The sequence below is a fragment of the Vicia villosa genome, unplaced genomic scaffold, assembly GCF_029867415.1.
Source record: "Vicia villosa cultivar HV-30 ecotype Madison, WI unplaced genomic scaffold, Vvil1.0 ctg.004410F_1_1, whole genome shotgun sequence".
NCBI lineage: Eukaryota > Viridiplantae > Streptophyta > Magnoliopsida > Fabales > Fabaceae > Vicia > Vicia villosa.
Window position 1 is genome coordinate 78,815 of NW_026706434.1, and position 72,089 is coordinate 150,903.

General features: G+C 37.5%; 1 non-coding gene across 1 annotated transcript; it reads left to right on the plus strand.

The window, feature by feature from the left end:
- Positions 1-25,558: 25,558 nt before the first annotated feature.
- LOC131642053 (small nucleolar RNA R71) lies at positions 25,559-25,664 on the plus strand. The gene has a single exon (XR_009295726.1). It is a non-coding gene; the product is annotated as a small nucleolar RNA R71 (small nucleolar RNA).
- Positions 25,665-72,089: the final 46,425 nt, after the last annotated feature.

Sequence of the window (72,089 nt, forward strand, 5' to 3'; positions counted from 1 at the left end):
GATGAGATATGTACCACTTGTATAGCAAAGGAGTACAACAAGTAACCATTCCCTTTCCATAGGAATTTCTGAGATGAATAGAATAGTAAATGTCCCAAGTAAGGTAGGAACAAGATTCTTCTTCATAAAGATCTTGATGGCATTCATATCAACATAGTTGTTAATGTTTGGGAACAAGAATAATCCATACACCAACAAGGCAAAAACAGCTTCAAAATATTCTTCCTTTCTTTCTTGTGACCATGTTCTTTTCAATTTCTCCCTTTCTCAAATGAGTAGATTTTGCAATCTCACAAGGCCTGGGATCTTGTTCCAGACCAGTGAAAGGAAATCTTCTAGTAATAGGTAACCCAATAATGCTTGAATACTCTTCCAAGGTAGGCAGTAGTTGTAAATCAGGGAAGGTGAAGCAATGATACAATGAATCATAGAATTGTATCAAAGTGGAGAGGATTCCTTCTTCCATCTTAGTTCTGAGGAGATACAACAGTCTTCCATACTTGCTACAAAACTTGTCTTGATCAACAATCAAAGATCCTAGCTTTCTTAATTCTTCCACCCCCAAACTCTTGAAAGTATATTTATTGGTTTTTCTTTTTTCAAGTTCCATTCCTATAATGTTCACAAAACAAAAGGTTTCTTTTAATTCCTTAAAAGATATCATGTTTTTAGATGCATGGATGAATGAATGCAAACATAGAAAAAACATGGGCTTGAGGGTTCAAAGTTATGAGCATGGAGCCAATGGTCTACCCATCCCAAAGGTGTGTACTATGGTTATTTTATACCTGTAGATCAAGGTTCTAGTGTTTCCCAAACTCAAGCAGCCCAACTTGGAGAGTGTAAACTCTATATCAACATACTCATTTGAACAAAATCCAAGAGAACCTCATCTGAGCGTAGCCTCATGTAACAACTATTCTGAAAATGAATCAGACATAGTTTCCACACTACATCTTAATGGCCAAGATTGGTTAAGGGATTATAGGTACGCAGCTTTTACAGCCTAGTTGAATGCAACGATGTATTCCCAACTACATGGTCAACAAAGTTACATGGTCAACAAAAACAAAGATTGGGTCAACCCTACCAAACATACACAAATAGTTTGATCAGTATCCCCAGCAGAGTCGCCAATTTTCTGTAGCGGTGAATTTGGTGAGACTAGAGTCATGGGAAGACTTAGCTCATTTTAAAAAGAGTCGCCACCGCGCTTTATTGTTCCCAAAAAGAAATGAGTGAAAGAGCGAATAAAACCCACAGAAGTTTTTAAAATCAAAACTAATAAACTTATCAGAGTTTTGGCTACGGAGGGTTTGTTATACAAGGAGAAGGTTTTAAGCACCCCTCATATCCATGGTACTCCATGGGAACCTCTTTGTTTTTGTGTTATTATATTTTGTTTATAAATGCCTTTTTTGTGAAAATCCTATGTGAAAAACTTGTTTCAAATAGAGGGTGGGGATGGGAAGAGAATTTTTTGAAATTGAGCTCGATAAGATATCGCATCTTAGGCCTACATACCCCTTAAGTGCAATAGGGAAGTCATAGCTTATGTAGTTCCTCTTTTAAAAAAGGAAAAAAGGGGGGCCAAAGTGGCCAAAATCTTTTTTGGTGTGAGCTTTAAAATACTCACAAGTTTTTTTTAAAGAGGGTTAAGCTTTAAAATACTTAACAGGTTTAAAAGAAGATTAGGCTTTAAAAATACCTAATAAGTTAAATAGGGTTAAGCTTTAAAATACTTAACAAGTTGACAAGGGATTAGGGTTTAAATTACCTAATAAGTTAAAAAGGGTTAAGCTTTAAAATACTTAACAAACTTTAAAACAAATCAAAGAAGGACCAAGCTTTAAAATACAAGGTCAATGGGTTAAGAGAAGTTTCACCGGGAATAATTCATCTCTTAACACCAAGGTTTAAAAACAAGATCAATGGATTAAGAATAGTTTCACCGGGAATAATTCTATTCTCAATACCAAGGTTTCAAAACAAAAGGGTTTTTGGCTAAGCTTTAACAATACTAAACCATAAACAAGTGAAAAGCTTTAAAATACCTAACACAAAAGTAAAAGAGATTGGAAAAGAATTTAGGTACCTTGACAATTTAGTCAATATCATTCCCATCCTTTGGATAAAACATAAAGCTTAAACAATTAACAATAAATACCTCATGTATGTACAAGAACAAACAATTGAGTGTTAATAAGCAAGAGATGGATGCATCTAATCTCTTGGATTCAAATAATGTATGAATGATGAATGATTAATGTGATGATTAAACATTTAGTTAGATAAACAAAATAAAAACAAGTACAAATCACATGGATATAAAATCAACAAGTATATGTACAAGACAAAGATTAATAATTAAGTACAAGACATGGATTAAAATCAACAAGTGTGTACAAATATAAACTTGGATAAACAAAGATCAACATGTTGCAAATTTTTTGGTTAGGGTTTTAAACCTCAGGATTTTTTAAATAAGGGTTTTAGAAATTAGGGTTTTGAAACATATTCCTACACCTAATTAATTTAATTGTTAAGTACCAATTTCTTTAGGAGAAAAAGTCTAAGGGTACATGAGAGTCAATGACAATCTAACCTAACCCTAAACAAGTATTTACAAAAATATACTAAGTCACTTTAGAGAAATCTTCAAAAGGAAAGATATTTTTGTTGATTTTTTAATATTAAAAGACTTGTTTTTGGATTAATTTTTAAATGATGATAAAATAAATATTTTTGTGAATTTTTAACATGGTATTAAAAGACATGAAATAAATAAATCACACAAAAAAGAAGGGATTAAAAAGACTAATTTTTCTATTTTTAATGCATTTTTGAAGTTGAATAGAAAACTAAAAAAAGAAAGTGATTAAAAAGAAGGGGAGTGTGGCCACAAGGGATTGAACCCACACCCTTGAACTCAGCACAAAACAACAACCAACTCTACTGCGCATGTGTGGTGACATAGTAATGCAAACAGTTCAACAAATATCAAACTTAGTTAACATGGAAAAATACCAAAATAAAACAAAAGTCTGGGGCGAGGGGGATTCGAACCCCAGACTTAAAGCATACTTTTCACACAACGCGCTTAACCAACTGGGCTGGATACAATGTAGTCATAAGTAAATGGCTACCATTCATTATATTTTAAAACCTACCCAAAATGGAATTCCAAATTCCCACTAAAACTTCATCTTCTTCCTCGTGAATATACCAAAACAACAACAATGGTGATAATGCAACTTTCTCAAATATGCATCAATTTTGACAAAATAAAACTCTAAACTGATCAAAAAAACATCACGAATTCAATAATGCCATTTTCATAAATTTATTCACACTGTAACTCATGAATTCAACTAAAACTCGTATGAACCCTAAAATATGAATTTCAAATTAAACTCTGACTTCAAATAATTAAGCCCCAAAAGTTTAGGGCTTTCAATCCTCACATTTTTTTCAAACAGAATGGTATCAAGAAGCAACCAAAACAATGATCAAATGAGCAAGCTCGAGTTTAAGTTTAGTACCTCTGAAAATGGCTTCGAGCAGAGCAATGTGAAGGACCTGGGAATGCCTTAAGTGTTCAGTAAGCTTCTATGAACCTCAAAGAAGCTTTTGAAATGCTCAAAAGTTCTTGATTGAATCTGCAACCACAAACTCGAATTCCACTTGAAACCAAAAAAGTTATGATGAGTTAGCCATGGTAATGATGTTCCAGATGCAAAACAGAAGTTTTGTTAGCTTCTATATAATGTTTAGAAGCTATCAAACACAAAAGGCTTGAAAACGCACGAGTGGATTTTGTTTTGGCAAGTTTGGTTCAAAGGTTCTTTAAAGTGAAAATTTGAAAGGTGATTTCTGGTTATAGGTGTTTGGCAAGTGTTTAGGGGTTCTGAATAGCTTCAATATGGTAAATAGAAGCTATTAGAACAATTGGTTTGGTTTGAAAGTGTTTGGTTTGAAAAATGACAAGTTATGAGCTTAAAAAGGTCTTTAATGGAGGTTGAAAAGTGAAATTTCACTTGGGGATCTTTGAGAGGCTAAGGAAGGTATAAACACCTTATAAACGATGTCTAGAAGTTGTCTAAACCGTTGGTTGACACCCAAAACTTTCAGAACAAGAATTCACTATAAAAGTGAAAAGAACAAGAAATGGAGAATTTCAATTGACTATGGACTTGGAGAATTCTGGTGTAAGGGATGCAATGAGCAATGCCCTCTATTTATAGGCAAGATTTAGGGTTTGTGGAGGGAAAAAGCTCAGAGATTTGAAGTGCTAGTGCTTTTATTGGCTGATTGGCATCTATGCTTGGCTAAAACATAATAGCAGTAAAACATAATACAAGTGTAATCTTGCAAATATAAAAAGAACAAAACAGGTACAAGCAAGATGTTATATGGAATGTCATGACATTAACTCATGACATCGCGCCTGCAGAGCTGGAAGGAAGATTCAGTTTGTTACTCAAGAGATACAGGATATTTGTAGAATATTTTGTAATCCTATGTGGCGCAAATTTAAAGGTCAAAAGAATATTGAAGAATCAGATCAGAAGATTGAAGATTCAGGAAGAATCAGATCAGAAGATTGAAAATTTAGCAGTTTCTAATTTAGGAGATAAATTAGGAAACTCATGATCAAAAAGACCTTGATTGTAGCAGAAGATTTCTACAGATTTGTAACAGCAAGGAGTGATGCGATTTGTAAGCCCGAGTCCAATTGAGATTAGGTTATAAATAGAAATCTTTGTAACCTATTTTTATATAGAAAACCTTGTTTAGAAAAGATGTAGTCATTAGGGTTTCTATGAAGAATAGAATAACACTTAGAAAGGGGGGGTTTGAATAAGTGTAACTTTTAAAACTTGTAAGATAAAAACAATTTGCACAATGATTTTTATCCTGGTTCGTTGTTAACTAAACTACTCCAGTCCACCCCCTTGGAGTGATTTACCTCACCTGAGGATTTAATCCACTAATCACACAAGATTACAATGGTTTTCCACTTAGACAACTTCTAAGTCTTCTAGAGTATACTGATCACAACCTGATCACTCTAGGAACAAACTGCTTGGATGCCCTCTAAGACTTTCTAGAGTATTCTGATCAACAACCTGATCACTCTAATTCTTACAATTTAATGTAAACAAATTCTTTTAAGAGTTACAGTGCTTCTTATAAAGCTATTATCACAACTGTGATTTTCTTTTAAGTTTAAGCTTAATCTCACTAATATATTACAATAGCAATGTAGTGAGGTTGAAGATGAAGTTTGAGAGCTTTTTGAATTTGACAGCGTTTCTGTATATTTTCGCAAGTGTTGTATTCAGCTTCTCATCAGAACTTCTATTTATAGGCGTTTGAGAAGATGACCATTGGGAGCATTTAATGCTTTGCGTAATCCGTACAGCATTACATTAAATATTTCACTCTTTTGTCAACTACCTCGAGCCTTGATTTCGCTGTGTCTACTGACGTTGCCTTTAATAGCTACTAACGTTCCTTTTGTCAGTCAGCGTAGCCTGCTAGCTTGTACTTGCTTCTGATCTGATGTTTGTGTAAACAACATTTGAATATCATCAGAGTCAAACAGCTTGGTGCAGAGCATCTTCTTGTCTTCTGACCTTGAAGTGCTTCTTAGCGTGATACCATGAGAACTTCAGTGCTTCTGCTTCTGATCTCAAGTCCTTTTGATGCTTCCATAGACCATGTTCTGATTCTGCTTGACCATCTTCTGATGTCTTGCCAGACCATGTTCTGATGTTGCATGCTGAACCTTCTGAGTTAGTGCTTCTTGCGCTGATTTTGTGCATACTCTTTGTATATTTCCTGAAATGGAAATTGCATAGAATTAGAGTACCACATTATCTCATACAAAATTCATATACATTGTTATCATCAAAACTAAGAATATTGATCAGAACAAATCTTGTTCTAACAATCTCCCCCTTTTTGATGATGACAAGAACATATATAAATGATATGAATTTGCAATCAGAATATCAGACGGCTAAAGACAATTACATAGCTATAGCATAAGCATATAAACATAGTGTGTGAATATGTCTCCCCCTGAGATTACCAATCTCCCCCTGAGATAAATAATCTCCCCCTGAAATAAATACTGGAAGAAATTTATAAATAAAGGACTTCCCTGAGTATTTTCCATTTCAGTTGAGACGATCACATATGCTTAGATCTTCAGAACATTCAGAGCTTCTGATTCTTGCTTCTATAGGACAGCTTCAGAGCTTGAATTTCTTCTTGAATCATCGCATGCTAGATTGTATCAGATCATTGTTGAATGTACCCGAGCATCATCAGAGCATCTCTACATCCTGAAATGTTATAAAACAAACTATACAACAAAAGTCAGAGCATGAATGAATCAGAACATAAAGTATGTATCAGAACATATAATATGTATTAGAGCAGAAACAATAATGTTTTAGAGCATATTTAGAACAGAAACATGCATCATAACATTTAAGGGATAAGAATGAGTTAGAGCATATTCTATCATCAGAATATCATAACATTCTTCCTTCTTGCTTCTAATCTTGAAGCTTCATAGCACTCAGCTTGCTTCGAATTTCCATGAGCTTGATTCCATACAGAATTGCTTTTCCTCATGTCTTTGCTTCTCATGTTGAGCTTTTAAGATTGTCTTCAATCCTGCAAAACACTTAAAGACACAGAACTTGCAAATTCTTGTTAGAAATGTGGAGACTTTCTCCCAGCAACTGATGATATAAATCATATCGGTTATCACATTTTCTCCCCCTTTTTGTCATAACATCAAAAACACAAAAGATTCAGATGAAAAACAAAACAATATGAGAGAAAAAAAGATAATTTTCATTGATAGCAAAAGAGAATTATCAGAAGGTACAAGGAAGATGCATAGAAGACAGATGCAAGAAACAAAGAAACAACTAAGACACAAAGACTAAGACGACCCTAGCTTAGACATAATCTTGGCCAGCATGTCATGAATCCCAGCATTGCTCTCAGTCTGCCTCTCCATGAAAGAGCGGAACTCAGCATTGGTGTCTTCTTGCTTGTTCATACGAGAAGCTAGCTCAGCTTGGTTCTTCTGAATAACCTCTAGAGTCTTCACTAGAAGAGAGGGTTCACCAGAAGAAGCTTCACAACTTCCGTTCAGAGGGACAACAATCTCAGCAGCAGCTTCCATTGTCAGATCATCATCATGATTTTCCTCAACAGGAATAGTCTCAGCAGGATGATCTTCAGCATCAGCTTCTCCCATATCAGCATCTTTTTCATACTCAGGAGCAGGAAGATTAGAATCTCCATTCTCAAGAGCTTGAAGAATGGCAGCAAGATTCCTTGGAGCAGAAGGACCTTCAACTTCTGGAGGATCAACAACTTCTGGAATGACCAAATTGGGGTCCTCCTCAGAAGGATTTTCCCTCAGAAAGTCAAACAATGACTTGAAGTCTCCGGTTAGAACTGGATAACTAGGTCTCCAGACCACAATATACCTACAATGGTTGGCTTCCATTTCCGCAGAAATTCGCGCTTCTACAAGATCATCAATGAATTTCTTCTCTTCAAAGCAATATCTCCCTCCAAGACGACTGAACCAGAAGTCTTCATAGTTCCTCAGAATTCCACAAGGACGTGGAGCAAGTTCTACACAAATTTCCTGAAGTTCTTCAAAATAAGCATCTGCTTTTCTTCGGAAGATTCTCCAGAATTTTCACATAGCAACATCATTTAATCCAGCATGTTCAACTATTCTGAGAGTATCAAAGACTCTTCTGATATTCCTCTTTACCATTTCATAGATTACACCAATAGGATATGCTCGGCGGGATTTGATTTGGGTTATGGGAGAGTCTGGTTTTAGAACAAGGTAGGGTTGAGGTTCTCTATCCAAACGAAAAGATGATTTTGCTTCATTCTCAAAATCTAACACTACCAGTTCAGCTTCAGGACGAGGCCTGGGAGTGTAATTGCAGTCACAGAGCAATTGCTCATGTGATGCAGAATCTGGAAGATCTGATACAAAAGGATTATTTTGAGAGGTGGAAGGAATGGGTTCATAGTTTGCATGAGGTGGGGGTTGAGAAGTGGATATATTTGTGTGAGGTGGAAAGAGAGTTTGAATGGGTTGGATATCAAGAATAGGATTTTCAAGGGCCTGGTCAGAAACAATGTTGGTTGTGGATGGAGAGGGAGGAATGGGAACATCTGTGATGGGTGAATGAGAAGGGGTAAGAGTATTGGTGACAGGAGAAGAAGGAGGTGTGAGAACATGAATATTTATGGGTGATTCTGATGGGGCTTTTTCTGGTTGATTTAGTAGTTCAGGGGTTTGAGCAACATTTATTAGTGCAACTTTTGAACGTAAAGCAGGAACAGAATCAGGTTCAGAGAGATGTATACCTTTGGACACCTTCTGAATAGCCTCAAACACAGCCTCAAGCTTCCTCTGCTTCTTATTCTTCTGCTCTTCCACAATCTTTGCCTTTCCAAGAGAAATTTCTCTTCTTCTGGCAGATTCCAGTCTCTCCTTCTCACTATCACCAGCCTTCTGACCTTCAACTACTTGAGTTGTTGGTCCTTGAATAATTTCTTCCGGCTGATTCACAGCTTCTACTTGCTGATTCACAGCTTCTTGAGCTTCTTCTTCTTCATCCGAATCCTCAATGATCAATTTTCTTTTTCTTGTAATCTTCTTTTCAACAGCCTTTTCATTTTCCACATTGTTATTTTTCATTTTTCTCTTCTTCTTTTTCTTCTTCTCAGCAGTCTCTTTTTTACTATCTTTATTTTCAATAACAACTTCCTAAACTTCTTCAGCAACAACTTCTTCTTGAGCAGCTTTCTCAACAACAACAGTAGCAGCAGCTACACTTTGGACTACCTTCTCCTGGTTAACAGAAGGATGATCAAAATTTCTTTTTGTCCTTCTTTCCTTCTTGACAACAGCATCAGGTGCAGCTTCTGAAACATCTTCTGAAGCAGCAGGCCTGGAAGTTGAAACTTTCTTGCGACCACCTTTAGTAGGAGCAACTTTGCCTTTTTCTTCCTTGAGTGATTTCAGATATTTAGTTCTGACTCCTGGCAGCTCACTTCTGAAGAAGGACTCAAAGTCAGCAAGAACAGGATCTCTTCTGCTTCTTGCTCCAGGAAGAGGTTGAGGGGTTTGTATGATAACATCAATAATACTCATCTTTCTCAAGGTGAGAGCATTCAAGCAACTTCCAGTATCAACAACAAGATCTTTGATAGTCCCTTGAGCTTCCAAGTCTTCAACAATCTTGGAATGAACCAGAAGATTTGTAATAATTCTTCCAAAAGGAATAATAGTACACTTCTTTGTTCTGAAGGCATTTCTGGAATCCCTCACAGCATTCCACATGTGGTTGAAGATTATGTAGATAACATCAACCTTCTTCTGAGTGGCAATGCAATACAGAATGTATTTCTGCTCATTATTGACAAAATTTGCAGAATGGGTTGCTTTCTTGTGATAGAAATACCCTAGAAGAATCTTGGTCCAGATTTTGTAGAGATCCGTCATGCCCTTGACACGATCGGTTTTCTTCACGTCTTTATAGAGAGTAGCCAACACCTCATCCCAATCAGCCCTTAGATCAATTTCATGAGCACCCTCAGGGTTTCTTAGATCAAACATCATTCTCAGGATGTTTTCAGTAACGACCACAAACTTCCCATGAACAAAAGACAAAATAGATTTAGGAGCTACAACAGCGTGCACCCAAAATTCTTTTACAAGATCTGGGTAAACCGGTCCACAGAACTCAACAAATAATGAAGTCCATCCTTGAAATATGATATCTTCTTTAAGATGAAACTCATGTTCTTCAAGACTATCAAAGTCTACCATAAGTTCACAGATAACTTCCAACTCCTTTTTGGGAATAGAGCAGGAGATAACCGGAACAATTTGCTGATCTTCTTCTTGAAGATGGAGAGGAGCAGATGAACCAGCGTTGAGAGATGATGAAGCAGCCATTGAAACAGTACTGAGATTGCAAGAAATATTTCTAGGTTTGCGCTTAGGGTTAGAGAAAAGGGCAAAGAGGTTACAAAAATGCATGCACAAGGAGAGAGAGAATGGGAGCGAAAAAGATAAACGTTATTATTTGAAATATATTTATAGAGGCGGATTTGAAAAAGAATGCAATAAAATTATGAGAATGAACAGTTACAGAATCAAATGAAATCAACTGCATTAAATGATGAGTGATGTTTGGTGAGAGAACGTGGTAATTGAAATGATTTACACAGTTACCTAGGGCGGCGTCCCATCAGATTCACTCACGCTTTTACCATCCGTGCAGACACGTGTTCACCATCAAAAAACACTTGAAGACAGCTGTGTTGCATTGCATTTGCTTCTGATGATGAATAGAGCTTTTCATCTTCTGATTCTGGTCACTGATTCTGACTACCATTCTTTAGAAATGATCTAGTTCTGATAGGATCATCTTTCTTTCCAAGAATCAAATCTTCTGAGTGAGCTGAGGTGAGTCTAGAAGATCTTCTGACTGTTGGGTCTTCAGAAATCCTGAGATTCTCTAAGGATGCAGCAACTTGATCTTCTGATTCTTTGCTTCTGATATTTTCAGCTTCTGAAACTTTGCTTCTTGGTTCTACAGCTTCTGATATATCAATATCTATATCTGCAAAATTCTCAAACTGCTTTGGCTTTTCAAGACTAAGCTTATCATCAAATCTGATATTGATTGATTCTTCTACAACCAATGTTTCAGTATTGTATACTTTGTAGCCTTTAGAGTGTTCAGAATATCCAAGAAGGAAACATTTTTGTGCCTTACAATCAAACTTACCAAGATGATCTTTAGTATTCAGAATAAAACAAACATATCCAAAAGGATGAAAATATGAAATGTTGGGCTTTCTGTTCTTCCACAATTCATAAGGAGTCTTATTTAGAATAGGTCTTATTGAGATTCTATTCTGAATATAACATGCAGTGTTTATTGCTTCTGCCCAGAAGTGCTTAGCCATATTGGTTTCATTGATCATGGTTCTGGCCATTTCTTGTAGAGTCATATTCTTTCGCTCTACAACTCCATTTTGTTGTGGAGTTCTAGGGCAAGAGAAATCATGGGCAATACCATTTTCTTTGAAGAACTCCTCAAAGAATCTGTTCTAAAATTCACCACCATGATCACTTCTGACCTTTATGATTTTGCATTCCTTCTCAGATTGAATCTGAGTGCAGAATTCAAGGAACACTGAATGAGACTCATCCTTGTGTTTTAATAACTTTACCCATGTCCAGCGGCTATAATCATCTACGATGACTAATCCATATTTCTTCCCTCTGACAGATGCTGTTTTGATTGGTCCAAACAGATCAATGTGCAGAAGTTCTAACGGTCTTGAGGAGGAGACAACATTCTTAGATTTGAATGCAGGTTTGGAGAACTTGCCCTTCTGACATGCTTCACACAGAGCATCTGATTTGTATTTCAGATTTGGGAGTCGTCTGACCAGATTTAGTTTGTTAATCTGAGAAATCTTTCTCAAACTAGCATGTCCTAATCTTCTGTGCTAGACCCATTGCACTTCAGAAACAGACATAAGGCAAGTCACCTTCTGCCTTACAGCCTTGCAAGACTTTTGACTGAAGATAATGTCATAACCATTGTCACTTAATTGACTTATGGACAATAAGTTATGCGCTAGTCCTTCTACAAGAAGTACATTAGTTATGGAAGGAGAGTTACCAGTACTTATGGTTCTAGACTTGACTTCTCCACCAAATTTAAGCACCAGGTCTTGGAACATAGACCTTCTTCCCGTCATGTGTCGCAAGTACCCAGAGTCCAGGTACCATGACATTTTGTGCTTTGTCTTCTTTGCTGCTAAGGATATCTGCAACAGAAATTATCTTCTCCTTAAGTACCCACAGTTTCTTGGGTCCTTTCTTGTTAGTTTTCCTCAAGTTCTGGTTGAACTTGGGTTTAGCATGATAAGTAACAGGAGGAACAACATGATATTCTTTAGCTTTGGCAGCCTGATATTTTTTAGGTTGTGTCACATGCTTCTTGGTGTGTGTAGTATTAAAGCTTTTGGCATGTGAAGTGAGCCTAATATCATGTGAGTGGCCATATTTGAACTGATCATACAATGGCTTGTATGTGATTTTCAAATCATCTACAGGTTCAAATTTACGTGGGATATCACCCTCACAGCCAACGCCAATCCTTTTGTTTCCAAAAACACCATATATCATAGAAGCAAGGTGACTTCTGCCAATACTTCTAGATAGAAACTTTCTGAAGCTCGATTCATATTCTTTCAGAATATGATTGAGACTAGGAATGGATTTTTCTGATTTAGAAGGAGATCCAATATCTTTGGATAATTTTAAAACTTTTTCCTTCAGTTCAGAATTTTCCACTTCCAGCTTCTTAGTTTCAAATTCAAATAGCTTTTTCAGCTTTTTGTATTTGATACTAAGATGAGCCTTGAGTTCCAAAAGTTCAGTTAAACTGGAAACTAACTCTTCTCTAGATAGTTCAGAAAATACCTCTTCAGAATCTGATTCTGATGTAGATTCTGATTCGTCATCCATTGTGGCCATCAGTGCAAGGTTTGCCTGCTCGCCTTCAGAGTCTGATTTTGATTCTGATTCTGAATCATCCAATGTTTCCATAAGACCTTTCTTCTTATGAAACTTCTTCTTGGGATTCTCCTTCAGAAGTTTTGGACATTCATTCTTAAAGTGTCCAGGCTCATTGCATTCATAGCAGATGACCATCTTCTTGTCAGATCTTCTGCCTCCAGAAGATTCTCCTCTTTCAGGCTTCTTTGAACTTCTGAAGCTCTTGAACTTCCTTTGCTTGCTCTTCTAGAGATGGTTTACCCTTCTGGAGATCATGGATAATTCATCTTCTTCTTCTGATTCTGATTCTTCAGAATCTACTTCTTCAGCCTGAAAAGCGTTAGTGCATTTTTTATAATTAAATTTTAACGCAATAGACTTACCTTTCTTCTGAGGTTCATTAGCATCCAGCTCAATTTCATGACTCCTCAGAGCACTGATCAATTCTTCAAGAGAGACTTCATTCAAATTCTTGCAAATTTTGAAAGCAGTCACCATAGGACCCCATATTCTTGGCAAGCTTCTAATGATCTTCTTGACATGATCAGCCCTATTGTATCCCTTGTCAAGAACTCTCAATCCAGCAGTTAGCGTTTGAAATCTTGAGAACATCTTCTCAATATTCTCATCATCCTCCATCTTGAAGGCTTCATATTTCTAGATCAAGGCAAGAGCTTTAGTCTCCTTGACTTGGGCATTTCCTTCATGGGTCATTTTCAATGACTCATATATGTCATAGGCAGTTTCCCTGTTAGATATCCTCTCATATTTAGCATGAGAGATAGCATTCAGCAAAACAGTCCTACACTTATGATGATTTTTGAATTGCTTCTTTTGATCATCATTCATTTCTTGTCTTGTAACGTTTACACCAGTAGCTTTCACTGGATGTTTGTAACCATCCATCAGCAGATCCCATAAGTCACCATCTAGACCAAGGAAGTAACTTTCAAGTTTATCTTTCTAGTATTCAAAGTTTTCACCATCAAATACTGGTGGTCTAGTGTAACCATTGTTACCATTTCCATTGTATTGCTCAGCAGAGCCAGATGTAGATGTATTTGTTGTATCTTCACCAGCCATCTTGACTTAAGCGTTTTTCTCTTCCTGAATCTTTTCTAAACACGGTTAAGTGCTTGCACCTTAGAACCGGCGCTCGGATGCCAATTGAAGGATAGGAAAACACTTAGAAAGGGGGGGTTTGAATAAGTGTAGCTTTTAAAACTTGTAAGATAAAAACAATTTGCACAATGATTTTTATCTTGGTTCGTTATTAACTAAACTACTCCAGTCCACCCCCTTGGAGTGATTTACCTCACCTGAGGATTTAATCCACTAATCACACAAGATTACAATGGTTTTCCACTTAGACAACTTCTAAGTCTTCTAGAGTATACTGATCACAACCTGATCACTCTAGGAACAAACTGCTTAGATACCCTCTAAGACTTTCTAAAGTATTTTGATCAACAACCTGATCACTCTAGTTCTTACAATTTAATGTAAACAAATTCTTTTAAGCGTTACAATGCTTCTTATAAAGCTATTATCATAACTGTGATTTTCTCTTAAGTTTAAGCTTAATCTCACTAATATATTACAACAGCAATGTAGTGAGGTTGAAGATGAAGTTTGAGAGCTTTTTGAATTTGACAGCGTTTCTGTATATTTTCGCAAGTGTTGTATTCAGCTTCTCATCGGAACTTCTATTTATAGGCGTTTGAGAAGATGACCATTGGGAGCATTTAATGCTTTGCGTAATCCGTACAGCATTGCATTAAATATTTCACTCTTTTGTCAACTACCTCGAGCCTTGATTTCGCTGTGTCTACTGACGTTGCCTTTAATAGCTACTAACGTTCCTTTTGTCAGTCAGCGTAGCCTGCCAGCTTGTACTTGCTTCTGATCTGATGTTTGTGTAAAAACGTTTGAATATCATCAGAGTCAAACAGCTTGGTGCAAAGCATCTTCTTGTCTTCTGACCTTGAAGTGCTTCTTAGCGTGATACCATGAGAACTTCAGTGCTTCTGCTTCTGATCTCAAGTCCTTCTGATGCTTCCATAGACCATGTTTTGATTCTGCTTGACCATCTTCTGATGTCTTGCCAGACCATGTTTTGATGTTGCATGCTGAACCTTCTGAGTCAATGCTTCTTGCGCTGATTTTGTGCATACTCTTTATATAATTCCTGAAATGGTAATTGCATAGAATTAGAGTACCACATTATCTCATACAAAATTCATATACATTGTTATCATCAAAAATAAGAATATTGATCAGAACAAATCTTGTTCTAACATTCTATAGGTAGACCACCCAGGTTGTGGGATGGCTGCCATGTCCTTCTCGAAACCTGTAGGTAAGAGAAGTGATCATTCTCACTCGAAACATGTAGGTAAGAGTTGAGTATTGTATTCTTGATTGAAGCTGTGAAGCAAGATCAAGATATTGTTCACTGTTAATTGTGTAAATAGTTGTTGCAGGGTTGTAACAGTTAGGTATCACTAGGGAGTGAGCAGAGGTTCTCTTGTCTTGGATGGATGTCTGAGATAAAGGTTGCATTGGGTAGTGACTAGGTAAACTAGAGGTTATTTATCTGTAAACCTGAGGTTGTTTACAAAAGATAGTACTACTGATAGTGAAATCTTCTTCCTGGCTTGGTAGCCCTAGAGTAGGTAGTTAGACCGAACTGGGTTAACAATTAACTGTGTTATTTATCTTATGCATTGTGTTGTTTGTTCAGTCATGGATGTTATGACATCGTTTATGACATCAGGTTCAGAAGTGTTAGTTGTTCCTTTACAGAACCATATAAACTTTACAATCTGGTTATGTTGATTGAACATATGTGATCCCAGGTCTCATTGACTCCTGTTTAGGGGTAATTAAAAGGTGGGGATCTTTCTAGTTTGCCTCTGCTACCTTAATAACAGATCAGATGTATTGACATCGTGAATGACATTCGAGTCTGTCATACCAGAATTTCAATTGGTATCAGAGCAGGCATACTGTCTGTTTCTGGATGCGATCCATGAGGGATACATTCTAGTTGTGGTAAAGGTAGAAAATTGTTTGAACAAGGAATGTTCATATTGTATGGTCCCTTGAAGTGGAGGATGCACCTATGTGTGGAAGATTAGACTAACCTGACCTAGAGCTGTGATGCTGGATCAAGGAGTGCTAAATCCAAATACTTCATGCGGGAGTGAAGAAATTGAATTTCAGAACTAATTCGACCGGTATCTATGGAAAGAGAAGAATCACATCAAAAGCTTCATGCGGGAGTGAAGATATTGATACGGTAATCTCTGTGTATATGCGAGTTCATCAGGTCAGGGTTTTCGTTAGGTCTAGTATGTTGCTTGATGCAGAAGCAAGCATTGTGCAAGGTTGAGTAGTAATCAATTTGTAGTTGTCATGCTTACAACTAACACTTGAAGTAAGCATTGTGTGAATTCTGTTGAGGTATGACTATTTTCTGCTGCATAGTCTCTGTGAAACCCTAAGGTTATTTATAGTCAACATAATGTATGGCAGATATTGACAGCTATAATTAAAGTGTCAAAGATACTTGAGTAACCTCTCAAGTCCGCTCATAATGACATGGTTTATTAGAGCTGATCAATGTCAACTAATCAATGATATTCATAATCATCTGCAAGTGTAAACCTTGAAAAACTTCAAGGCTGGAGTGTTCCTTGAAGGAGGAACAGATGTCCTACCGGATGTTGGGACATTAGTACTGGTATGCAGCTACTAGATGAAGAACAGATGTTCTGGTGCTAAACTAATGTAGTGTGAGAACATTGGTTTGGAACCTACTCGTGGTCTGGAAGAGGATACATCCGACTATAAGTTAATAAGGACACGATTAACATGTGTTTCTACTCCAATCCAGTTTGAAGTAAAAGCTTAGTGCCTCAAGAAAACTCATGAAGGTAATCCTTTCTGATCATTTGTGATTAAATTAAGAAGAGCTTACATCTGGCATTCTCCTCTATAGGTACAGACTATGGCATCCATCATCTCAAAATCAGAATAAATTTCTGAAGAAAAGCTTATTGAGATGCTAGCTATTGTATTCCTTGATATGTCTAGGTATTACTGATAAATGGATTATTCTATTCTCTCCCCGAGTGTTGTCAATTTTACATTGAGAATGTTAACCAAGAACCATGAAGGATGATGTCATATCTGATGTCACAACATCATCTCAAGATCTTTAGTTTCTTTGTAGTATATTTGCCAAGAGAAGAAATTACAAATGTGAAGAGGTAATCAGTCAGAATGACCTAGTGTGAGTAGCAAATTCTAATTGAAAAGCTGGTAAGTACTTTGACGGGAGACTTAGTACTTATTGGGTTTAAAACCTGGATGCTAGACTGAGAAGAAGTTCTTCTAGCTATGTGTTCTCAATTATCTTCACACATTAAGGAAGAATGGCAAGAGTATCTGGTGTAGCATACTGATTTTGTTAAATATCTTGATGGGAGCTGGATATTTACAATGTTTGTATGAAATGACTCAGACATGTATGCTGAAGATTAATTTATGGTTATACAATCATCGTTTCTTCTACTTCAAGTTGCAGAGTGTGGCAATCTGAATCTTGTGTAGTAAGTAAATTGAAGTTTCTAAACTTGGAAACTGTGGCAAATTCCAAATGAAGGGAACTTCAAGGACGAACATCAAAAATGTCCTAAATTTGTATATCTCAGGGGGAGTAAAAGAATATGAAGATCAGTAAAGACAATGTTATTCTGCTTCTATCCTAATGTAAAGTCTTTCAAAGACTAACCTTGAAGCCAGAAGAACAAAGTCACACAAGATGTCAGAACATAACTCAAATCATGTTTATTCTCAAAAACCAGCAAAGAATATTCTTTGCATTATCATCCGAAGACATGGATTGAAGGTGCGTGTCACTTGTTCTGACCTAGTGCATGATCCAACCTATGCACAAGTCCACCTGGTGCAGTTCATCTTCAAATAACATCTCTTGATCGAGACTTTAGTTAAAGTCCAGGTATGTTGTTTAAATTGCTCAGGTTTATAGAGTCTTTTCATTTTGTTTGAGTCTTGTTTGAGTCCCTCATGTTCTTCTTTCGAATATGAGAAATGTCTAGAGTCTAGGTTATGATTGTCTAATTGTGACAAACATAGGGTTTAAGGGTAGTGTTCAGACATTGTTAAGTCTGAGGTCATTTTTTATAGTTGTTTGGTAAAGAATAAGAGTCTTGTTTCGTGTCGTGAACACAAATTGTTTCATGTGTTCCAAGTCCTCTATAGAGAAGTGTTATCTCTTATGGATAGTCAGAGTTTGTTTGAGTTCAGACAAACTTATGTCTTGAGTGATGTCAACATCACAAAGTGCATTTATCCTGGAAGAAGGACTAGGAATATGCATTAGAAGTTTGAAAAAGCGACATTATTGTCTAAAGTTGCAGTACAGGCATAATGTGGATTAGAATGGGCAGGTTCTGATCTGGATGTAAGTAATTTGTTCTGGCAATACATAATTACTTTCATGATGAAGACTTCACTTAGTGAAAATGAATATGAAGACAAAAGTTCTATGATCTGATCAACACAGCTAAGGACAAAGGAGAATCATTCCGGTTCAAGGAGCATGTTAATCAATGTGTGAGATTGAGAAACACCATATCAAGAAGGATTTCGAATTTTCTTAAGCAGACCATGATCTGATCCAAACATGGTAACGCTATGCTCAACAAAGTTCAAGAAGTGGCAGTTCTGTATGTCGAGATTTTCGAAACCTCCTTGTGCGTGCTTCTAGTATCAAAAGGTCATTAGTTGATCATTTCTAGAGGAGATAAGTTTGTAAACAAGGGTCTGTTGAAGAAAGAGATGAACCTTGTGGAAAAAACTGGTAGTACAAATTTCAGACACAATGTTATAAGATCTTTCTTCTGGTGTAAGTATTTAATGTAAAGGAGCAACTTTGTTATAGTGAGTGTGTTCAGCAGGATAGTTGAACAGAGGGTGCGGCTCTTGAAGATATGAAGATGCGTCTTATATTTTCCATTCATCATTTCAAGCTTATTCCTTGAAGAAGCTCAGGCTATCTCAGATAGGGGGAGTAACTTCTTTTGTCAAGAAAAGTTTCGGTTAAAAATACTTTAACATCATGAAGAAAACGTGACATTTTTGTCAGTTATTTGTCAATGGTTAAATCTAACAATGTGCAATTGGAAACCACAATTCCTTCTCTACATTAATGAGGTAGTTGTATGTCTAACAGTCTCAAGGTGTTCAGAACAACAGAAGTCTATGTCTATGACTAGTGAGTAAGTGGGGAGTTTGTTACTTGGTCCGTAGGATGCTTTTTTTAAAGAATCTTGAGCTATATGCTTAAAAGGAAGAAAAGTGACAATGACTGAAAGGATGTCGTGACATGTTTAACGACATTGAATCTTCTAAGTCAAACAAGGAAATTTGTCTTGAAGTTTATCTACACAGCAGTGGTTGGTGTAAAGCACAATCAATGACTATGCATGCACTGGTATTTCAAGATAACTCCTATCAGAAAAACAATCAAAAACTGCTTTGGAAAGAGTAATTACTTTTGGAAGTATTTCCTAATTAACCGTTTGACCGTTGAACAAGACCAAAGACCATCGTTATTTCCTATAATATCTAATGGCTATATAATGGCATCTCCATGGATTACTGAATCAAACTGTCATACCCCAAAATTTGCCCGTCTTATTTCTCTTAAATCAAACTCCTATCAAAGTACAAAACTCAAAGACATCCCTCCTAAACAAAGGCTCAAGAAACTAGGGTTATGTTGTTCTGAGGAAAATCAATGAATCAAAAGCTCCAATACACCTCATATGGTTTATGATGTTTCAAACTACCTCCATGACAAAATTCAAGGCTCAATTCAAAGAGTTGATCACTTAATTGCTCAGAAAGTCAACAGTTGACTGATTTGACCTAAAACTCAACCGTGGTCAAAGTACAATTAAAACTCCTGATTTTTTGTCAACATCCTTATTTTGAAGTATCATTCACCATTTGATCAAGAATTTATCATGGTTCATCAAGGAAAGATCAGGAGTCAACAAATTCAAAAGTTTCTAAATTAGGGTTTTCATTAGAGAAAGTCAACTGAACTTTGACCAGCCATAACTTTCACATGGAACATCAGAAATTTCACATCTAAAGCTCATTTTGAAGGAAATTTAATTCTCTACAACTTTGTCTCTCACACGCCAAGTCTAAAAATGCTTCATTAGAGAGATATGGATCAAAACATTATAGGTCCTTTTCAAAAGTCAACCAAAAGTCATCTTTTTCAAAAGAGCATACAAGGTGCATGGAAAATTATTTTGACATGAGACCAAAAACATTGGTTAGAGGACTCTTCAAGGTTTCTATAAAGTCCTAGAAATCCTCTATACCTCAAAAATTGAGGCAGATATTCCTTGTCAAAGTTGGACAATTTTGAGAAGGAAAATGTGAAGAAAGAGGCCTGAAAATGGATTTCTTCGCAAATAGGCCCAATATTTTTTGGTCCAAACTTGTTCCACAAGTTACCAATGGGGTCCATATCCAATTCCACAAATTATTGATGATTATTTGATTTTATATGAATTTTTATTCATTAAAAAATCAATTTAATCAAATGTTTTGAAAGAAAATGCAAAAGATTTGTTTTGAATTTATTTTTCAATCAATTTCAATCACTTAAATGACCAATATTTGAGCCAATTTCGTTGCAATACAGATTGGTAAGAAGAGATTGGATTTAGGCCAATTTTAGCAAGTTTTAAAGAAGATTTTTCCAATGAAAGGCCAATCTTTGACTCATCAAAATTCAAGCCAATTTTGTTGACCTAAATTTCCTACTATAAGTACCTAAGTGCTACAGATTATGAGGGAGAGGATTCATAAGGTTTTTGCAGTCGGAGAGAGTTTGTGGCAAGTTCAAGAAGGTAAAAAAAATTTCAATTCGATTGGGGTGCTGCAGCCATCTTCAAGAAGATTTGAAGATCAATTCACATTCTGGAGGCACCAAGGAAGCGTTCACGATCAGTTTCGAGTCTTGAAGCGCTTGGAATCGCGTCCATAATACTCACGGTTTACCCAATGTTTTTAGTTTCGATTACATGTATTTGTGCATCATTAACGAGTTTCAATTACATACATGTGTTTAGACTAGTGCTTATAATATTTCTGGATCGTTAATTTGAGTTTCACGGCCGTTTGAAGGATCTACCATGGTTAGGGTTTAGAGGTTCATAGTTTGGGGCCGTGCTATTAGAGAACTAATTAACCTAAATCAGCTATGTTTTCGTGTTCATAGGATAATACTTGTTTGATCTGGGTTTGTTTTTGCGAATTATTGCACTTGTGTCGTGAGTTTGCAACTTGCAGATTATGGCTATGAAAAAACTGCAGCCAAATGCCAGCAAAACCGTAGCTAAGCCTTTGGGACGATGAAGAAGATGATATAGGGCCTCGCGCGCGTGTTTGAATTTCAAAATATATGAATTTTGTTTTCATATATTAACTTGCGAGGTAAGTTATATTTCAATTAAAATATGTAGCTCGAATGGCAGGCGCCCCCCCTTGGCAATCAGTGTGACCCCTGTTCGATTCTCCCATGGGGCAACTTCATATTTGTTTTTTTGTTGAGTTACCTATTCCCCAATCCAGTGTGCCACGCCCACTGAGCCTCACCATGTAGCCTCAGAACAGAGCCCTACGATCTCATCAAGTCTGGATCCAACAATTTTGAGCATACAAGTGTACCAAAGACCTCCTTGGCTATACCACACAGAATAAAAAAGCTAAGTATTTCTTATTTTTCTTGTTTTTATTTATTTATTTAGTTTCTTTTATTTTAATTCCTATCTGTTTTTTTTAATAAATATTAAATTTATTTCATATAATCCTTTGTTTTTTTTATTTCACGACTTTTAATTATTTATTCGAAAGTCGATTTTCCCTATATCATTTTAATTTTAAATTTTTATTTGTTTATACGTTTAATTAATTAAAATATTAGGTTTAACTCTATAATTGTTAAATTTTGTGTCGATTTCTTTATTTAGCCGAACTTTTGATTTCATTAACCTTTCAGGGTTTGTGTAACATCATTTATTTTTTATTTTACCTTTTTGGGTTAAAAATATGGTTAATACCGATCGTCAATGACTCTTTAATACACAAAGGTTTTCCTTGTGCCATTTTTTTAGGGTTAGCACCAGGGTTTCCTCCGACTACGAACCATATCAGATCAAAAAGCTAAGTCCCGATTTAATCCTTAATTAAGTATTTGTTATTTTTTTCCTCTTTTATTTAAAATTAGGGTTTTCCTTCAAACATAATAAACTCCGCCTACACTCACCCCTTTTCTGTCTATTTTTCCTTTTCCAATTTTCAGGGTTAACAAACCAGTCAAAGCTCAAATGTTCGGTAACCCTAAAACTCAATTTACTTTGTTTTCCTTTTATTATTACTTATGTCATAACTATTTGCCTTGTGGGGTTTTATTGCTTTTCTTCCCCCATTCCCATAATATTATTGTATCTGCTCCGAGGTTGTATTGTGTGGCCTTGAAGGCACTTAAATCTGTCATATTATATTATTGTGTGGTTAGTAATCCTCGGGAGTGATAACCCTGAATTGAATTAGAGTCATTTAATTACAAGATAATTTATTCTGAATCTAATCACGTGATTGATGCACCCACGCACCTTTTATGGTACCCCTCTTGTTGCCTGTTGCCTGTCGCCTGTTGCCTTGTGTTTTAATGCAGAATAGCCAAGTCCCTCGAATATGAGGATACCTCAGTAATATTTCCCTCGGTTCATTCAGATCATAAGTCCCTAATGATGCTGCCTTCGATTCGCTAATATGATCTCGTCCCTCGATGTTGCCTACGAAATGCTGAGGTATCCTCTGGTTGCCTAAACGAAAGGCTATTCTGATCCTTCCATTAGACTACCTGCCCCCCTATGGCATGGGACAGTCTTGTGGCGAACGATGATTCGATGACCCGTTAACCTCCAAATCAAAGGACTTCCTTACCCTCTTATGGTAGGGATAGCCCTGAAAGGCTAAAAAGAACATTTTTCATCTAACCAGGTAATTGCCCCTAATTGCCTTGCTCTGGCTTAAATCTTTTTCTTACATCTTTTTCTTAAACACTCTCAAGGCTATACTCATTTACGAGCTAAAGTCCTTGTTTCTTCTTCTTTTACATTTCTTTCAAAGAGCAAAGCAATTAAGAGCCCATGGATAACCATGGATGCAATGGGTGCGTTACACCTTCCCTTTGCATAAATTACCCCCCGAACTCACTTTTTTATTTAAAAGGTTTTTCCTGTTCTTTTAGCCTTTCTATTAATTTGGATAAATAAAAGTCGGTGGCGACTCTTGCTTACTATGACATCTCGATAAAGTGAGTTCACCGTATTACACAAACTCTCTCAAGATGTTGTTCGTGTGTGTTATTATGGGTCGTGTTTGGGTTTGGTATTATGATGGGTTGTTGTACCAAAACCTCTTCAGAAAAAGAAAAACACGGGCTGGGGATGTTGATGGTCTCTACCATGGGTTTTTCTGCAATAACAACAACGATGTTCCACCATATACAACCTTCTGTATAGGAACTATTATCGTTGTGATTTGTGATCTGAGTTATGAACACAATTGTGATTTGTGTTCTGAGTTACTAGGACAGGTGGAAAGTTTCACTCAAGTCCTCTGTCAGGGTCTAAGCTAGGATTTGTTTTATGGTTCAGGACTAGAGAAGGGGTCTCTTATGCCACCATTAGTCCTCCAAGACAAAGGCCTTCTCCCATCTTCTTCCTCGTGTTCATCAGTGTTGCATGAAGGTGTTCCACTACATATTATGACATCGGATTATTCTTTGTCATATTATGTCTAAAAAGGGGGGAGAGAATGTCATCTTCTGATTTTGCTACTGTAAATAGAAACAAAGGATTTTGTAGCAGACTGAAGATGTTATGATGTGGTTCAAGTCCGAAAGAACAAAAGGTAAAGCCCAATTCTGAGAATGTAAAATTCTGTTCTTCCTTGTCGTTTTGAAATATGAAGTATTTGTGTTTTGCTGCATTTTTAATGAATGTTTAGTTTTAGCCAAAATATGCCGAAGGGGAGATTGTTAGTGTTTTTATTGGCTGAGTGGCATCTATGTTTGGCCAAAACATAATAGCAGTAAACCATAATACAAGTGTAATCATGCAAATATAAAAAGAACAAAACAGGTACAAGCAAGATGTTATATGGAATGTCATGACATCAACTCATAACATCGCGCATGTAGAACTGGAAGGAAGATTCAGTTTGTTACTCAACAGATACAGGATAATCGTAGAATATTTTGTAATCCTATGTGGCGCAAACTGAATGGTCAAAAGAATATTGAAGAATCAGATCAGAAGATTGAAGATTCAGGAAGAATCAGATCAGAATATTGAAGATTCAGCAGTTTCTAATTTAGGAGATAAATTAGGAAACTCATGATTAAAAAGACCTTGATTGTAGTAGAAGATTTCTGCAGATATGTACCAGCAATGAGTGCTGCGATTTGTAAACCCAAGTCCAATTGGGAATAGGTTATAAATAGAAATCTTTGTAACCTAGTTTTATATAGAAAACCTTGTTTAGAAAAGATGTAGTCATTAGGGTTTATGTAGGTAGACCACCCAGGTTGTGGGATGGCTGCCATGTCCTTCTCAAAACCTTTATGTAAGAGAAGTGACTGTTCTCACTCGAAACCTGTAGATAAGATTTGAGTATTGTATTCTTGATTGAAGCTGTGAAGCAAGATCAAGTTACTGTTCAATGTTAATTGTGTAAATAGTTGTTGCAGGGTTGTAATAGTTAGGTATCACTAGGGAGTGAGCAGAGGTTCTCTCGTCTCGGTTGGATGTCTGAGATAAAGGTTGCATTGGGTAGTGACAAGGTAAACCAGAGGTTGTTTATCTGTAAATCTAAGGTTGATTACATAAAACATTACTACTGATAGTGAAATCTTCTTCCCGGCTTGGTAGCCCCCAGAGTAGGTAGTTAGACTGAACTGGGTTAACAATTAATTGTGTGATTTATCTTCTGCATTGTGTTGTTTCTTCAGTCATGGATGTTATGACATCGTTTATAACATCAGGTTCAAAAGTGTTGGATGTTCCTGTCCAGGTGTAAATTGTGCGGATGGTGTCAGAGCTATTTGTGCGATCTGAGTCTCAAGCATCTTATTATGGGTTATGACTTGGTTAAACTTAGTTCCTAGTTTTGTTATTAGGTTATTCACATGAATGTTTTGGTTGTGGAACTCTTTATTTTCTTGAGTTTGGGATAGAATGAAGTTTTCTACCGTCTCGCTAAAACTGGGTTTTAGTGGTATAACTTGCATAGGTTGGTTTTGTCTTTGAGTCGAGAAACCTTGCGATCTAGAGGGTCCAGAATTTTTGATTGGGTTGTTATTTTTATAGGAAAAATTAGGGTGGTTCCTCCATCCAAGATTGTAAGTGTTTTGAGCTAGGCTCATTCAACACGTTACAATCAGAGGTTTGATGTCCTTGGATTCCACAGAGTTCGCATTCCGATTGGACTGCAGCTACTGTGGCAGGGTTTTGAGACATATTTTCCACTCTTAGGGTTAGAGCATCCATTTTGGCATTCATCATGTCCATGCAACTTATCTCATGTACTCCTACTTGGGCCTCTTTCTTCTCCACTGTCGCTCGTTCTGCTCCCCATTAATAATGGTTTTGGGCCATGTCTTCAATTAAGGCGCAAGCTTCAAGGTAAGGTTTGTTCATCAATGCGCCACCAGCGGCGGCATCGATAGACATTTTGGTGTTATAATGGAGTCCATTATAGAAGGTGTGTATGATTAACCATTGCTTTAGTCCATTGTGTGGACAAGCTCTTAAAAGGTCTTTATATCTCTCCCAGGCTTAAAAAGTGATTCACCTTGGTTTTGAGTAAATCTAGTAATCAAGTTCCTAAGGATAGCGGTCTTGCTAGAGGGGAAATACCTAGCAAGGAAAACTCTCCTAAGGTCTTTATATCTCTCCTATGATTTCTATGCATCTACCTACTAAATTTAGCCTTAGCCTAAACGGGATAACAATAGGGTACAAAATTTGACTAAGTTTGGTCCCTGACAACGGCGCCAAAACCTTGATGGGTTGCTAAACAGAGTCTAAAATTAAACTGCAAGTGCACAACCTATCGAAGTAATATAAAAGATTATCGAACCACAGAGACCAATCTTCAATATATCAACTCTATTGCTAAGGTGCTTATCTAAGGCAAATTAATATAGTTGAATGGGTGCAATGCAAGGAAAATAAAGGTATAAAGTAAATAACAGATAAAAGCAACGGGATCGAATGTAAATCACGTTAATCTGATAATGTTCCAGTTATACATGTATATAACTACTTTTGAGGCAATATTTTCTACTTATAGAAAGGAATGATTTAACGGGAACTTGTCGCTTTCGCGTACTAAGAACCAAGTTTATTCTTTATGTCTACCCCTTCATTTGTCACATAATGAAAAGTGCATATTGCGTTAAAGTAGTGAACTTATTTTTAAGAAATCAATTACTTGTCATTGTAAAATGGTGATTTTAACTTGAGAAATTCAACTTAAAGAGATTTTTGGCTTTTGGCCAAATATTAGATTTCAAACCCACAAACGCGTCCGAAAATAGTTTCAAAATCGTTTTCTAAAAATATATTAAAAATCTCTAGTTAACCAAACCAATGGCTTTCGGTCTTTCCATTTGGTTAAGAACTAATCTAGTTTGATCTTAAGTATGGACGACTTTCGATCTTACCCATAAACATTAAACACAGTAAACTAGTATTAAAATTTAAAAATCCTCAGTAGTTTTTCTATTAATAAAACAATGGAACATGATCGTGATACGATCCTTACATTCTAACCCTTCTAAATTTAGCCAGACATAGAAATACATGCGAGCCTATAAAACGTGTAGGCTATGGTAAGAGCAATGTAAATAAATTGTGCGAGCCTATAAAACGTGTAGGCTATGGTAAGAGCAAGGTAAGTAAATTGTGCGAGCCTATAAAACATGTAGGCTATGGTAAGACCAAGGTAATGTAAATAAAGGCAGTAAATTAAAACCTGTTCCAATGGGAGTCTTGGTTCTGGTACAAGGAAATAAAATGCAGGAATGGAAAAGGCGGTTTGATGAACTTCAACCAAAGTGCTCTAAACTTCGACTAATAACTTAATCTACATCGCAACAGCTCTTCGATGTGAAGGGACTGTCACTTTACAGACACTGATGGTATATGGCTTAAGAAATGACTAAACTTGGATGAAAAAAGAAAATGAAATGAAGTTTCTATTTATATAGGTTCTTGAAACTGCGTAAAGACGAGTGTGTGCTTTAACTCCTTTTCAGCTGGAACAGATTTGCAAAGACAGCGCCCGCGGCCGCGGAGCAGGCTAACATGGAGATCGTGGGAACGTGGAAGTAATCCTTCTGGTAAAATCTGGACACGTCACCGCGCTCTTTTCAGCGGGCGATGAGATGGATGCCATGTGTGCAAAACGACTGAAAATCTCCGTTTCTTGGGCTTTTTCGCTCGTTTCTTCCAGCAGAGCTTCAAGTGTACCTAAAACCTAAAAAAAAGAAAAAATAAGCAAAATACAAGAAAACAATAATAAAAACTACTGAAAACATGTGATATTAGAGCCAAAAACATATTGCAATTCGGTGTTATCAATAAGCTATTGAGTTTTCATCAAAAAAATCATCTTTTGCTGCATTTCATATCGTGCATTAATTTTTGCATGCATTTCATTCGTTGTCACACATCGGGTCTCATTGTTGAACTTGTTGCTCCATTTGAAGGATGAGTAGAAGAAAAAGAAATTTTCAACTCTGAAGAAAAAGTAGAAGAGAAAGAATTCAAGTTGTCTCATTCGTACAATACCTGCGTAACCGCAAGAAAAGAATGGAAGATTTAGAACAAGAGAATGGAGAACTTAGAGAAGAAGTTGCTACACTGAAAGAGTCCTTGGAAAGGCTTAACAGTATGGTAGAAGCTTTGACAGTTACACAAAAAAGGCTTAACAGTAGGCTTAACAGTATCGTTTCGACGCAAATACCTAAAAGTATTCCTTAATACACCATGCCACCCAATCGACCTTAGGGAATGCCTTTCAACATTACACCAGAGGGTTACAGACCTCAAGAACGACGACTCTGGGTTTCAAACAACAAGGCGTCGAGCTGACAGGATCTGCTGTTATAATGTATATGCCGTAACCAGTAGTACGTATTGTTCCTCCACTAAAAGAACAAATATATCATTCTTCTCCTAGTGAAAGCACTGGAATAGAAGAAATATTGGACGAGTTCCACGAATAGTTTTTGCAAATGCAAAAGAAACTCAAGGCCTATCGACGACAAGATTTATTTGGAAAGAATGTTGCAGACCTTTGTCGGGTTCCAAACGTTAAGATTGCTCACAAATTCAAAGTACCCAACTTCGAAAAGTACAAAGGAAATTCATGCCCAAAAAGTAACCTAGTGATGTACGCTTAGAGGATGTCAACTCAGACTGACAATCAACAATTGCTCATTCATTACTTTCAAGACAGTTTGACTAGTGTTGCACTCAAATGATATATGGACTTGGATAGTTCTAAGATTCGTACTTTCCGAGACTTTGGAGAGGCCTTTGTAAAACAATATAAGTACAATCTGGATATGGCTCCCGATAGGGAGGAACTCAGAGCTTTGTCACAAAAGGATAGAGAAAGTTTCAAAGATTACGCTCAAAGATGGTGTAAAGTTACTGCTCAAATTTGACCTCCTCTTGAAGAAAAAGAGATGACAAAAATCTATCCTAAAACTTTGAGTCTATTTTACTACGGACGAATGGTTGCAAGTGCACCTAGTGACTTTACCTAGATGGTAAACATGGGGGTATGATTGGAAGAAGCAGTTCGAGAAGGACGCTTAGCCAAGGTTGTAGAGGCATCTACTGGTCCTAAGAAGTACATAAGTTTTTTCCGGAAGGAAAAGGATCAAGATATCAGTACTGCCTTATAAAACAAACCTATAAAGAGGTATCAACCTCAAGTTGCTACAATTACTCCTGTTATAAGCTCAAAGCCAGCCTATTAACCACAAGTCTCTCAGCAACAAATTCAACAACAGCCTCCACAACAAGCTCGTCCACAAAATAACAACAACAATCGATTTCAAAGATTTCCAAACTTTAATCTTATTTTTAAGCATTATTATTTTTATTCCTATTTTTATGCTTTCACTTTTGTAAAAGAGAATAATAAAACAGTTTACAGTTTTTTTTCTTTAAGCATTATTAATAAAATTTCTTTCTGGTTTGGTTTAAACAAATTTAAATTCCAAGGTCCTCGAAAACATTGCATACACATACGCATATCATTCATAAACATTACATCGCAGGTTTTTATAAGCAGGTCTCTCATCTTTCCGCTGTTTATTTCAATAGGGAAATGGATCTCGAACAATCTGTCAAGAATCTGCAGGCTCAAAACGCTGAGTTCCAAGCTCTGATCCTGAATTTGTCCCAGGGGCAAGACGAGCTGAAATCCCTTCTGACTAAGAAGAAGAAGAAGGCTAAGAAACCGGTAGGTGTTCTCAGCCTGGGAAGAAGATTCAAAGGCCCTCCCAGAAAGGCGGCAGAAGCTGAAATTCCCAAAGACAAGGAAGAAGAAGATGATGATGCTAGTGTTAATACCAATGCTGGAAGTAACGTAGGCTCTGCTAATCAAGATGATAATGAAGAAGACTATTACCATGAAGAAGACTATCCTGATGAGAATTACAGGCTACTAGAGGAACGGTTGAGAAATATGGAAATTCAGAAGGTACCTGGGCTGGATTTTGAGAAGCTGGGGCTCATTCTTGGAGTCATCATTCCTCCAAATTTCAAGACTTCAACCTTTGCAAAATATGATGGAGTATCTTGCCCCAAGATGCATCTGAGATCGTATGTGAGAAGATCCAACCTCATACTGAAGACAATAGACTATGGATTCATTTCTTCCAAGAGATTCTGTCTGGGACTCAACTGGAATGGTACTATCAGCTAGAGAGTGCCAGCAATCGCACCTGGGAGGATATGGCTGCTGCTTCTACAAGCAATATCAATATAATGCTGACCTTGCAACAACTCGCATGCAATTACAAAGCATGTCTATGGGGCCTAAGGAAAGTTTCAAGGAATATGCTCAAAAGTGGAGGGATCTAACTGGAAGAGTTCAAACTTCTTTGACTGATAGAGAATTGGTGGACATGTTCATGGGTACACTAACTGGGCCATTCTATAGTCACTTGCTGGAAAGTTCCTCGTCTGGTTTCACTGAACTTATATTGACAGGAGAACATGTCGAGAGTGGAATTTGAAGTGGGAAGATTCAAGTAGGCGCCACTTCTGGTACTGCAAAGAAACCATACGATGGAAGGAATGAATCCAATGTTGTTCACAGTCAGAGGGGCCGTAATAAGAATGATCAGAACCAATCTGTTGGGGCCGTTCTAATCTCTGCACCAACACCTCAGCAAACCCCCATACAAGGGTATCAGTGTAGGTCAAATGCACCTAGAAGGCAATTCACTAAGATCAACATGCCTTTATCTCAAGCCCTGCAACATCTCTTAAAGGCCAATTTGATCACAATTAAAGATCCTCTGAAGAATGTCACTCCTACATCTCCAAACTATGATCCTAAGGCAAAATGTGTGTACCACTCCAATAGTCCTGGACACCATGCTGATAACTGCTGGGCACTGAAAAATAAGATTCAAGACATGATAGATGCTGGTGAAATCGAGTTTGAACCTCCAGAAACTCTGAATGTTATTACTGCCCCTATGCCAAAACATGACAAAACCGTTAATGCTATCATGGACACAGTCCATGTCTATGATGTGAGAGATCTGTCAACTCCTCTCCCGGATATCAAGAGAAAGCTTCTACAAGCCAGTTTATTTCTAGGGTACGACCCAGGTTGTTATTATTGTGCATCCCAACCCAATGATTGTGAGAATCTGAAAAGAGGAATTCAAGGCTGGATGGATCACCGCACTATCAGGTTTGAAAAGATTCCTTCTATAGAGAATTTGTGCGAAGGTTTCTCCCGTGGCTTGAAGATTGAAGACGTGTCGGTAATTTCCAAAGCTCCGTTGAAGATCCCAACTAAGGCTCCATTCAAGATTTCTGCTGAACCCCGTGTGGCCCCTGTGATCATCACTAAGCCTGGTCCAATTCCATATTCTTCATATAAGGCTATCCCTTGGAACTATGGTGCCGAGGTCTATATTCCGGGAGTTAAACAAGAACTTGTAGCCGACAAGGTTGTTGAAGACGTTAATCCTGATGTGGGTAACATTGCCGGAACTAGTAAAGTGACAAGAAGCGGAAGAGTGTTTTCTCCAGAAATCTCTCCAAACACTACTGCACCTGCTGGTACCCCTATTCCTAGTCAGAACACTGATACTCGAGGTAAAGGACCATTGCATGGACCCATCCAGACACCAATTGAGACTGTTACTGAAAATCCATCTCCTGAAGAAGCCAGTGAGTTCTTGAAGATCATCCGCAAGAGTGATTATGACATTGTTGAACAGATGGGGCATACTCCTTCCAAGATCTCTATGTTGTCACTCCTAAGTTGTTCAAAGACTCACGCTAAAGCTATGATGAAGTTTCTAGAGACTGCCCATGTGCCACAAGATATTTCTGTCACCTAACTTGAGAATTGTATTGCAAATCTGACGAGAGACAATTAACTTGGGTTTTCCGATGCTGATATGAGCCCCAGTGGAAAGAATCATAACAAGGCGCAACACATCTCCATTGAATGTGGGGGCACCACTCTGCCCACGTATTAGTTGACAATGGTTCATCTCTGAATGTGCTACCCAAGATGGTATTGGACAAACTCAACCCTGAGGGAATCATGCTGAAATCTAGTGATGTGATAGTAAAAGCTTTCGACGGTTCAATGAGTACGGTATATGGTGAAGTGGAGCTCCCAATCAGAGTAGGTTCTCAGACTTTCAACACTGTGTTCTTTGTGATGGATATCTATCCCGCTTATTCTTGTCTGCTTGGGCTCCCTTGGATACATGGGGCAAATGCTGTGACTTTAAATCTGCATCAAAAACTGAAATATCCGGCGAAAGGTTAGATCGTCACTGTGTATGGTGAAGAAGAATACGTGGTAAGCTTTATAGATGAGACCAAGTATGTTGAGTTTACTGGAGAAGCCTTCAAATCTCCCCGACAGGCGTTTGAATTGGTCCCTCAAGTGGCTCCTGAGGCTAAGCCTGCCTACATTACTCCTAAAGTCACCAGAATTCCTCCTACAATGGCTTCTTTGAAAGATGCTAGGGCTGTGGTGGAAGAAGGTGGATGTACTATCTGGGGAAACTCCCTGATATTCCTTACAAGTCCAACAAATGGGGATTAGGATGCACTACTAAAGATCAGAACGGAGAACAACATTCTCGTCCAGAAGGTTTGAAATATTGTTTCATCAGCAAAGGGGTCAATGCCATAGGGGAAGATGAAGATGATTGCAACCTGGATAAATGGATCTTTCCTAAACCTGACAAAGGGCTGGACAACTGGAAGACTGAAGATATTGTCTCTATCTCCTATAGTCAGGAGTAATTTCTATTTCTAGTTTTGTTTTTCTTCTATGTTTCCCAGTATTATTTTCTGTACTTCAATAAACAATAAACTTTAAAGTCGTGTGTCTCGCCCGGGGCACAACGGTCCATTTGTTAGGGCTTGTCATTTCATAAGCATATTTTCATTCAATAAAGCATTGGACGTTTCGTATTCAAATTGTGTGTTCTCTTTTAATCTTCTTTACTCTTTTATAGCTATGTGTTCTTACACACACCCACATATTGCACTGCAGATCCATATCCACTCTGGATCCCATTGATAACGATTCTGCTATTGCTAAATATGACATTGAAAATCTGATCTACCAAGCTGAGGAAGATTGTGAAGTGCCTAGAGAACTTGCCAGATTGTTAGAGCAAGAAGAAAGGACTATACAGCCGCATGAAGAGCCAATCGAGATTGTGAACATAGGTACTGACGAAGAAAAGAAAGAAATCAAGATAGGGGCTGAGCTAGAGGATGGTGTCAAACAGAGATTGATCCAGATGCTACGAGACAATGTTAAGATGTTCGCTTGGTCTTACGAAGACATGCCTGGGCTCGATACTGATATTGTGGTTCACTGTCTACCCATCAAAGAAAACAGTCCTCCGATTAAGCAGAAGTTACGAAGAAGCAGACCTGACATGGCTCAGAAAATCAAAGAAGAGGTTGAGAAACAGTTTAATGCTGGTTTTCTGAAGGTTGTGAGCAATCCACCATGGATCGCTAATATAGTCCCGGTACCTAAGAAATACAGAAAGGTTAGAATGTGTGTAGACTACAGAGATTTGAATCGAGCAAGTCCCAAGGATGATTTTCCCCTACCACATATTGACATCCTAGTTGACAGTACTGCACAATGCAAAGTGTTTTCCTTCATGGATGGTTTCTTAGGATATAACCAAATTAAGATGGCACTTGAAGATATGGAAAAGACAACTTTCACTACCCCTTGGGGCACCTTTTGTTACAAAGTCATGCCGTTTGGGTTGAAGAACGCAGGGGCAACGTATCAGCGTGTAATGGTAGCTCTGTTCCATGATATGATTCACAAAGAGATAGAGGTCTATGCTGATGATATGATAGCAAAGTCCAACACTGAAGAAGAACATTTGGTCCACCTGTTGAAATTGTTTGATAGGTTGAAGAAATACAAGTTGAGACTAAATCCAAACAAGTGTACTTTTGGGGTGAGGTCTGGTAAGCTACTAGGGTTTGTTATTAGCAGTAAAGGTATTGAAGTCGACCCTGCGAAAGTAAAAGCTATACAAGGAATGCCGGTTCCACGGAATGAGAAAGAAGTTAGAGGATTCTTGGGACGTTTGAATTACATTGCCAGGTTTATTTCCCATCTGACCGCTACTTGTGAGCCGATATTCAAGTTACTGAGGAAAGATCAAGCAGTGAAATGGAATGACAAATGCCAAGAAGCTTTTGACAAGATCAAGAAGTATATTCAAGAACCTCCGATTATGATACCACCTGTTGAAGGAAGACCTCTAATTATGTTCTTAACTGTGTTGGAAAACTCAATGGGGTGTGTACTGGGGCAACATGATGAGTCCGGTCGAAAAGAGCATGCAATATACTACCTTAGCAAAAAGTTTACCGAATGTGAAACAAGATACTCACTGCTCGAGAAAACTTGATGTGCTTTGGCATGGGCTGCTCGCCGACTGAGATAGTATATGTTGAACCATACCACTTTATTGATCTCTAGAATGGATCCTATCAAGTATGTGTTCGAGAAACCCGCTCTCTCGGGACAAATAGCAAGATGGAAAATGATACTAACAGAATACGACATTCAGTACACGACACAGAAAGCAATTAAGGGAAGTGTGTTGGCAGACCACTTGGCCCAACAAGCTGTGGACAATTATCAACCTATGTGTTTTGAATTCCCAGATGAGGATGTTATTGAAGGATAGAAAAACACTTAGAAAGGGGGGGTTTGAATAAGTGTAGTTTTAAAACTCTTAAGATAAAAAAAATTTGCACAATGATTTTTATCCTGGTTCGTTGTTAACTAAACTACTCCAGTCCACCCCCTTGGAGTGATTTACCTCACCTGAGGATTTAATCCACTAATCACACAAGATTACAATGGTTTTCCACTTAGATAACCTCCAAGTCTTCTAGAGTATTCTGATCACAACCTGGTCACTCTAGGAACATAATGCTTAGATACCCTCTAAGACTTTCTAGAGAATCCGATCACACCTTGATCTCCTCTAGTTCTTACAAATGAATGTAAACAAATTCTTATAAGAGTTACAATGCTTCTTAATAAGCTATTATCACAACTGTGATTTTTCTCTTAAGTTAAAGCTTAATCTCACTAAGATATTACAACAGTAATGAAGTGAGGTTGAAGCTGAAGTTTGAGAGCTTTTAGAATTTGACAGCGTTTCTGTATGTTTGCGCAAAGTGTTGTATTCAGCTTCTCATCAGAACTTCTATTTATAGGCGTTTGAGAAGATGACCGTTGGGAGCATTTAATGCGTTGCGTGATCCGTACAGCATTGCATTTAATGTTTCACCCTTTTGTCAACTACCTCGAGCCTTGCTTTTGCTGTGTCTACTGACGTTGCCTTTAATAGCTTCTAACGTTCCTTTTGTCAGTCAGCATAGCATGCCATCTTGTACTTGCTTCGGATCTGATGTTTGTGTAAACAACGTTTGAATATCATCAGAGTTAAACAGCTTGGTGCAGAGCATCTTCTTGTCTTCTGACCTTGAAGTGCTTCTAGCGTGATACCATGAGAACTTCAGTGCTTCTGCTTCTGATCTCAAGTTCTTCTGATGCTTAAATAGACCATGTTTTGATTCTACTTGACCATCTTCTGATGTCTTACGAGAGCATGTTCTGATGTTACATACTTGAACCTTCTGAGTCAGTGCTTCTTGCGCTGAATTTGTGCATACTCTTTATGTGATTCCTGAAATGGAAATTGCATAGGATTAGAGTACCACATTATCTCAAGCAAAATTCATATACATTGTTATCATCAAAACTAAGAATATTGATCAGCACAAATCTTGTTCTAACAATCTCCCCCTTTTTGATGATGACAAAAACATACATAAATGATATGAATTTGCAATCAGAATATCAGACGGCTAAAGAAAATTACACAGTTATAGCATAAGCATATAAACTTAGTGTGTGAATATGTCTCCCCCTGAGATTAACAATCTCCCCCTGAGATAAATAATCTCCCCCTGAAATAAATACTGGAAGAAATTTATAAATAAAGGACTTCCCTGAGTATTTTCCATTTCAGTTGAGACGATCACATATGCTTAGATCTTCAGAACATTCAGAGCTTCTGCTTCTTGCTTCCATAGGACAGCTTCAGAGATTTGAATTTCTTCTTGAATCATTGCATGCTAGATTGTATCAGAACTTTGTTGAATGTACCAGAGCATCATCAGAGCATCTTCTACATCCTGAAATGTTTCAGAACAAACTAAACGACAAAAGTCAGAGCATGAATGAATCAGAACATAAAATATGTATCAGAGCATATAGTATGTGTCAGAGCATACAACAAATTGTATCAGAACACATAAAATACATCAGAACATAAAATATGTATCAGGGCACATAAAAAAAATGTATCAGAACATATAAGGAGTAAGAATGTGTTAGAGCATATTCTATCACAAGAATATCAGAACATTCTTCCTTCTTGCTTCTGATCTTGAAGTTTCCAAGCACTTAGCTTGCTTCAATTTCCATGAGCTTGTTTCTATATAGAATTACTTTTCCCCATGTCTTTGCTTCTCATGTTGAGCTTTTTAGAATGTCTTCAATCCTGCAACACACTCAACGACATAGAACTTGCAAATTCTGTTAGAAATGTGGAGACTTACTCCCAGCAACTGATAATATAAATCAGATCATTTATCACATTTTCTCCCCCTTTTTGTCATAACATCAAATAGCATAAAAGATTCAGATGAAAAAACAAACAATATGAGAGAAGATAAAAGATTTTCATTCATCAGAATTAACCAGAAGATACAAAAAGAGATGCAAGAAGACAGATGCAAGAAGAAAGGAGACAACTAAGACACAAAAGACTACGACTAGCCTAGCTTAGACATAATCTTGGCCAGCATATCATGAATCCCAGCAGTGCTTTCATTCTGCTTCTTCATGAAGTCTCTGAATTCTTCATGTGCTTGATCATGCTTATCCAGGCGAGAAGCAAGAACTTCTTGATTCTGTTGAAGAACCTCCAAAGTCTTCTCCAGACTAGAGGATTCACCCGAAGTTTCACCACCAGCATTCAGTGGAATAGCATGTCCAGCAGAAGCATCCAATGTAAGAACATCTTCTTGAGTTTCTGGAACAGGACTTTTCTCAGAAGATTGATTCTCAGCATCAGCTTCTTCCATAGAAGCATCTTCTTCATATTTTGGAGTAGGAAGATCAGAAACTCCATTCTCCATGGCTTGAAGAATCTCAGCTAGATTCTTTGGAGGAATAGGAGCAGCAATGACTGGATGGTAGGCAGCCTCAGAACCAGCCATGGTAGGAGCCTGCTCAAAAGAAGTTTCCCGAAGCCAGTGAAATAACCATTGGGAATCTTCAATCAGAACAGGAAACTTAGGCTTCCACACAACAATCTCTCGAGAGTGTGCTTCTTGTTCAGCTTCTGAAGCTTCTGCCAGTTGATCAACAAAAGCTCTTTCTTCAAAACAATGCCTGCCTCCAAGACGACTATGCCAGAAGTCTTCATAAGGTCTGAGAATCTTGCGAGGACCTGGGGCTATTGCTACACACTTCTTCTGAAGCTCCAGAAACATAGAATCCATATTTCTTCTGAAAGTCCTCCATAGATTTCTGAAAGCCACATCATCCATCCTGGATTGATATGCTGCTTTCAAGACATATAACCCTTCCTGCATCCTAATGTTTAACAATTCAAATTGTACACCAACAGATAATTCCCGGCGGGATTTGAGTTTTGTAATGGCAGAATCTGGTCTCAGAAAGAAGTAGGGTTGAGGTTCTCTATTGAGACAAAGAGAAGATTCTGCTTCATTCTCAGATTCAAAGACCACTAACTCAGGTTCAGGACGAGGCTTGGGTGTGTAGTTGAAATCACGAAGCAATTGCTCATGTGATGCAGAATCAGGGAGGTCAGAGATGGAGGGATTATTTTGTGAGGGAGAAGGAATGGGTTCATAGTTTGCATGAGGAGGTAGTTGAGAAGTGGAGATATTTGAGTGAGGTGGAAAGAGGGTTTGAAGGGGTTGAATATTAAGAATGAGTTTTTCAAACGAATGGTCAGAAGCAACATTGGTTGTGGGTGGAGAGGAAGGAATGAGAACATTTGTGATAGGTGAAGAAGGTGGGGTAAGAACATTGGTTTGGGGAGAAGAAGGAGGTGTGATGTAACACCCGAGGCCGAAGAAGGCGAGGGGTGGTTGCACCGCATGGAACACCTAGGGCCAATTGGGGCTAGGGTGGTCACCACATCGGAATGAGAGGGATCCTAAAGCCGTGCAGGTATGGGACTGCATGGTTGAACGAAAGCTTATAAGGATTGATGGGTACTACCTATACCAACAAGATGCATCTTCTTTTCGGGAGCCCGTTCAATAAGAACTTCATAGTTAAGCGTGCTTAACTTGGAGTAGTATTGGGATGGGTGACCTTCTGGGAAGTTTCCCGGAAAGCATGCGAGTGAGGTCAAAGCATGCTGAAAAGACTCGTGTTGGTTTGTGGGGTCAGTCGATCATCCCGAAAGTAGTCTGGGGCGTTACAAATGGTATCAGAGCCAGACCTCTCCTAGTACGATGTGGTTCGAGGTCGAACCATGCGGAAGCTGGTGGGCATGTAACACCCGAGGCCGAAGAAGGCGAGGGGTGGTTGCACCGCATGGAACACCTAGGGCCAATTGGGGCTAGGGTGGTCACCACATCGGAATGAGAGGGATCCTAAAGCCGTGCAGGTATGGGACTGCATGGTTGAACGAAAGCTTATAAGGATTGATGGGTACTACCTATACCAACAAGATGCATCTTCTTTTCGGGAGCCCGTTCAATAAGAACTTCATAGTTAAGCGTGCTTAACTTGGAGTAGTATTGGGATGGGTGACCTTCTGGGAAGTTTCCCGGAAAGCATGCGAGTGAGGTCAAAGCATGCTGAAAAGACTCGTGTTGGTTTGTGGGGTCAGTCGATCATCCCGAAAGTAGTCTGGGGCGTTACATGTGAGAACATGGGTGAGTTGAGGTGTTTCTGTTGGGGCTGTTTCTGGTAGAATTTCTGGTTGAGGGTTAACCGGAATTTCTGTTGGTACAGATTCTGAATGTAAAACAGATACAGAGACAGGTTCACAAAGATGTATACCTTTCGACACCTTCTGAAGAGCTTCAAATGCAGCCTCAAGTCTTTTCTGCTTCTTGTTCTTCTTCTCTTCCACAATCTTTGCCTTCCCAAGAGAAATTTCTCTTCTTCTGGCATTTTCCAATCTTTCTTTCTCTCCATCCCCAACTTCTTGATCTTCAACTTCTTGCTGATTCACAGCTTCTGGAATTTCTTCTTCTTCTTCATCTGACTCTACTATTATAAGTTTTCTTTTCTTTTTCTTCTTCTTTTCTACATCCTTTCCATCTTCTACATTCTTATTTTTCAACTTTCTCTTCTTCTTCTTCTTCTTCTTCTTCTCAGCACCTTCTTGTTCAGACTTTTACTTTTCAACTAAAACAACCAGATTTTCTTCAGCAACAACTTCTCTTCCATCAGCATTCTCATCAACTACTGCAACAGCTTCTTCTTGGACTTCCTTCTCCTGACTGACAGAAGGCCGATCAAACTTCCGTTTTGTCCTTCTTTCTTTCTTTCCTACAGCTTCTTGTGCAACTTCTGAAACATCTTCTGAAACTGCAGGCCTGGAAGTAGAAACTTTCTTGCGACCACCTTTAGCAGGAGCATCTTTGTCTTTATCTTCCATGAGAGAGTTAAGATAATTAGCCCTAACTCCTGGCAGCTCACTTCTGAAGAATGATTCAAACTCAGCAAGAACAAGATTTCTTCTGCTTCTTGCTCCTGGGAGAGGTTGAGGATTGTCTTTAACAGCTTGAATCAGATTCATATTTCTCAAGGTGTGAGCATTCAAGCAGCTTCCTGTATCAGTAACAAGATCCTTGATAACTCCTTGAGCTTCCAAGTCTTCAACAATCTTGGTATGAATCAGAAGATTGGTGATTATTCTTCCAAAAGGAATAATAGTGCCTTTCTTCTTTCTGAAGGCATTTCTGGAGTCTCTTACAGCATTCCACATATGATTGAAGATTATGAAGATAATATCAACCTTCTTCTGGGTGGCAACGCAGTACAGAATATATTGCTGCTCTTTGTTGACAAAATCTGCAGTGGGTTGCTTTTCTGTGATAGAAGCACCCCAGAAGAATCTTTGTCCAGATTTTGTAGAGATCCTTCATGTCTTTGACACGATTAGTTTTCTTTACATCTGGGTATAGTTTAGCCAGAACGGCATCCCAATCTGCTCTTTGATCCACTTCATAGACACCTTCAGGGTTTCTCAGATCAAACATCATTCTTAGGATGTTCTCAGTAACAACAACAAATCTTCCATGAACAAACGACAGGATTGATTTAGGGGCAACTACAGCATGCACCCAAAATTCCTTCACTAGTTCTGGGTAAACAGGTCCACAAAACTCAGAGAACAAAGAAGTCCATCCTTGAAACAACATATCCTCTTTCGGATGGAACTCATGTTTTACAAGACTATCAAAGTCCACCGTTAATTCACAGATAACTTCTAACTCATTTTTGGGAATGGAGCAAGAGATAACTGGAACAATTTGATGTTCTTCTTCTTGAAGATGTAGAGGAACAGAGGAACCAACATTGAGAGATGATGAAGCAGCCATTGAAGCACTACCGAGATTACTGGAAACTTTTCTAGGTTTGCGTTTAGGGTTTGAGAAAAGGGAAAACAAGTTGCATAAATGCATGCAAGAAGAGAGAGAATGAGAGCGAAAAAGAGAAACGTTATGATTTGAAATGAATATATAGGGGCGGATTTGAAAAAGAATGCAATTAATTTATGAGAATGAACAGTTACAGAATCAAATGAAATCAAATGCATTAAATGATGAGTGACGTTAGGTGAGAGAACATGATATTTGAAATGATTTACACAGTTACCTATGGCGGCGTCCCATCAGTTTCACTCACGCTTTTACCTATCGTGTGAACACGTGTTCACCATCAGAAAACACTTGATGACAGCTGTTACAGAAATTGCTTCTGATGAACGATAGAACTTCTCATCTTCTGATTCTGATCAATTATTCTGACTACAATTCTTTAGAAAAGATCTAGTTCTGATAGGATCATCTTTCTTTCCAAGAATGACATCTTTTGAGTGAGCAGAGGTGAGTTTAGAAGATCTTCTGACTGTTGGCTCTTTAGAAATTCTGAGATTCTCTAAAGACGCAGCAACTTGATCTTCTGATCCTTTGCTTCTGAGATTTTCAGCTTCTGAAACTTTGCTTCTTGGTTCTTCAGCTTCTGATATATCAATATCTATATCTGCAAAATTCTCAAACTGCTTTGGCTTTTCAAGACCAAGCCTATCATCAAATATGATATTGATTGATTCTTCTACAACCAATGTTTCAGTATTGTATACTTTGTAGCCTTTAGAGCGTTCAGAATATCCAAGAAGGAAACATTTCTGTGCCTTAGAATCAAACTTACCAAGATGATCTTTAGTATTCAGAATGAAACAAACACATCCAAAAGGATGAAAATATGAAATGTTGGGCTTTCTGTTCTTCCACAATTCATAAGGAGTCTTATTTAGAATAAGTCTTATAGAGATTCTATTCTGAATATAACATGCAGTATTTATTGCTTCTGCCCAGAAGTGCTTAGCCATATTGGTTTCATTGATCATGGTTATGGCCATTTCTTGTAGAGTCCTATTCTTTCGTTCTACAACTCCATTTTGGTGTGGAGTTCTAGGACAAGAGAAATCATGGGCAATACCATTTTCTTTGAAGAACTCCTCAAAGAATATGTTCTCAAATTCACCACCATGATCACTTCTAACCTTTATGATTTTGCACTCCTTCTCAGATTGAATCTCAGTGCAGAATTCAAAGAACACTGAATGAGACTCATCCTTGTGTTTTAAGAACTTTACCCATGTCCAGCAGCTATAATCATCTACGATGACTAATCCATATTTCTTCCCTCTGACAGATGCTGTTTTGATTGGGCCAAACAGATCAATGTGCAGAAGTTCTAACGGCCTAGAGGAAGAGACAACATTCTTAGATTTGAATGCAGGTTTGGAGAACTTGCCCTTCTGACATGCTTCACAAAGAGCATCTGATTTGTATTTCAGATTAGGGAGTCCTCTGACCAAATTTAGTTTGTTAATCTGATAAATCTTTCTCAAACTAGCATGTCCTAATCTTCTGTGCCAGACCCATTGCTCTTCGGAAACAGACATAAGGCAAGTCACATTTTGCTTCTCAAGATCAGAAAGATCAATCTTATAAATGTTGTTCTTTCTCTTGCCTGTAAATAGGATTGAACCATCCTTCTGACTTACAGCCTTGTAAGACTTTTGATTAAAGATTATGTCATAACCATTGTCACTTAATTGACTTATGGACAATAAGTTATGCCCTAATCCTTCTACAAGAAGTATATTAGATATGGAAGGAAAGTTACCAATACTTATGGTTCCAGAGCCAATTATCTTGCCCTTCTGATCTCCTCCAAACTTGACTTCTCCACCAGACTTAAGCACTAGGTCTTGGAACATAGACCTTCTTCCCGTCATGTGTCGCGAGCACCCAGAGTCCAGGTACCATGACATGTTGTGCTTTATCTTATTTGCTGCCAAGGATATCTTGAGAGCGGGTTACTACTGGTCCACCTTGGAAAGTGACTGCCATCAGCATTCTAGAACTTGTCACAAGTGCCAGATCTATGCTGACAAAGTACACGTACCTCCACTTCCACTGAATGTTCTGACTGCTCCTTGGTCTTTTGCAATGTGGGGCATTGATATGATCGGGGAAATCAAACCTACTGCTTCCAATGGAAATCGATTCATCCTTGTGGCCATTGATTACTTCACCCAATGGGTAGAAGCTGCTTCATTTGCTTCCGTTACCAAGAATGTGGTGGCCCGATTTATTAAGCATAACCTCATCTGTCGGTATGGCATCCCCGAAAGGATTATCACAAACAATGGTACCAACCTGAACAACAAAATGATTACTGAGCTTTGCACGCAGTTCAATATCAAACACCACAACTCTTCTCCTTATAGACCAAAGATGAATGGCGCAGTGGAGGCCGCCTGTCATACCCCAAAATTTGCCCACTACATTTTATACTCAAGCTCATTTGAATATCAGAAGCTCAAGAGTTGACTGACTATACACTCTCCTAAACAACAACCCTCAAACTAGGGTTTTGATCTTTTCAAAGTGAAATCAGATTCTAATATTTCCAATGGGCTCCATGGCATCTCATATGGTTCAAATAAACCTCATGCCAATTTTCAAGCTTTGATTCAAAAGATTGCTCACTCAATGGCCTAAACGATCAATAATCAACTACTTGACCTAAAAGTCAAACTATGGTCAAAGTACAGTCAAAACTCCTGATTTTTTGTCAACAATCTTATTTTGAAGCATCATTCACCATTTGATCAAGGATTGATCATGGTTCATCAAGGAAAGATCAGAAATCAACAAATTCAATAGTTTCTAAATTAGGGTTTTTAAGGAGAAAGTCAACCCAACTTTGACCGGCCATAACTTCCACATGGAACATCAGAAATTTTCCATCCAAAGCTCATCTTGAAGGAAACTTGATTCTCTACAACTTTGTCTCTCACATGCCAAGTCTAAAAATGCTTCATTTGAGAGATATGGACCAAAACATTATAGGTCCTTTTCAAAAGTCAACAAAAAATCACTTTTTTCAAAAGGACATACAAGGAGCATGGAAAATAATTTTGATATGAGACCAAAGACACTGGTTAGAGGACTCTCCAAGGTTTCTAAAAAGTCCTAGAACACCTCCATACCTCAAAAATTGAGGGAGATAGACCTTGTCAAAGTTGGACTATTTTCAAGGGCATATGTGAAGAGAAAAGGTTTAAAAATTCAAATATTTCCAAATGGGCCCATTTCCTTCTCACCCAATCTTCATTTCAAGCCCATGCACGTTCCAAGAATCATATCCTTATATTTTATATTATTTTTTATTAATTATTTTATGATTTTATTCATTTAAATCATGAATTAATTATATAAAAGTATAAAATATAAAAGATATGATTTGTTCTTATTTTTCAATCATCATCAATCACACAAATATCCAATAATCACTAAAAAATACGTGCAAAGCAAATTGGTCAGGAAAAGATTGAATTTGGACATATTTAGAAAGATTTACAAATCAAATTTTCTCAAAGAACAAAACAAAGATTGAAGAAGATTCATTCCATAATTGTTGACCTAAAGTGTTCTCTTATATAAACATAACTCACAGCAAGCCCTAGGTCACGAAAATCTGCAGCCAAATACAGCCTTCAAGCTCTCAAAATCCTAAAAATTTTCAAACTCAGTTTTGGAGATTGAAGGCATTCCAAAGAATTCCAAGCATTGCAAAACGTCCCTTGGTGTTCTCTGAGGCATTCCAAGCTACCACAAGGCGCAAACACACCCTGAATCGGCTCCAAATTGCCACGGTTTGCTGTCTAAAAATTTGAACTTGAAATCTATGTTTTAAGCATCTTGCATACAAATTGTTTGCATATTTATAATCTCTATGATGTTGTGATTGTTTCTGGGCTGTTTAAATTGTGTTTGACCGATAAAACCAAGGTTTGCCATAGTTAGGGTTTTCGAGCTCTATGTGGGGCTTTATGAATGAGGTAAAATTAGGAGAAAATAATGGTGTTTTTGGATTCAGGGCGTCTGGACGATGCTTTCCATGTGATCGCGAAATATTTTTGCGTTCGTTTAGTAGTACTAACGTTTTCGCAGGTGTAGTATGTAAAGAGATTTTATAGCTTACGCGCAATAAGCGGTGTAAAAGAATGTCTGCAGAATTTTGGTAAAGGAGACGACTACGTGTCGCCATCCGGTTGGCCCAATTTCAAATAGAAAGGGCGCGCAGCTTCGTTGTGTGTTGTAGGATCCTGTGTGTTTCCTTTTTGCGCGTACGATGCACCTGGAGCCTATCAACCATCAGATCTCTGCCTTATCTCATCCAACGCATGTAAGGGCGCAGATGCATGGTATGCCTTCAACGTGCGCCACATACAATCAAGCTAAGTTTTTTTACAATTTTTATTATTATTTTATTACACAGCCCAGTTTATTTTGTTTGTAATATATATATATATATATATATATATATATATATATATATATATATATATATACTTTGTTTTATACCTTTTCTTTTTTATTATATATAAAAAATCATTATATGTTTTATTTTATTTTCAAAACTTCTTTTTCTTCTTTTAAAATTAATAACTTGTTTATTTTGTTTATTTTCTTTTAATATTTATATTATTTATTAAATTCACATATGTATATATATTATTTAAGTTATCCTTTTTATTTATTTATATATAATATTTATTTCATTTAAATTATTTTATTTTCTTATCATATTTACTTAAATAATATTTATTTACCTATATATTTTATTTTAACTCTAAAAAGTTCATAAAAATACTTGGGTGCCCGATTTTATTTTCGCTTCCCGATTTAATTAATTAGGTCGCGAGACCAATAATTAATTAAATCGTTTACGTTTTTTTATTCAATTCATACCCTAATCAGGGTTTACGACGAACATTCTATACACTGAAAAAATATTTGTTTTCTGTGCCTTTTCAGGGTTACTCTTCAAATGCTTTTCGACTACGCGCCTGACCAAGATCCGAAGCTAAGTATTCAATTTAATTTTTTAGTCTATTTTGTTTCCTTTTATTTTAAGGTCTACCTTTCTAACTCCACATACACCCACATCTATTTTTCGCTTTTGCCTTTGCCATTTTTCAGGGTTAACCCCGAGGCTTCCTCCGACCGCCAACCATATCAGATCAATTTAAAGCTAAGTGCTATTTTCTATTTTAAACATTTATTTATTTAATGTTATTTTTATTTATTTATTAAATTAGGGTTAACCCTAATTGACCCCGAATTGATAATGCACTCACCCCATTTTTGTTTGCCATTTTTCCTACCTTCTCAGGGTTTGCCCATTGCCAAAGCTACGAATAGTCGGTAACCCTTAAACCTTGATCTTAATTATTACTTGTGTTAGACCTATAGTATTATTATCCCGCTGGTTTTATCTCCCCTTTCCTCCGCTGGTTTCCCTTTCCCCTTCCCCATATTGCTTTAATCATATATATTTATTTATTGCTGTGGTTAGTAATTCTAAGGAGTGCAAGACTGTAATTAACTTAGAATAATTAATTATAAGATAAATTTCTGAATCAAATCACGTGATTGGTGCACACACGCACACTTTTGGGGTAACCTCTTTGCAGCCTGTTGCCTGTTGCCTTTGTTGCCTTGTGTTTTTGCAGAATAGCCATGTCCCTCGAATACGAGGATACCTCAGCCATGTTGCCTCGATTAAGATCATGGGTCCCTAATGATGCTGCCTTCGATACACTAAACATGATCTCGACCCTCGGAAGTTGCCTACGAAAAGGCTGAGGTATCCTCTGGCTGCCTACGAAAGGCTATTCTGGTTCTTCCCTTGGACTACCTGCCCTCTTTATGGCATGGGACAGTTTTATGGCGAACGATAATTTCGATGACCCTTCAACATCCAATTGAAAGACTTCCTGCCCTCTTATGGTATGGATAGACCCTTTCGCCCTGAAAAACTAAAAGAACAAATTTATAAACTTAAGGTAGTTTCTATTAATTGCTTGCTCTTTTTCAAATTCAAATTCAAAATTTTTCCCACTCTTTTCCGAAATCAAATTCAAAAAGACTACGCTTATTTACAAGCTAAAGTTCTTCTTCAAAGTTTTTACTATTCGCACTCCGCTTTTCAAACAATTCCAACAAACAAGTGAGCTAAGCAATTAAGAGCCCATGGATAAACCATGGACGCAAAGGGTGCCTTACACCTTCCCTTTGTATAACTTACCCCCCGAACTCAAAATCTTTTAAAAGGTCTTTTCCTGTTCTTTTAGCCTTTCTATTAAATTGGATAAAATAAAAGTCGGTGGCGACTCTTGCTTAACCGCAACATTTCAAATAAAGTTAGTTCACCGTATTACACCGCCAATAAGAACATAAAGAAGATTGTACAAAAGATGACAGTGACTTACAAGGATTGGCACGAGATGTTACCATTTGCTCTTCATGGTTACCGCAATTCAACACGTACTTCAACAGGGGCAACACGGTTCTCACTAGTCTATATCATGGAGGCGGTATTACCGATTGAAGTTCAGATTCCATCTTTAAGGATCATGAAGGACGCAGAGTTAAACGAAGATGAATGGATCCAGACTCGACTAGACCAGATAAACCTGATTGATGAAAAGAGGCTTGCGGCTGTTTGTCATGGGCAGTTATATCAAAAGCGTATGATCAAGGCGTTCAACAAAAGAGTCAAGCAACAAGCGTACCAGACCGGTGACTTGGTAATAAAACAAATCATCCTACCACAAGGTGATCCTAGGGGCAAGTGGACTCCCACATATGAAGGACCATTCGTAATCAAGAAAATATTCTCTGGAGGGGCAATGATACTTACTACTATGGACGGTGAAGACTTTCCACACCCTGTGAATGCAGACATAGTCAAAAAATACTACGCATAAATAAGACTCGCTAGGACGACGTACCTAGGAAAAAGTTAGGGCATCCCGGCGAACCAAAAAGGTCCGGGAAAAAGTTAGGGATATATACCCGAAAAGGCGACATGGGCAAAAAAGGGTATCCTGGTAGGCTGAAAACCTGAAATGGCGGCCTAGGAAAAAGTTAAGGATTAAAGCGTACGACTATGTCTCGTTCAGATCACTCAGTTATATTAGCAATGTCAAGTTCAAAGGGCACAGACCGATCAATCATCTTTCTCCAATAAGAAAGGGATGAGATGCTCGAAGGCATAATGGCAATAGCAGAGTGGAAACTCAATAGGATTGCTTCCACGTAGATGTTTTTTTCTTTTGTTTTACTTTGTATTTTTTTCAAAAAAACACACAAATGTTCTCCTATCGTTTTTCCTATTCATGGCTCTTTCTTAATACAAGTCATTTCTTTTCTACAGTCTTGAGTTTTTCTTATTTTCGAATGCGCAAACGTCCAATGATAATCTTGAATGAACATATGCATATGAACATGATTAACATTCATCTTTTCCTTTGCAAAATATATGTATGTTCGTAAAAAAAGGAAAGGCAATTAGACAATGTCTAAGTAATCTAGAGGTTCTCCCTCAAAGTCAATAGTCTGGAAGGATCCCCACACAGTAATCATTAGAAATTTTCGTCCCAAGAGAGACTTAGTTCCTCAACGGAGTTTTCGACACTGCCGGTTCCCTGACACGTTTCTCTTCTTCAAAAAGGGTTATTCATCTCTCTTATCCCCAATCAGGGTACATCAAGATCAATCATTCAAATGGTTCTCATCCCCAAGCAGAAATCATAAATCCCTAGCTGAGCATCTTCAAAACAAAATCAGACGACAAAATCACAATGACACAGAGATTTATTTTCTCAATCAAGACAGGATAAATCATATATCATAAACATATTCATACATTGCATACATTACCTCGTAATAAATTCATACATAACATGCAAGTTTTTCATTTATTTGAGAGACTCGTCACATAAATACATGCATCATGACATTGCATAAAGACTAACCTTACCTTTTTCAGGATACAGGTACAAGCTGATGAATAATATCTCTGATCTAATTCAGTTACTACGAACGGTATTAACACGGTCAACTCTCAAGGATCTAATTCCATCATCACAAACGGTATGGACACGATCAACCTTCCAAGATCTAATTCAGTTACTACGAATGGTGCTGACACGATCATCTTTCCCAAAGTCTAACTCAGTTACTACGAACGGTGCTGACACGACAAAAGATCTAATTCAATTACTACGAACGGTGCTGACACGATCAACCTTCAAAGATCTAATTCTATCATCACGAACGGTGTAGACACGATCATCTTTCAAAGATCTAATTCAGTTACTACGAACGGTGCTGACACGATCGACCTCCAAAGATCTAATTCTATCATCACGAACGGTGTGGACATGATCAACTTTCCAAAGTCTAATTCAGTTACTACGAACGGTGCTGACACGACTAACATTCAACAACTACTTCCCAACACTTCAAGTTCAGATATAGTCTAACGTACGATTTATTTTGACTTTCAAGATAGGTGGCATCTTAAAGCCCACTTCACATCCCCAAAACCCGGATGGCATCTCTAAGCCCATCCCCGATGGTACAAATTTCTGGGTACTCTAGTGTTCAATCCTCTTCCACCTTTAGATACCAACTAGCATACAAACCACTCTACATCTTCAGGTTTAAGAAGATTGAACAGGGGCAGCTGTCATACCCCAAAATTTGCCTATCTCATTTCTCCTATTCAAGCTCATACCAAAGTGCAAGGCTCAAAGACACATCTTCTTAAACAATGGCTCAATGAACTAGGGTTTTGATTTCTCTGAAGAAAATCAATGAATCAAAGTCTCCAAGGGATTTCATATGGCTTATAACGTTTCAAAATATCTCTATGGCAAAGTACAAGCTTCAATTCCAAGGATTGCCCAATCATTTACTCAGAAAGTCAACAGTCGATTAGTTTGACCTAAAAGTCAACTGTGGTCAAAGTACAATCAAAATTCTTGACTTTTGGTCAACATCCTTATTTTGAAGTATCATTCATCATTTGATCAAGGATTGATCATGATTCATCAAGGAAAGTCCAGAAATCAACAAAACTAAGGTTTCTAAATTAGGGTTTTTGACCTAAAGTCAACTAAACTTTGACCAGCCATAACTTTCACATGGAACATCAGAAATTTTCCATCCAAAGCTCAATCTGAAGGAAATTGAATTCTCTACAAATTTCTCTCGCACAAGCCAAGTCCAAAAATACTTCATTTGAGAGATATGGATCAAGATATTATAGGTCTTTTTTGAAAGTCAACCAAAAGCAGTTTTTTGTCAAAGCCCATATCATAAAGATAAAATCTTCAAATGAAAAAGAGCTTCCAAAGTGGCTTGTAGAGGACATCTTGAGGTTTCCAAAAAGTTCTAGAACTCCTCCATATCTTAAAAATTGAGGGAGATATGCCTTGTCAAAGTTGGACAATTTCAAAGGGAAAAATGTGAAACAAAGGCTTCAAAATGGATTTTCTTGTAAAAAGGCCCGACTTTTTATGATCCAATCTTGATTCTCAAGTTATCCAAGACTCCAAACTTAATTTCCACGAATTTTGAATTTTTATTTTATTTTATATGAATTTTTTATTATTTAAAAGTGATAATTAATTTATATAAATCATGGAAAATCAAATATTTTGTTAAGGATCTCATTCCAATCACATTCAATCACCATTTAAACAAAATATTCAATCAAATTTCGTGCAAAGGCTAATTGGAAAAAGATTGGATCAATTTGAACCAAATTATAAACTTCCATTAACCATATTTTCCAAGATTGCAATTCAAGGATTTATTTGGATTTTGTTCAGATTAGTTGACCTAATTCACTCTAGGATATAAACATAACAATATTAAACCAAAAGCTCACAAAACTCTGGCCAAGAAGAACCCTTATTCAAGTGTCTTTTTCACAAAAAATCTTGAATTCAATTTTGAGTTGGAGAAGGATTCAAAGCATTCTAAAGGTTCAAACACAATCCTTGGAAGTTCTTGAAGAGATTTGGATCGCCACACGACATCAACACCCCCAGATTTACCTCCTATAAGCCGAGGGTTAACCAACCGATTATAGCTCAAACCTTATGGTAACCCTAAACTTATTCTCATTTAATTATTGTTCTTTCTAACCCAATATTATTACTTGTGGCTAACCCATTTTTCTTTATCATTGTGATTTCCCCCTCCCCATGGTTAATATATTTATGTAACTGCTTCTAGTTTGTATTGTTTGGCCTTGAAGGCACTTAAACTCTTACGCTTTACATTATAGCTGCGTGGTTAGTAATTTAGGGCGTGAAAACCTCGAATTGAATTTAGAATAATTAATTACAAGATAATTATCTGAATTGAATCACGTGACAGTGCACCCACACACCTTTAAAGGTAATCCCTCTTGTTGCCTGTTGCCTGTTGCCTTATTATTTGCTGCCTTGTTTATTACAGAATAATCAAGTCCCTCGGATACGTGGATGCCTCAGCAAATGTTGCCCTCATTTCATTCTCATCACTAAAGATCATAAGTCCCTTCGATGCTACCTTCGGTTATATGATCTCGTCCCTCGAGGTTTCCTACAATGTGATATGATAGTCCCTTTCGATTGCTGAGGCGTCCTCTTTGGTTTCCTAAAATGACTATTTTATCCTTCCCTTAGACTACCTGCCCTCTTTATGGCAGGGCCAGTCTTATGGCGAACGATATCTCGATGACCCTTCAACCTCCAATAAAAGGACTTCCTACCCTCTTATGGTATGGATAGCCCCGAAAGGCTAAAAGAACCTTTTTAATAGGGGTAATTATCTCTTAATTGCTTGCTCTGGTTTAAATTTATTTTTACCCTTTTATCAAAAACCTTCAAAAAGGCTACGCTTATTTACAAGCTAAAGTCCTTATTCAAATCTTTTTCTTTATTCACTGCAAACATTTCAAAGTGAGCTAAGCAATTAAGAGCCCGTGGAAAACCATGGATGCAAAGGGTGCCTTAAACCTTCCCTTTGTATAAATTACCCCCCGGACTCAAAATTTATTTTAAAGGTTTTTTTCTGTTCTTTTAGCCTTTCTTTAAATTGGATGAAATAAAAGTCGGTGACGACTCTTGCTTACCGCGACATTTCTTTAAAGTCAGTTCACCGTATTACAGTATACAATGATGAGAATAATGAGAAGATGCCCCCAGGTCCTTTGACACTTGATTCTCCATGAACACTCTAAAACTCTCATATGCAAGCAAGGATAGTGGTAAACTCAGTACTTCAATTACTGTTTTCTCAAAAAATTAGCCAACACTCATTTTCTTTTGATCTCCATTTCAACTTCTTATAGAAAGAGAGAGAAATGTAGAGAAAATAGGGAGAAAAGGATTCAAATTTGTTTATATTGAAGGAACTAAGAGTTACCTCCATGACCTTTAACGTAATTAAAATTTTCTAAAGTTGCCACTACTAGAATTAAGTCTCTAATTCCCAAATACTTATTTCATACTTTATCTTACTTGCACATTCTTCATTCCAATTAATCTAGGCTTTTACACACACTCTCTCTCTCTAGACTTTTCTTTTAACTTCACTCACTAATATTTTAGCCAAAGTGTTTTTCGAGAAAGTTCCTACTGTGAGTTATGTGTAATAGACGGTATACTTATCACCTAATAGCTATCACTATATTTAATTGATGAAGTTATTAGAGGATAGTTATTATAATCATGTAACTTGTTCTAATTGTGAGAAATTGGAAAAATGAGGTAATTAAGGATATTATTGTCATCTCCCCTCTTAAGTGAACTAATTAAGACTATTTTGGGTGATTGCAAGTTGGACCAACCTGCTCTGTTACCACTAATGTAACACCTTTCTAACCTAGAAGGAGTCTTCGTGATATAATACAAATTAACATCAAATAAAATCACCAACAAGGGTGTCACATTGTCAAATAATCGTCACAATAACTAGTCCTGCTCCGTAACACGGGTTGCAATCAATTTTCAAAATTATTAATTTTCATTTTTCAGGGACAGCGCTAATCGGGCTACCTACTATAATAAGATCTATTTTATTTCACAGAGCACGTTAAGCGGTCTCTAGCGGGATAAGTAGGCTCTGCAATTCTACAGAAAATTATTGCACGACCTGCATCAAACCTGACACAATCCTTGCCCTAAAATTGATTTTAATCGATAATTATCTGTGATTTAAGGTTTATAATCCTAGTTCTTACATGTATTAATCATTTTAAACCCAAAAACACAATTAATCATTATATTCCCAATCATCTTCATCAACCCTAAACCTTCTAAATCATATTAATGGAGGTTTTGAATCTAAATCATTATTCCATTCGCCAACACAAGAAACAACAACATCATATATCACATAATCACACAATCAAGAAATTCATCATGGTAATTCCTCAACATCATCAATTCATCATTACTTCCCAATCCAAAACAACATACAGTTATCGATCCCTTAAATCAAATATAATAATTAGGATAACCCCCTTATCTTAGATTATTATCCGAATTGATTCCTTATTCAAATTCTACGGTTGATCTCCTCTTCTCTCCGTGCACTAGCTCTCTCTCTTCTTTTCACTTGTCTCCAATTTTACGGCAAATAATATTCCTCCTATTTTTTTCCTCTTTACCTAGTTAACCTTAGGACCCTTACTATGAATTTCCTCTTTTGCCATTACTATCTCCTCCTCATTATATCTCTTTTATTTTATTTTAATAATCATGATAGTTAGACTATTTATATTATTATTCTAATTAACACCTTACTTCAACTACCCCACACACATCAACATAATCATCACACGTCACATAATCACATATAAAACATCAAATAATAATTAAATAATTGAATCTAATTCTCGGGGTGTTACAACTCTCTCACACTTAAAGAAAATTTGCCCTAAAAAATGACCTGATGGAAACAACAACGGATAAGACTCTCTAATCTGGTCCTCCGGCTCCCACGTTAGACTTTCACCTGCTGATCCACCTCATAATAACTTTACTAAGTCAATCTCCTTGCCTCGCAATTGTTTCACTTCCCGTCCTTCTATTCGCACTGGTGACCCCTCAATAGTCAAGTTATCTCTTACCTGAATATCATCCATTTGAATCATAAGCGAAGGATCCGAAACATACTTCCTTGACTAGGATACATGAAATACATCATGAATATTTGCATGAAACGGCGGCAAGGCAATCTGATAGGCCACCTCATTTATCCTCTCTGAAATCTGATACGGACCAATGAAATATAGCGTAAGCTTTCTCGACTTCAAAGCTCTACCGACACCGGTTACCGAAGTAACTTTCATTAACATATGGTCATCCACTTGGAACTCAAGTTCTTTCCTCCTCTTATCATGATAACTCTTTTGAAGATTCTGAGAAGCTTTCAACCTCTCACGGATGTAATACCCAAATTTTGACCCCCCTAAGATTTCACATAATTATCATCACATCCAAGATGTTTTTTCATTGGTTTAAAGCTATGATTAAGACCTCATTCATTAACTTATCCTTGGCAAGATGATTTCATTTTAATGGAGGTTTTCATTAGTTCATGTCAATTGTATGGATTTTTACTACAAGTTTAAGACCATTCACGAGGATTTCCTCAACTTGCAAAAATATCATCTTTAGTCCATTGTTGGAAGATTGTTTCAAGTTCTGTTCAAGAACATGAATTCAAGAATTTTATTACAATATCATTTCAAGTTCATCATAGAAGAATGTTTTTAAGACTTTAAACTCAAGCCACACATTACTTCAAGGAATTTCCTTTCAAGAATTGCCAAGGGCTATTCAAATTTGCAAGATCCAAAATCAACCAAGGAAATTCAAGATTCGGTTCAAAGAATCCATAAATTCAAAATCATTCAAGAATATTCAGACTTCATGTTTGAATACCAAATTCATTGAAAATTCTAAAGGAAACTCAACCAATGAAAATGAAATTCTTTTACATGAACAAGTCCAAATTCCAAACAAATTACAAAGGGATTTATCCAACATTCAAGATTGCAAAATTTCAAGTCCATACAAGTTCTAAGGTAGAAACAAAATTCTATTCATGGACAATTGAAATTCAACTTGAATTACAAGAAAGAAATGAAAAGCTTCCAAGACTTTCTTGAATTCACCAATCCTTCAATCTTCAGAGAATCAATTCTTGAATCTAAAATCCTTCATGCTTTCCTCAAAGGTGTTCATGCCACATAAAAAAATTAGAGGATGGAATTAGCAAAAAGTTTAACAAAAACAAATCAAGAGTCCCAAAAATTCAAGAAGCCCAAAAATTCAAAAAGCCCAAATCATGTCCAAACATATTCACGAAAAAATAGAAAAGAAGAAAAGGGAAAGTATCAACTTGTTCAAAGAACCTTGTCGTCCTCGGTTTTTTTCGTGGGATACGAACTAACTCTTCTTTTATTTTTGAGTTTGTGAAAATCAGAGAGTAGCCATCGACTTTTATTTTATCCAATTAAGGAAAGGTTTATAAAAGAAACAGAAAAAGACCTTAAAGAGATTTTGGGTTCGGGGGTAGGTTATACAAAGAGAAGGTGTTAGCACCCCTTTGTATCCATGGTTATCCATGGGCTCTTAATTGCTTAGCTCAGTTGTTTGAATCGTTTGTCTTCCTTTGAAATGCTTGTATGTGGTTTTAAATACTTTTGTAAAGAATTAACTTTGTAATGATCCTTGTGCGGATGTATACAAAGCGTTTTATCTTTCGAAAGATGTTTTGATGGTTTGAAACAAAGATTTTTAACTTCGTAATGATCCTTGTTTGGATATATACAAAGTGTTGTCTTTTTGAAAGTTTTTTGTTTTGGAAAAACAATGATATGTGAAACATTTGTTGTTTTGTTTGATTTGAGCAAGCAATTAGGAGATCTACCCTAAGTTCATAAGGTCCTTTCTTATTTTTTAGACAATTTTCCTTGACTGGATACAGAAGAAGAAATTTGAATTGAATTGAAAACAGTAGAATTGATTTTGAAAAGAGTAACAGAGGAATTACCCTAAGAGGTGCAAGTTTGATTGTGTTTTATTTTCAGATATGTTATCTTTGAAATTAGTTATCTAGCGCTTCAGTTTTATTCTTGTCCTACACGCAGTATTATATATACAGAAATTAAAGTGCGGGAATGTAAAATGCGGAAAATAAATCTACGCTATTACATCGATTATGCGAGTAATGTAAACTACGCTATTAACATGAATTTGACAACCTATACACTTATCTATGAATTTAAATTGCAATAAGATAAAAGGAAAATATTTTTTTGATTTTTGGATGGTTGATTTTAATTAAAATTAATGCATAATTAATTTAATTAAAAGGTTAGGAATTAGAAATAAAATTTAAACCTAATAAAATTAAGTCTAAAATATGTCCAAGTTGTGTGTCAATTAATTTTAAAATAAAATTAATTTTTTTTTGGTGATTTATGAAATTGTTTTGGAGATTATTAAGTAAATTAACATATAATTATACAAATAATTATACACATAAATTAAACTTAAAGAGAAAAAAAATTCTAAATATGTACAAAATTAGTTTATAATATATAAACATAATTTAAATAAAAGAAAATATTTTTTTCTGATTTTTTGATAGGTTAGAAATAATTAAAAGATAAATATAACAATATTATATAATTAATTAAACAAAATATTTTAATTATGAAGAAAAATAAAATATTTTTGTGTCAAAAAATAATATATTATTTTATCAACATAAAAATATTTTTAATATAATTTTTTGATTTTTAAAACTATTTTAAATTAATTTTACAAGGAAAATTAAATAAAATGGAAAATATATTAAATTTTTGATCCTGTGTGTTTGATCTATGAGGGAGTATAGTGTTCATGTGTTTATGAGCGTGTGATGATGATATAGATTGATCTTGTGGCTCAGATTGGAGGGGTACACGGTATGCATGGATAGGTGTGCACCAATGGATCAATCAGCATTCAAAAGTCTCAGGTGGGACCCACGCGAGCTGACCAGCGAATGAAAAGAAGAGGAAATGCCACGCGAGTGGTCAATAAGTCCTCTTTACTATTCATCATCTTCTTCCTTTTTCCTATGGATTATGCTGCGGATTTAGCAGCCAAATTACCTGCGGATTTTCCTTTCTTTTTCCATGCTTCTTGGAACCTGCAAAAACGTGAGAATAAATCCACAAGAACAACCCAGATCCACTAAATGGCATGCTGGGAGTTCATTGGTGGTGTTAGTTTCGACTGAAACTTCCTCCATCTAGGAAAACAAAAGCTTCACATCTTTGAAGCTAAAAAATGGTGGAGCTTCAAAATCACGTTAGGGCTTGCATGTAACCACCCAGATCTACTCTATATCATGCTATGAGTCCATTCAAAGGGTTAGTTTGCATTATAATTAAGTGTGCATAAGAAAACGAAAGCTACATAGTTATGAACATGAAGATGATTATGCACATGTTTGAGGTTGTTTCAATCACATGCTATGGTTCAATCCTCACCTATGATGTTATACAAGAGTAATAGAATGATTATTTTGTATTGATAGTGGCTGGAAATATGAAAACGAAAATTACAAGTAGTTTGATATTTTTTTGAACATTTGTGAGTTTCTTGGCTATTCTTTGATGGATTTTCATGTGTGTCTTGTTACTGAAGTGTCCTAAGCTATTTATGAGCAATAAGAGTGCTGCAAACTTAAGCTAACAAGCTTTGAGTGTTTTTGAATTTTTGAATTTTTTAATATTAAAAAGTTTGAATTTCTTGGCCATGGCTCCAATTTTCTTCGCCCCTCTTGCTATAGGCCTGCTACACACCTCTATGCTGCAGAGTTTGGATCAATTTTGATGGCTCATGCTAAGGACAAAAGCCTTGAATCATTATCTTGAACCATTTCTCTTTTAATTTAACTTTAAATGGAATAAAATTAAATTAAAAAAGAAATAAAAATGTCATGGGCCTTAAGTTGGTCGTGGGAGCCATTTAATATCATTAGAAACATGTTTGGATCATGAATACTTGGCCTCTTTTGGAAAAAAAACATTTTTGATCAATGTTGGTTTCATGCATTTTCCCAAAAAATAGCCAACTTCAACAAGGCATAACTCCCTCAATTTTGATCATATGAAGGAGTTCTTGTACTTTTTAGAAACCTCATGATGTCCTCTACAAGCTACTTTGGAAACTTTTTTGTATTTGGAGAAGTTATCTTGATGTTATGGGCTTTGACAAAAAACCACTTTTTGTTGACTTTGAAAATGACCTGTAATGTCTGAGCTTATATTTTCCAAATGGTAAATCCAATGACCATGGGATCAATTTCATTTGAAAGATAATTCAATTTCCTTCAAAACAAGCTTTGGTTGGAATTTTTTGGATGAACGAGGAAAGAGTTATGGCCGGTCAAAGTTCAGTTGACTTTTTAGGAGAAAACCCTAATTTTGAAACTTAGGGTTTTGTTGATTTCTGAACTTTTCTTGATGAATTATGATCAAAAATTGATCAAATGATGAATCTTTTGACAAAATATGGATGTTGACAAAAAATTTCATTTTTGACTGTCTGTTGACTTTTCGGTCAAACTGGTCGTCTGTTGACTGTTTGAGCTGCTGATTGTGCGTCCGAGCGAATTGAAGTTTGAAAATTTGTCTGGTGGTACTTTGAGACATATGGAGATCCATGAAAACCATTTGAGATCTCAAAAAACTTGTTCTCCTGAAAAAACAAAAACCCTGATTAGGGACTGTTTGTGTAGGAGTCAGTTAAGCGTACCTGATTTTTGTGCAGTGTTGAGTCTCTGCTGATCATGTGATTATCAGAAGACTTCTAGAACAAAAATCTTGGAATTTTGAAATGCAAAATATTGATTTGAATGATGATATAAAACATGGAGAATCGTGTTGTCAGCGGGTTTGACTGTTAATTGGCTGTCCGGGAATTAACATAACAGTTAAAGTGAAAACTTAGCAGTTAAAGTTAATTTTTTCTTTTTGTTTTTATTGTGTTAATGGTGAAAATTTATTTACCTAAGTTGTTAGAAAAACACAAACATAATAAATAATTAAAATATACCGTACGCGAACGAAATTACCGATAATAATCTTGAAAAATATTTAATGCACAGAAAAATAAATATTTAACTAGCAATAAACACACATAATACTATCTTGATAATTAAACGACGGTACGATTGACAATACAATATTTAATACTGACAGTACAAATATTACATAATATAACGAACAATACGACAAATAAAATGAACGGTACATTATTTGAAAGCGAAAGATATGACAAACTTTAAGTATGACGATTAAAAACCCATGCTATAAATAACAACATATAGATGCACGGGAGTGTAAGCATCCCAGGTCCGCATTTTTCAGAGCTATGCAGACAGAAAAAGGACATGATCACCACCAAAACAGTGATGACCATAAGAAAAAACGTATCCATCCACTTTGCCATTTTTGCCGGGGAAGAAGAGAAAATAATTATGAGATAGAAATTTGGGAAATGAGTGAAATTTGATGTGAGAATTTATGGAAAAAATGAGGGGTATTTATAGAGTGAAAAGAAGGATGGAGACGTTGGGGAATGAAGTGATACCGTACAAAAAAGGAAAATTTGAGTGGTAGTAGGATTTGAAAGAAAGTGTATGTTAGGGTTTGAAAAGAAAGATGTATGGAATAAAGTTAGGATTTGATTTGAAAGAAAGAGATTTGAAAAGAAAGGAAAAGATTTGAAAACAATAGTATAGTACAAAAATTAGTGGGAAACAAAAACTAATAATAATTTAATTGTTACCAGGACAGTCTGAATCCCCGGACTCTGCGCCTGCAAAATTTAATTCTCTACCAATTGCGTCAGTACTATTTATCTGCAAATAAATCTCAAATAAACAGCATGTGTGAAGTGATAAACAGTACTTGGTGTTTGTGTAAGAATAAATTCAACAGCGAACCAAAATTCCGTATAAAAATATTCTAAAAAATTGAGTATTCATAAAATCAGGATATTTATGAAATAAAATCCAAGATTATATGAAACTCCCAATTTTAGACAGAAGTCTGTTGCCTTCTCTCTGAAAAAGATGCGGGCAAATTTTGGGGTATAACAGTTGCCCTTATTCAATCTTCTTAAACCTGAAGAGACCGATTGAAATCTGAAGGTAGAAGATAATTGAATATTTAGATGCCTTGAAAATTTGCACTTACCTCCACCGAAGTGATGCTGGAATTTGTATTGAATGCGGCTTGATAAATATTGTTGGCGGATCAAAACATTACCTGAGATGGGCTTTCAGATGCCATCTAGCGAATGTGTTGATGTTTGTTCATCCGAATGAATCCATTGATTATATCTTGATGAAGGATTTGAAAACCTCTGCGTTGACCGTTACGGAACCGTCCGAGGTTACCGCTTTAAATCTTAGAGGCTGATCGTTACGGAACTGTCCAAAGTTTTTCCGATTTAGATTTTGAAAGTTGATCTTTTTGGAACCGTCTGAGGTATCCGCTTTAGATCTTTGAAGGCTGATCTTTGTTGAACCGTCTGAGGTATCCGCTTTAGATCTTTGAAGGCTGATCGTTACAGAACCGTCCGAAGTGTCCGTTTTTAGATCTTGAAGGTTGATCGTTACAGAACCGTCCGAGGTGTCCGCTTTTAGATCTTGAAAATTGACTGCTTTAAGGAACCGTCTGAGGTATCGACTTAGTTCTGAAGGTAGATCATTAAGGAACCGTCCAAGGTATCGACTTAAATCTGAAGGATTTGGAGTTGTTTATTCGACTCTAGTATAGTCTGGAAGCGTCATAATGAGTCACCATTAGACCGTATCTGCTTTGCTTGTTTTGAGTTGATAGGTGGTTTGAAAAGAGAGAACTCTTCAGTTTGAATCTTTGGTTCTGAGAAGAATGCCTGTCTGAATAGAACCCAGGAAAATATTGCATGCGATCGAGAATAACTTGCTGAGGATATTCGTTTACCTGAAAACCAAGTTAGTGACATGCAATACCATGATGTATGTAATGTATATGTTGAAATTCTCAAACTAAGCTAGAATCTTGCATGTTATGTATGCGTTTGTCATGAATCATTATATGCTATGCATGAATATGCGTATGATGTATGCAGTATGGACATGACTTATGCAGTTTAGAGCGTATCAAACTTCTGGTTGGGAAAATAAATCCCTGTTTGTTATTTTGGAAATGAAGGTATTATGACCGTTGATGATCTTTGCTATCTTGTTCGAGTATACTCAGCTGGGGAACTTCCTTACGGACCAGGGTGCTCTGTTGAGAGATCTTTGACTACCACTTGAGGATGAAGGTAATTTGAAAGTTCTGATCTTGATGCACTTTGAATGGGAATGAAAAAGATGTGTAATCCTCCGATGCACTATTTGATCAAACCTTGGTGTGGAGGATCACGCCTTCTGGGGATAGTGATCTTGAACAGCTCTCCTGGGGAATAAGGTTCCTCAAATCACTTTGTTGGAGAGAAAAATCTCATTGGGGAACTTTTCTTCTGATGCGAATTTCGGGATGATGTCCAGATGATTGGGACATTACCTGAATGCTATTCCTGTTTTTCTTATAAACATCAATCATATTCAAATGCATATGTTCATTCGAAATTATCATTGGGACGTTTACGCGTTCAAAACAGAAAAATTGAAAACATTGATTTTGAGCATGAACTGTATTGATTTTAAAGAGAGCCATAATAGGCGGATTAGTACAAGGAGACAAAAATCCTAGTAGTAGGAAGTTGTCATAAAACTTTGAAAAGTACTTATAAAGGGAAATAGCTATGTGAAAACAATCCAGTCAAGTTTCAACTCTGCTATTGCCAATCTGCCTTCGAGTATCTCATCCCTCACTTGTTGGAAGAAAATGATTGGACTGATTGGTGCCTTTGATGTGTTGAACCTTGAAGGTGAGTAGGTAGCCAAACGGGACATAGTCGTACGCTTTATTCCCTAACTTTTGCCTAGGCTGCCTTTTCAGGTTTTCAGCCTAACGGGATAATTATATTTTTTAGTCTCTAATTTTTTTGCCTGGATCGCCCTTTCAGGTTTTCAATCCACCAGGACGCTCATTTTTTCCTAAGTTGCCGTTTCAGGTTTTCAACTTAGAGAGCTTTTCTTTAAGCGAAGTACTTTTTGACTATGTCTGCATTTACAGGGTGTGGGAAATCCTCGCCGTTCATAGTGGTAAGCAACATGGCTCCGCCGGAGAATACTTTCTTGATTACAAATGGTCCCTCATAAGTGGGAGTCCACTTGCCTCTGGGATCACCCTGTGGTAAAATGATGCGTTTGACAACCAAATCACCGGTTTGATATGCCTGACTTTTGACTTTCTTGTTGAATGCTTTGATCATACGTTTCTGGTACAACTGACCATGACAAATAGCTGCGAGCCTCTTCTCATCAATCAAATTTATCTGGTCCAACCGAGTCTGAATCCAATTGTCTTCATCTAGATCGGCTTCTTTCATAATCCTTAGGGAAGGAATCTGAATTTCAATTGGAAGAACTGCCTCCATACCATAGACTAAGGAAAACGGAGTTGCCCCTGTTGAAGTACGCGCTGATGTGCGATAACCATGAAGAGCAAAAGGTAACATCTCATGCCACTCTTTGTAGGTTACTATCATCTTTTGTATGATCTTTTTGATGTTCTTGTTGGCAGCTTCTACCGCGCCATTCATCTTTGGTCGATATGGGGATGAATTATGATGTTTGATCTTGAACTGCGTGCAGAGTTCGGTAATCATCCTGTTGTTTAAATTTGTGCCATTGTCTGTGATGATCCTTTCAGGGATGCCATAACGACAAATGAGATTATGCTTGATAAACCGGGCCACAACATTCTTGGTGACAGAAGCAAACGAGGCTGCCTCTACCCATTTGGTGAAGTAATCAATAGCGACCAGGATAAAACGATGTCCGTTGGAGGCAATAGGCTTGATTTCTCCAATCATATCGATTCCCCACATTGCAAAAGGCCAAGGAGCCGTCAGAACGTTTAATGGGACTGGAGGTACATGTACTTTGTCGGCATATATCTGGCATTTGTGACAAGTTCTGGAGTGATGATGGCAACCTGTCTCCATGGTAGACCAGTAGTAACCTGCTCTCAGAATATTTTTAGCCATTGTATGTCCACTTGAATGAGTACCAAAGGCACCATCGTGTATATCTTCCATAATCTGTTCCGCTTCCTTCTTGTTCACACAACGAAGCAAAGTCGAGTCATGGTTGCGTTTGTACAGGATTCCATTACTTAGAAAGAATTGAGCAGCAAATCTTCTTAAAAACTTTCTATCGTTAATGGATGCCTCTTCAGGATATTCTTGGGCTTCGAGATATCTTTTTACTTCATGGAACCATGGTTTTTCTTCCACTCCTTCGGTATCAATCTTATTACAATAGGCTGGTTCATCTTGTCTGTAAATGGTAATCATTGGTGCCTCATTGTCCCACCTGACTTTGAACATAGATGACATGGTAGCTAGGGCATCAGCTAGTTGATTTTCTTCTCGCGGGATATGCTCGAAAGTGATTTCTTCAAAGTAAGGAATCAAACTCAGCACATATTCTTTGTAAGGAATTAGATTCGGGTGCTTCATGTCCCATTCCTCTTTGACTTGATAAATTACAAGGGCCGAGTCTCCGTAGACCTCCAGGAACTTGATTCTCAGATCGATTGCAGCTTTCAGACCCAGAATACATGCTTCATACTCGGCTATATTGTTAGTGCAGTTGAAACATAATCTGGCAGTGAATGGTGTATGTCCTCCTGTAGGATAAATGATTACAGCTCCGATGCCATTGCCAAGCGCATTAGAGGCTCCATCAAAAACCATAGTCCACCGGGATCCTAGCTCGGGTCCTTCCTCCGGTCCTGGTTGTTCGTAGTCAGTAATTAGCATAATATCCTCATCTGGGAAGTCAAAGTTCAACGCTTGATAATCATCCACTGCTTGATGAGCCAGATGATCAGCTACCACACTTCCTTTGATCGCTTTTTGTGAAGTGTACTGGATGTCATACTCTGTTAAGATCATTTGCCATCTTGCTATTCTTCCAGAGAGAGCAGGTTTTTCAAACACATATTTGATAGGATCCATTTTGGAGAGCAGGAAAGTGGTATGGGTTAGCATATACTGCCTTAGTCGGCGGGCCCATGCCAAGGCACAGCAAGTTTTCTCGAGCAGTGAGTATCTTGTTTCACAATCGGTAAACTTTTTGCTAAGATAGTAGATTGCATGCTCTTTTCGGCCAGACTCGTCATGTTGCCCCAGTACACACCCCATTGAATCTTCTAACACTGTTAGGTACATTATCAGAGGTCTTCCTTCCACTGGCTGTAACAAGATTGGTGGTTTTTGAAGATATTCTTTGATCTTATCAAAGGCTAATTGGCATTTGTCGTTCCATCTTTCCACTTGATCTTTCTTCAACAATTTGAAGATTGGCACACAAGTAGTAGTAATATGGGCAATAAATCTGGCGATGTAGTTCAGACTTCCCAAGAATCCTCTGACTTGTTTCTCGGTACGGGGTATGGGCATTTCTTGAATGGCTTTGACCTTGGCAGGATCAACTTCAATACCCTTGCTGTTGACGATGAAACCTAAGAGTTTACCGGATCTTACTCCAAAGGTCACTTGTTCGGATTCAGTCGCAACCTATACTTCTTGAGTCTGTCAAACAGTTTGTGCAGATGACCCAGATGTTCTTCTTAGGTGTTGGACTTTGCAATCATATCATCCACATAAACCTCTATTTCCTGATGAATCATATCATGGAACAGAGCTACCATTGCACGCTGATATGTTGCTCCTGCATTTTTCAAAACAAAGGGCATCACTTTGTAACAAAAGGTTCCCCAGGGTGTTGTGAAGGTTGTTTTTTCCATGTCTTCTGGCGCCATCTTGATTTTGTTATAACCTGAGAATCCGTCCATAAAAGAAAATACCTTGCATTGTGCAGTATTGTCAACCAGTACATCGATGTGAGGTAAAGGGAAATCAACCTTGGGGCTTGGCCGATTTAGATCTCTGTAGTCTACACACATTCTGACTTTCCCGTCTTTTTTAGGTACAGGTACGATGTTGGCTATCCATGGAGGATAACTCACAACTTTTAGAAAACCGGCGTTGAATTGCTTTTCAACCTCGTCTTTAATCTTCTTGGACATATCAGGCCTACTTCTCCGTAGTTTCTGCTTAACTGGAGTGCTTCCTTCTTTGATCGGCAGGCGATGAACTACAATATCCGTGTCGAGGCCAGACATGTCTTCATAAGACCAAGAGAATATCTCAACGTAGTCTTGTAATATTCGAATCAGTCTTTGCTTGACACTGTCTTCTAAATCAGCCCCTATCTTGACTTCTTTCTTTTCTTCGTCACTGCCCAGGTTGATAACCTCAATTGGCTCTTCATGCGGCTGTATAGTCCTTTCTTCTTGTTCTAATAGCCTTTCAAGTTCCCTAGGTACTTCACAATCTCCCTCACTTTCGTCCTCAGTTTGGTAGATCGGATTTTCAAAGTCATGACTGGCAATAGCAGAATCGTTATCAACAGGATCCAGAGTGAATGTGAATCTGCATTTATTATGTGGGTGTGTGTAAGAATACATAGCTATTTGAAAATGAATAAAGCAAAGAAAGAAACAAAAGGGATCACAAAATTTGAATATGCAAACGTCCCATGATTTTATTGAATGAACATATGATCATGGTATGACAAACCCTTATAAAAAGGACCAGTGTGCTTCGGGCAAGGCACCTGGCTTTTAAGTTCATGGTTCGATAGTACAGGAACCATTTTTATCTTTGAACATATAAACAACGAAAATAGGAAATTGCATTTACTCTTGATCAAAGGAGATATAATCTTCGGCTTCCTAGTTGTTCAATCCATTGTTGTGAGTAGGAAATATCCAGTTGCTCCAGTTGCAATTGTCTTCTTCGTCTTCCACAACATTGACTTCTTTGGTGGCGAGATGAGCTGTTGATCCTTCAGGATGAGCAAGATACTCTGCTGGATACGAGAGCCCAGGCTGAGGTGCCTTTGTTGGCTGAGAGAGATACTCGATAAGATCGTCCCATCCAGTTGGGATGATATCTTTGATAGAGACTTGTGCACTCTGGGGAGCAGTGTATTCCATCGGAAAATTATTCTCGCCATTTGGTATTTCCCAGACTTCTTCAGGAGCGACAGGGCTTGTGAGTGTCATATTGTCTTTGAAATGTTCATCCCATCCAGTTGTTGTGATGTCTTCAATAGCGATTTGCGAGCTCAGGGGCGCGGAATACTTCACCATAAAGTCATACTTGCCACTTGGTTCTCCCAGTGTATCCTAGACTTCTTTTGGACTAGGTGGACTTTGGTATTGCTCGGTAATGGAACTTGTGAGAATTTTGTAACCTTCGAACTGATCATCCCATCCAGTTGGGCAATGTCTTCAATGGAAATAAAAGAACTCTGAGGAGCAGTGTACTTCACTAGAAAGTCGTACTTACCGCTTGGTTCTCCCAAAGTATCCCAAACCTCCTTGGAAACAGGTGGAACTTTGTCGTCTTGAAAAGCATTTAATCCTTGGCTGATGAAATGTGACATTAATCCTCCAGAATGAGGACTTTGATCATTCTTCTGAGTTTCATTAGCATAGCCCAGACCTAGCTTATCGAACTTGTAAGGCACATCAAGGAGTTGTCCCCATACTGTGCAACCACCCTCTTCGATCACAGCTTTAGCATCTTTGAGAGAAGTCATAGTTGGAGTTATTCTTGTAGCAGGAGTAGCAGAACTATGTTTGGCAGTAGAGATAGCTGGAGGGACCACCTCAAAAGATTGGCAGGGAGTTTCGATGAATTCGCCATCCATCTCAACATACTTGGAGTTACTCAGGTGGCTAACCACATATTCTTCTTCGCCATAAACTGTGACGACCTTGCCATTTACCAGATATTTTAACTTCTGATGCAGGGTAGAAGTTACAGCGCTTGCACCATGTATCCAAGGGCGTCCTAGTAAACAGGAGTATGCTGGATGAATTTCCATCACATAAAAGGTAGAATCAAAGATCTGAGAGCCCACTCTGATTGGGAGCTTAACTTCTCCGTATACTGTTCTTGTTGACCCTTCGAAGGCTCTTACCACAACATCGCTTGGTTGTAACACAACTCCTTCGAAGTCAAGTTTCTCCAGTACTACTTTTGGTAACACATTTAACGAGGAACCATTATCTACCAGCACATGAGATAAAGTGGTGCCGTTACATTCAATAGAGATGTGCAGGGCTTTATTGTGATTTTTCCCAGCAGGGGTTAAATCAGCGTCAGAGAAACCGAGACCGTTATCCACTGTTAGATTGGCAACACAATTTTCAAATTGGTCGACTGAAATCTCCTGTGGTACATGTGCATCTTTCAAGAACTTCATCAGGGCCTTGGCATGAGCTTCTGAATACATCAGCAGAGGCAGCATTGAAATCTTTGAAGCAGTGTGCCCCAGTTGTTCGACAATATTGTAATCACTTTTGCAGATGATTTTCAATATTTCCTCCATTTCTTGCCTTGACAAATCTTCAACAGTGACTTCAATAGGTACTTGAACTGGTTCAACTAATGGCTCTTTGCCTCGAGCGTTGATATTTTGATTAGGAACTGGAACCTAGACTAGATTAGTAGCAACATTTGGAGAAATTTCTGGTGAAAAGATCCTTCCACTTCTTGTAATCTTACTAGTCCCCACAATATTATCAACAGCTGGATTAGTAAAATTCACGGCCTCTTCAGTCAAGGTGTCTTGTTTAACTCCATGGACATAAACACTAGCTTCATAACTCCACGGGACAGCTTTGTCTGAGGAATATGGAAATGGAGCCGGATTGGTAATGATTACAGATGCTACTTTGGGTGTAGCAGAAATCTTGAAGGGAACCTTGGTAGGGATTTTTAATGGCATGTTAGAAACCACTAAGACGTCCTCTATCTTCATCCCATTTGAAAAAACTTCGCACAAATTGTCAATAGATGGAAGTTTCTCAAACATAATGATACGACGATCCATCCACTTTTGAATTCCTCTTTTCAGATTCTCACAACCATTGGGTAGGTGTGCACAATAAAAGCAATCAGGGTCACATCCTGGAAATAAACCAGCTTGTATTAGCTTTCTTTTGACTTCAAGGAGCGGAGTTGACAGCTCTCTCACATCATAGATATAAACAGTGTCCATGATAGCATTAACGGTCTTGTCGTGTTTTGGCATAGGCGCAGTGATAACATTTGGAGTCTCTGGAGGATCGAATTCAATTTCCCCAGCATCTATCATGTCTTGGATTTTATTTTTCAGGGCCCAACAATGATCTGCATCATGTCCTGGACAGTTGGAATGGTATGCACATGTTGCGTCGGGGCGATAACTAGGAGAGGAAGTGTTGACATTCTTCGGAGGATCTTTCAATGTAATCATATTTGCTTTTAACAAGTGTTGCAATGCTTGAGAGATTGGCATATTGATTCTGGTGAAGTTTCTTCTCGGTGCATTTGGTCGACGCGTATACTTTGGCGGTTGATCTTTTTGAGGTGCAGATGCAGAGATCAGAACAGCCCCTACAGATTGGTGATGCTCACTTTTGCGACTTTTCTGACTGTGCATTAAATTGACTTCATTTCTCCCACTGATGGGCCTCTTTGTAGTACCAGAGGAGGATCCTAATTGAATTTTTCCACTTTGAATGCCGCTTCCGACACGCTCTCCAGTTAATATCAGGTCAGTGAAACCTGACGATGAGCTTCCCAGCAAATGACTGTAGAAAGGGCCAGTTAAAGTGCCCATGAACATGTCGACCAGCTCGCGATCAGATAAGGGTGGTTGAACCCTTCCAGCTAGATCTCTCCATTTTTGTGCATACTCTTTGAAACTTTCTTTTGGTGCCATAGTCATGCCTCGTAGTTGAGTACGGGTTGGTGCAAGGTCAGCGTTGTATTGATACTGTTTGTAGAAGGCAGCAGCCAAATCTTCCCAGGTGTGAACTTTTGCACTTTCAAGTTGATAGTACCATTCGAGTTGTGTACCCGACAGACTTTCTTGGAAGAAATGAATCCACAATTTGTTATCTGCCGTATGAGGTAGTATCTTTCTCACATAGGAACTTTGCAAAGACAGGAACTTTGAACTTTGGAGGAATAACAACATCTGAGACTAGTCCAAGATCGTTGAAGTCTAAACCAGGTATTTTTTGTATCTCCATAGCTTTCATGCGTTCTTCCAATTGCTGGTATTTGCTATCACCCTGTTCGTCTTCGGAATGATAATCTTCTTCGTTAGCAGAGAGGGAGAGTTTGGCAGAACCCTGGTGGCTGTGATTGTCTTCCTGATCACCTTCACCGACTACTTCAGGGATTGGCGCTTTTCTGGGCATCCTGGTTGGGACTCTGACATTCCTTACGAGGTGGCTCAAACCTACAGATCCCTTGGGCTTCTTTTTCTTCTTGGTCATCAGGGCTTTCAGTTCCTGTTGCCCCTTTGCTAGCTCCAGAATTGCTATCTGAACTTCGGCGTTTTGTGCCTCGAGATTCTTGATGCTTATTTCGGAATCCATCCCTTCTAACTAAAATAAACAGTGAGGAGATGAGAAACCTGTTATGTGAACCTGTTATGTAATGTTTATGAATGAAATGTATATGCAATGTTTTCAAGGATCTTAGAATTTAGATTTATTAGTCAAACAATTTATTTCTTTTTTCTTTTCTTTTGTCTCTTTTTTTTCTTTTTCTTTTCTCTGCCTCTTTCGGGCTTACAAGATAAAACAAAAAAATAAAGAAAATAAAGAAAATAAAGGATTCTTCAAGCCTCCCATGGACGCTTTCTCTTTGCACCCAGGAACGTGTTGATCTGCTGTTCTTCATGGAGTTGTCTGGTGAGCTCCAACACTTTCCTCTCATAGTCTTGACAGTGTGCTTTGAAGGTGTCTCTTTCTCCTTTTAGTTGAACCCAAGATTTCTGCAGCTCTTCCAGGTCAGTTGGCATGTCCGGATGTAAAATAACTCGAGGTTCGTCCCCTTCGACTTCTGGCTCAATAGTCACAGTTAGGATAGCGGGATATGGCATGATGAACTTCTGAGCACGAGCACGCACCCACTTGAGGTAAGGCTCCATGGGAATAGAATTCCATTGTCCTAAAGTCTTGCTTTCTACTTTGTAGACACTGCCCCAAGCATGAGGACCATTTCTTCGTGCATATCCGAATTGGCGCAAAGCTAAAGAGGGGTTGTAGGTGATACCTCCCCTAATGCCAAGGAGTGGCACATTAGAGTACTCCCCACATTGGTCAATGAGAGTGATGTCTTTTTGAAAGAAGTTGTTCCACCGGATATCTGAATGAGACAAAGACATAATCCTGCGAGACCATTGCATCCTTTGCTCGTTTCTCAATACTGATCGGGGAAGGTGTAATGTAAACCATCTAGCCAGTAGTGGTACACAGCGCATAAGAGTTCCTCGCTTTTTCATGGTACGAGTGTGTAGAGAATGTTAAATGTCTCCCAGTAAAGTAGGTACCGGATTGCGGGTTAAGAAAATGTTGATAGCGTGCACACTTATGAATTGGTCGGGATTAGGGAATAAAACCAACCCATAAATCAAAAGAGCCGCAACTTCTTCAAAATCTTGGTAACTCCTAATTTTTAATTGTGATCGAGCCTTTCCCATTAAGAACTTAGCAAGCAAACCCTTGACTCCACTCTTTGTTCCCCAATTGGACTCGATTTCTGACTTTCGTAAATGTAAGGCAGCAGCAATGATTTCAGGCTTTGGAATCCTTTCTAAACCAGTGAAAGGTAATTGATCTCGAACAGGCAACCCAATCAGTTCAGAGAACTCTTCCAAAGTGGGTACTAGGTGGTAATCAGGAAATGTAAAACAATGATGTTCGGGATCAAAGAATTGGAACAGGACCCATATCATGTCTTCTTCAAATTTTGAAGTAACCAAATGGAGTAGGTGACTGTGCTTTTCGGTGAATTGAGCATTTCTGGGAAATTCTGATATTAAGTCCTTAAGTTCAGATGGTACTGTTGAAATGTTGATCCGGATATAATCTCTGGTAGTGGGAGCCATTACCTGCAATAACAGAACAAAGGTAAACTCTTCGATCCTTGAAATTATTAGTGAGAAAATGATATGTTTATGATGCCTATGATGTCATGATGTCAAACATGTGGAAAACACAAACAAATCAAACAATAGCCTTAGGTTTAAAGGCTTGCATGAGGTTCATAGGTGATACCCTCCCCACTGAAGTTGAGTTGGTTTAAACCTGTCTTAAAATGGTATTCGGGTTCTATGATCCTTGGAGACAACATCTCAATACGGCACTCGGACGGCCGATCAAAACATTCCTCGAGGATAACCAACTTTGATCAATTTCAAAGCCAGTCACTTAATAGGCCACAAGTCAAGTTCAACTAAAGGTTCTAAGACAAATTAATGCTTAATGACATTTCGGAAGCCTAACATACTCCTTGATCATTTTCAAGGGATATCAGTACAGACCAAAGTGTCGCACTAACGGTGACTACCAGATCAACCATATCGGTACATGCCGTATAGTTTCCTTGGTCTATTGTCACATACTTAAGGTATCTCGAGATTCGGGTTAGAATCTTTCACACAAGTAAATCCAATACCCAAACAAACCTTTGAAAAATAGAGCAAACAAGACAAGCAATTGAAAACATCGAAGTGATCTAAACTCTAAGGTAACCCCTTTTGAAAACATTTGTTTTTTTGAAATCCCCAGCAGAGTCGCCAGTTCTGTCGTCCTCGGTTTTTTTCGTGGGATACGAACTGACTCTTCTTTTATTTTCGAGTTTGTGAAAATCAGAGAGTCGCCACCGACTTTTAATTTATCCAATTAAGGAAAGGTTTATAAAAGAACCAAAAAAGACCTTAAAGAGATTTTGTGTTCGGGGGTAGGTTATACAAAGGGAAGGTGTTAGCACCCCTTTGTATCCATGGTTATCCATGGGCTCTTAATTGCTTAGCTCACTTGTTTGAATCGTTTGTCTTGCTTTGAAATGCTTGTATGTGGTTTTAAATACTTTTGTAAAGAATTAACTTTTGTAATGATCCTTGTGCGGATGTATACAAAGCGTTTTATCTTTCGAAAGATGTTTTGATGGTTTGAAAAAAAGATTTTTAACTTCGTAATGATCCTTGTTTGGATATATACAAAGTGTTGTCTTTTTGAAAGTTTTTTGTTTTGGAAAAACAGTGATATGTGAAACATTTGTTGTTTTGTTTGATTTGAGCAAGCAATTAGGAGATCTACCCTAAGTTCATAAGGTGCTTCCCTATTTTTTAGAAAATTTTCCTTGACTGGATACAGAAGAAGAAATTTGAATTGTATTTAAAACAGTAGAATTGATTTTGAAAAGAGTAACAAAGGGATTACCCTAAGAGATGCAAGTATGATTGTGTTTTATTTTCAGATATGTTATCTTTGAAATTAGTTATCTAGCGCTTCAGTTTTATTCTTGTCATACACGCAGTATTATATATACAAAAATTAAAGTGCGGGAATGTAAAATGCGGAAAATAAATCTACGCTATTACATCAATTATGCGAGAAATGTAAACTACGCTATCTACATGAATTTGACAACCTATACACTTAT